The 72,089-nt window shown below is 37.7% G+C and overlaps 3 protein-coding genes across 4 annotated transcripts in view; all 3 read left to right on the plus strand.

The window, feature by feature from the left end:
* Positions 1-6,833: 6,833 nt before the first annotated feature.
* Positions 6,834-22,207, plus strand: LOC145783260 (glycine receptor subunit alpha-2-like). The gene is made up of 9 exons (XM_082595080.1): positions 6,834-6,861; positions 9,199-9,360; positions 14,229-14,373; positions 15,211-15,345; positions 17,680-17,894; positions 18,318-18,467; positions 19,028-19,159; positions 19,769-19,903; positions 21,737-22,207. The coding sequence occupies exons 1-9, from the start codon at positions 6,859-6,861 to the stop codon at positions 21,788-21,790; spliced, it is 1,131 nt and encodes a 376-aa protein (XP_082451206.1). The 5' UTR covers positions 6,834-6,858; the 3' UTR covers positions 21,791-22,207.
* Positions 22,208-28,042: 5,835 nt separating this feature from the next.
* Positions 28,043-43,192, plus strand: LOC145783358 (dolichyl-phosphate beta-glucosyltransferase-like). Of its 2 annotated transcripts, XM_082595207.1 has the most exons (8): positions 28,043-28,154; positions 28,697-28,853; positions 29,286-29,404; positions 31,581-31,673; positions 31,788-31,901; positions 35,052-35,263; positions 35,645-35,730; positions 42,968-43,192. In XM_082595207.1, the coding sequence occupies exons 1-8, from the start codon at positions 28,089-28,091 to the stop codon at positions 43,075-43,077; spliced, it is 957 nt and encodes a 318-aa protein (XP_082451333.1). In that variant the 5' UTR covers positions 28,043-28,088; the 3' UTR covers positions 43,078-43,192. The 2 variants fall into 2 exon arrangements, with proteins under 2 accessions (XP_082451333.1, XP_082451334.1); XM_082595208.1 differs by lacking the exon at positions 31,788-31,901.
* A 16,969-nt stretch (positions 43,193-60,161) lies between these two features.
* The window catches only part of LOC145783706 (septin-11-like), a 14,014-nt gene continuing 2,086 nt past the window's right edge, over positions 60,162-72,089 (plus strand). Inside the window, exons 1-12 of the mRNA XM_082595595.1 lie at positions 60,162-60,285; positions 63,491-63,674; positions 64,367-64,420; positions 64,884-65,017; positions 65,522-65,610; positions 65,963-66,080; positions 66,287-66,376; positions 67,356-67,452; positions 67,809-67,977; positions 68,305-68,437; positions 71,507-71,623; positions 72,053-72,089. The exon at positions 72,053-72,089 is cut by the window's right edge and continues 2,086 nt beyond it. Coding sequence (XP_082451721.1) covers positions 60,226-60,285; positions 63,491-63,674; positions 64,367-64,420; positions 64,884-65,017; positions 65,522-65,610; positions 65,963-66,080; positions 66,287-66,376; positions 67,356-67,452; positions 67,809-67,977; positions 68,305-68,437; positions 71,507-71,623; positions 72,053-72,089 — 1,282 coding nt within the window. The 5' untranslated portion in view covers positions 60,162-60,225. The remainder of the gene's footprint in view (positions 60,286-63,490; positions 63,675-64,366; positions 64,421-64,883; positions 65,018-65,521; positions 65,611-65,962; positions 66,081-66,286; positions 66,377-67,355; positions 67,453-67,808; positions 67,978-68,304; positions 68,438-71,506; positions 71,624-72,052) is intronic.

Genomic DNA, 72,089 nt, shown 5'->3' on the forward strand with positions numbered 1-72,089 from the left:
ATAGGCTCCATTCCTATTTGGTTGGTTCGACTTTAGTTCAAATAGTATTTACTAGTAGGCTACAACTGTTGAGCTTGTCACGATGCGGAGGTAACATAGCTTACACTAGCCGCTGGGGGCAGCATCGATTATGTCTGTTGCAGTTTAGGTTATGACATAAAAGCTGAAGAGAAAACTATATGAAACGATGGTGAGACCAGCAACGTTGTAGGCTATAGGATGCAAACGGTAGCTCTGACCAAGATACAAGAAGAGGCGGAAATGAAAGTGTTTCGGTGGTCTCTGAGATTGACGAGCAGGAACGAGTGTAAGAAATGAATTTATCATAAAATAACTTCAACTTAGAGAGCTGAAATATAAGCTAAGAGAGACACGCCTTAACGAATGGTAGGCTATAGGCTTCGTGCTAAGGATAGATTAAGAGTAGCTTATGTCGAAAAAACTGACAGTTTGGGAAAGGAAGGCGGAAAAGGAAGAAACTGTGTGGCAAAAGTTCTTGAAACAGTAGGAATGACGTAGCCTAAGCCCTAAGTTTAGAAGAGGACGCTGCTGATACTGTGATTGGAGGATTACAATTTGCACCGGCAAACCTTCTTGCAGTGGGAATAAAGCCAGAAAAAAAAAACTGTAGCCTAGCCTACCTGTAAAAGATGTGAATCACAAGGTCGGTCGCCGAGATTAGAACCGTAAAGTTTTCTCTTATTGATCAAATTTTGTTGTCGGTAGGCTAAATCACTTTACCCGCTAGTTTCCGCTGAATGGAGAGTAGCCTAGTCTTGAAATGAGTTTCTCAGGCGCACGCCAGAGTTTTCGACAAATGTAAAGAAGTAAGCTAGTCCTAGGCTATGTGCTCTGCCTATGTCCACTTGTTCAAACAAACAGAAATATGCCTACCAATTTTTCCTTTTATCAAAAGCTCAAATAGGTTATTTACAAAATTCCAACTAATTTGTAGAAGTTGGAAAGATTGCCTAAAGAAACAAGTGTATTCTTCGTCTCAAGGATAGTCTGCGACGACTCTAAAGAACTTACTGAAATCGTGTGAAAATCGGAGCTACATCATTGAGCTGATGGGGCGAAATTATTGCGATGTGTAGGCCTACGTGCTAATCTTTCTCTTTTAGAGAATGTGATGAAGTTTTGTTAAAATGGTAAAAAGTAAATTTTATTTCCTCCTACATTCAAAAAGTTTGAAGCCCAAATCAAATCCTTTCAAAGCCCACTTTTAAACGAGCTCATGGTTTGAGAAGCAACATTGTAAAACATTTTGGTTAGTCGCCCTGTGCCCCTTAGGCCTAGACATTACGCTTCTATATACACTGCCATCAAACAAGATGAAAATGAAATATTTATCACTGTCACACAAAGTTTGGCCCTGCAGAGGTTTCTCCAAATAAGTAGCCTAGATCCTTGACCACCAAAGTATGATGGAATTAATCTAAAACTTAGGGTGTCGACATGCTCTTACCACCTGAGTTCAGTGCATTTTGTGCTGGGAAATAGACGTTTAGCCGATGCTAAATTGCATCACTTCTAAAGCATTTTCCACGTGCGAGTACCACCTTTCTCTCATATCAAGGCTCTGCCTTCTTTCCGTGACTCTTATAAACGGGAGTTGGATAAGAGTTGTCACTATTAGGCCAGAACGCGATATGGTTTTGAAAGTGAGTTTGCAACCACAACTTTATTATGATGCTAGGAATTTCTGTTTGGCTTGTTGTATCGGCGTGCCATAGATTTGTAACTTCTACAAGTTCGTATAATCAGTAAGTAACTTGAAAATTTATTTTTGTTTAAGCATTTCTGCATACAATGAAAGCAATGGATCACACAGTTATAAATGAGATTCAAATTATTTTTTGTACACCACCATTACATGTGGTTTCTATTTGGTGGAGTTAAAGTTATATTTTGTCAAAGTATAGTCAAAACACTACAAAAAGGCTCTGTGTCTGCATAATAGTTTTGGAAATAGGTTAGGGAGGCCGGGGTACAGTGAATCACGGTACACAGTGAATCACCCGATCAAACGTAAAAAGTATATATTAAATTTTCTCTGTAATCACTGTTGCGTGACCACAGTAAAGCTTTCGTTTCACGTGCAAATCCACAGGCGGAGCATAGTTCAGCATTTTGTCCAAGATAGAATTTGTCGATTTCGTTAGTAAAAAGTAAAAAAATTATGTTGAAGAGTTTTGATCATATCTTTGTGCATGGTCAAACTTATGCAAGAGTGTTTATATAGAAAAGTACAGTTATAAGTGGGCATAAATAGGAATAAAACTTAAAACTAAACTCGTTTGAGAAAAGCATGTTTTTCTCATTTTTGTTTTGAGGATAGGCATAGTACACAGTGAATCATGCCTCAGTGAATCAATGGCGGATTTGTTCACTGTGTACCGGACTTTAGCATACTGTGATATGTGTATAAAAAGTTTTTTTTATTTTAGATACGTTTGTAACCAAATATGCCTAGAGCTAGAAATAAGCCAAGAAAAATTGGTGCTACTCCTCCGGAGTTGATGAAAGAAGCTGTAGAGCAGATCATCAAAAATAAAACTTCAATGCCGGGAGGGGCAAGCTTGCAATCGGGGGGATGGCTCCCCCTCCCCCACCCCATGGCGACGCCTCTGTGTAGCTCATGGATCTGTTCCTTTTGCCTATTCACAAGAAGAAATTTATGTCTCACTTTTAAAAAGTAACTGATTGTAACCGTGGTTCACTGTGTACCGGCACCGGTCCACAGTGAATCAATTTTTTGTTTACATTTAAAATGCAAAATTTTAAAAACTAAAAGTGCAACAGATCTTGCATTAGAGTCATGTATAGTTTAGATCATGCGGAATCGTGTGACAAAATTTGATATTTCTATGTTGATTTGAATGTGAATAAATGCAAAAATAAACATTTGTGATTCACTGTGCCCCGGTCTCCCCTATACATTTTAAAAAAGTTTCAGCGTAGATTATAGGCATTTATTCACATTATCATGTTCCTTCATCTCAAGGATCGGAGTAAATGAACCGTCAGTTTTTATGTAAATTTTTTCAAATGCAGTTTAAATTCATGTCCATTCTTCAATGTCATTAGACGTCAGTCTGAATTTTGTAGTTTTTTTACTAAAGTAGGCTATAGGCTAATAGGCTACATAATAACATACTGTAGACGTAGATTAGTTTTAGATCTGCTACCGTAACTTACTGTAGCGTAGGCTACAAGTAAGAAGTATCTAAACTTTTTTGCTTCCTTTTCCAACCGCAGTCTACAATTCTTGCAGATAAAACTACTGCAAATCTAAATAGCCCAGCGCAGTGAACTGCAAGGTTATAATCAGCGGATTGGCATAGTGACAAGCTTTTACTGTATAGCAGCCAAACAAGTATTTATTGCCAACATAACGGTATACCCCCTATAGATTGTAGATTGTAACAATTGCGTTTTAGTTTCAGATTAATCATTTCAATTGAAAATTAGGCGTAAATATGTAGGATATCTAGTAGCAAATAGACAACTAATGTAATTTGTGGATGCGCATTAAAATCATTACCTTATCATTGCACACAAATTATTCAGTAATTGATCTGCTATGTAAATTTTTAGGAGTTTTTATGTGCCACTAGGTCATCATTATGCGTGTATATCGTTAGAGGCAGTTCAAGTATACTATGACGCCTTTGGAATGTCAGAATCATCATATTGCGTTATATTGACGTCACGTGAGACGTCATGTGGAGAAGTGTGAGGAGGCAAGGAATTGGCGCTATAATAATAATCATAATAATCAAATCTTCGTCTGTACTTATATTTAAGCACTCAGCTTGCCGGATGACTGTCTATGAAGCAAACCAAAACAATTAATCGAAAGGTTTCAATGATATTGATAGGTTTCCGAAATGAAAAACAATGAAGTTGGATGAATTGTTTCATCCAACTATATCAAAAATGCGTATCATGTTTACTTGAAGCGATTCGGTTGATATTTCACGTCACTTACGCATGCGGCGGCAGCAATCTGTATTCTCAAGAGATTATCAATTAGCTCATGCTAACCGCACTGTTCAACAAGAGATCGCGTTGCTTTCGACCGGAGATCCTTATAAACTAAACCTATCTCAACATCTTTGAAAATAGATTTATTTTTCTTTATGTTTTTTAACATCTTTTAAACGTAGTTTTAGATAAAAACGTCATTTTGTAGTGGAGTGTTCAGAATATTTTGATTGGTTGAAGGTTGAAATGTAGCAATGGAAGATTTGAACTGTGGTACGAGTCATAAAAATAAATTTTTAAAATCACAAAAATTCAGTCATCCAAGCACATTACATACCAATCAGCACTGACAGCTCGGTCTCAAGTGATAACCATACACTACATGCTATTATCTTGGCTGCATGTAAAGTTTTCCGCAGGTTTAAGCTCCCGAGTGGGCAGCCCAGTTTATGATATGGCAATTACATTTACCGGTATATGAAATAGTTTGTAATTTAAAAAAATATTGTTGAGCATAAGTAGCCATTTTTGGACCAATCCTGGCAATATCCATCTAGTATTGATGTTCACATAAGTAGATTCTATTTTAGCCATTAGGTTTAGGCTATTTTGGCTCGCTTTTAACCTGTGTGCAAACCTAGTCATATAACAGAAAAACGTAGGCTATTTAGTTGTTCTATGTCTGTTTGAAAGTATAAATGAACGTATTGACTTCCAAGGTTAATTAAATTTAGGCTACCTGGTAGGCCTACAGTGAATAAACGTTATAAAAATCATGACAGAATCATTTTTAAATTAAAAACTATATTTTTTCACAGAACTGTTCCTGGGTCACATACCGGAGCTGCTGGCTTTGAAGGCATCTCTCCTATGCCAGAACTGAAGCAGCCTGCCCCTTTATTTAATGCCCGTGCAAATAAGAACGAATACCATTACGACGACTATGGAAATAAAGTAGGGCTAAAGAGAAAAATAAGCTTACAAAAAAACTATAACTTATTTTCAATATTGTAGGCTATATATTTTTTTAATTCTGTAAACAATGAAAGATATAAGCAAAGCATAAGTACCGTAACGCACATGGGCCCTACAGCTTACTAATAAAAAACTATCAAACGATAGATTTTATTTAATTTTTTAAAACAAAAATCATCTAAGAAGTGTTTCACTGCTGTGGACTTACCTATAAGTTGGTTCTAAATTCACTCATGGCCACCTGGAGATGCGGCCTGATTTGTCACATTTTGCAGATTTTGATTACAGCTACTGCTAGTGCTTGACTGACATTTTTTGAGATGTTTTTACTTTTTGCGGTTTCCTAATGACAAAAAACTTTTTTGTTGCCTTGGGGAAGCAGTAGCAAATGAGAAAAAGTAAGTTGAAAAACGCAAAATCAAACTGTTATTGAAAATTAACAGTCTGACTAAAATTTACAAAATCAAATTTTCTTTGTTTTTCAACATGTGAGGATGTTAAAACCTATTGTGTCATCTGGGGAAAAGAATAAAGAAAGCGTAAAAATCTAATTTTTAGAAAAATTTATTTAAACGTTCGCCCAAAGTTAGAAAAACCTGGAAATTTCTGCAAAATGTGACAAATCAGGCCGTATCTTTAGGAGGCCATGATTCACTTAAGCACAAACATGGCACAAATTATATCAATGAAGAAATTGTAGCTGTAACACTATGTAGCTGTAATATTATGCCAAAAATCCTTTTTGCTTAATAAAAGCGGTAATTTTATTGTAGCTTAGGCTACTATAACGAGATGAAATGCTATTATTAAAAGTCATAAATTCCACACTTGGAAGAAATGTCCATTGTTTTAGATTGAGAACACAGCAGATCAAAGATCAACTTCTCCTGATATTGACGCTGCTACATATTTCTTGGACAACTTATTCAACGGTTACGATCAGCGTATTCGACCCTATCACAAAGGTGGAGAACTCAAATAAACGCATTAACTTTAAAAGTAGAAATGGAAAGTTCTACTTGGCTGTCAGCTCAAGGCCGAACTGTCGCCAAAAGCTAGTAACGAAAGCATGCGTTTCATTAGATAGGCTTATGTTGTGTAGCTTTCAGACTGTCCAGCACTGATTAAACCCAAACAGTCCAAACAACTTTTCTGTTGCTGATCGTTTGTTTTCCAGTCGACTGGCGATGTGTACATGTTGAAGAATTTAAACGCCTTTGTAGGTTGATGTAGTACCAAATAAGCATTTTATTAAAGCTTCCGTTACAAATAACTTACAAATTACAATGAGTAAAATTTAGAAGAAATGTGTATAATTTGTAGCAAACATGATAATGTTGTAGAAAAAACTTTGTCTGGGTGTAGAAGACAGTTTCATTTAAGTCACAAACTCTGAGCTTAGGTTTTGATTGTTGGCAATGAATTACTTGGCAATGGTTTCTTTTAGAAGACTTTAAGCACACTTTAATTTACTCGTTTCTCACGTGATATTGTGCACTTGTCTTTGGCCTCTGCTTTGCAATCCTGCAATTACCCAATTAAAAGACTGCCTTAAAATTAATTATTCAGAAATGCTTTGCTAGAACTGGCGACTTGATATGTAGGCCTACCAATCATTGTAATAAATACGAAACCCTTGCTGAATCGACTACTACAATAATACACAAAAAAACAATTTCCAATCGAAATTTACACCTAAAATTAAAGAGCCATTTCTAAGCAATCTATTATTCATACGGCGGCACGAATCCACAAATTGAATTGCTGATTGTGGTCCCAATTGCATTATCTGCCGTGAACTTGATTGAACTGCTATTAAATTTTTCAGGACCACCCGTGAACGTATCTGTAAACATATTTATAAACAGCTTTGGCTCGATTGCAGAAACAACAATGGTAAGAAATCTGTGTGTAATACTGTAGTAAAACAACAGTGATCATAATTATGTAAGATGTTTAGCGCATTTAGAATGGGTTGTAAAACTATGCCACATCTCTCAATTGTTTTATGTATGTACGGTAATATCTAAATATAAATATAATCTAAATATGTACATAGGGCCTTGTTAACTCATGCTCCTCCTCATGCTCCTCCAGCTGGGAGAGAGGCAAGGACTGTTTAAGGGCCCACTGATTTAGTTTGTTTAATGTTTCATTTACTGTTTGCAAAAGAAAAAAGCTACTACAGAAGCTTGATATAATCAATAGGTTAAATCTTGTAAGGCCATAGACTATTCACTGCTTTCCAAGCCTCTGTCTGGGGCCCACCTCCATCTCGGGACCCCCGCAATAATTAGTTCGTGCATGGTTGTTCGGCTGTTAATTTTACTCGTAACATTTAATATGTATTTTTTCTTCTATTTTTGCAAAATTTTCTAGCTCGTTTTGCTCGCTCAACTGCATTTTATTCACCAAACACGCGATACTGGGCATCTATAGTTTCAGCAGGGAGTTTCAAAAGTTGATTGAGAAAATAAAAAGTTTTTATGTCCCACAAAAAAACTGATAAAATAATGTAGCCTAATATTCCCAAGTAAACTCTGTTCACTCAAACATAGTTTAGTAATTCAACAATTAAATTGATAAATTTCAATGTTAATGGAGATATAGGCTATAAAGTGAAATGTGCTGTGCCTGTGAGAATACTGTAGGTGAAGAGAAGGTGAGGACACCGCAGATAGATTTTTTGAATTTTACGTTGTCCATTTATCTTACTGTGTAAATTTTGCTTTGCTAAAACTCTAGTTCTTCCCCAACTTTTTTCCAGATCTGCTTCTGCATTGTCATTGCATATTTACTATTTTGAGTTGTTCACTATTTACTGAAATGTGTTTCTATAATGTAATAAACTTGAAGATGTTAAACTTGATCACGTTACTCGGCATCGTATGCCTATGGTTCAACAAGACAAACTCTCTACCGAAGCTCTATTTACTGAAATCAATGATGAATTTGAATTATTCTCCCTATACAATGAAAAATTTTGCGGCCATAACCTAATGCTTTCTTGTCCTATTTTTAAAGGTCATTACTTAACATAGGGGCCATCAGTGAATTTCGGGGGCCCCAAGATGGTGCTCACACGGCCCTGTGTATAATATGTTATATATGAAGTGAAATCAAAACAAAGTTTGTGTCAAAACAAAATAATTTTCAACCAAACAATCGCAATAAGTCTAAACTCTAAACAGTAGAGAAATCGGTTCATTTCAAATTTATAACGTAATTGCTTTTTTTCAAAACGAAACCAAGGCGTAAACGTTTATCGTGATAAAGAAATATTTTAAAATTGTTTTGTTTCAAACAAGACTAATTCAAATTATTACTGAAATAAGTTATACCAAAAATCTCCCGGCTGTTATTTCGTCGTTTTCTTTTGGTAAACACAGGCTAAAAAACTGATGGATGATAAGTTGTAGGTTGGTGATCGTATTTCACAGTTGGCAGCCCTTATTTCCCAAAACTTCAAATCTTTTTCACGCCCAGCTCTCGATGATATTTTCGCCACTGTTAATGCATATTCTTTTGCTGAGAAATGTTTATAGGCCTACGTTTTTGCAGAGTTTTTCTTCAAGCGGTATTCATCAGTTAATTTCATACATTATTATTAACCACAGACTAGGTGATGTTTGCAAAGAGAGCTGATAAAAATGTGACTTTGCGCTCTCTAAAGAGAAAAGGGTGTCCGGAATTGTGATTACATTAACATGTCATATCGGTTGACAAAAACGCCACATTTGGCATCATGTAGGCTAGGCTTTGCCTCTGGGAGAAAGGAATAAAAGCAAAAAATTGGTTCATGTGATATTTGAACAGTTTCAAATGCCAGTCTTCAAATCATTCCTTATTTACATTCATTCAACGTCTGCAGACTTTAATAAAGAAATGACTTTCTGACTGGGATGTGTGAATATTTAAAGCATTGAACGTTGTTTTTCTATTGACCAACCGCCTTGTTGCTGCGGTGTGTAAACTAAACTGTGCTTCGTGCTTGTGTGCTGTGTAGGTTATATAACGTGAACTTACATTTATCTCATTCGGAGAATTGCCGAGTAAAATTTGTCGCAATCAACCTGATGAAGCGATTGTGTACATTGACTAATTAAATAATTTTAATCTAATTTTTCCCATCTCACAAGAACGTCTGGTATCGGAAAAATTGAAAAAGTTAATTATTGGTACGTGGTGTTGTGGCGTGGAAGAAAATCTTTAATGAAAACATTTTGTGTGAAGGATTATCGGCTCAATATCTTTCTGAGAAGCCAATGGAACGATCCGAGGTTGGCTTTCATTGGGTATGATGATGACGTAGTTCCATTACATCCGTCCATGTTGGACGAAATCTGGCGGCCAGATATATTTTTTGCCAACGAAAAGCATGCCAGTTTTCACAAGGTTTGGTTTATATTAAAAATAAGCAAGCGCAGTGCTTTTATCAATTGTGCACCTTTATCTAATTATTTACAACTACTTCAATGTAGGCTATTTAGGGGCATCGTATGCGCAGCAAGTTGATTTAATTACCCATTTGATACGTTCGTCCAGTCATGGTCCAGTCTATTTCTCAATGCATGTCATTCCGTGTTGTGTAGATTTTTTCTATTGGTAGATAACAATCTTCACATTTGGTATTTTTGAAATGACTTCAAGAGTAATCCCAGTTATTATGCAAAGTTTAGTAATGCCAACAAGATATCGAAGCAATACAGCCGAGACGACGTTGATCTAACGTTAAAGTTTAGCGTAGAAACAAATACTCCAGTCAAACAGACAAAGCTACTTTAAATGTATTGTGCTAATAGGCTATATAGCCTATAATTTTATAGCTTACAAAAAGTAAGCTACTTATAATGATCAAAGCCACATTCTTGCAATTCAACCAGTTTATTCAATTTCGTGAAAGTAGAACTACTATAAGCTACATGCTCTGGTAAACACAAAAGAATTAAAATTATGCTGAAGTGTTTTCTGGACAATTTTTGTCATCAGTAAGCTGTTGTTAGCTTTGGCCCAATGGTAAACTTTCTTCTTTACATGGTTTCAAATTGCCATTTATTACACGCATTGAAAATCCACTTAGTTGTTATGACGAGAAATCAAAATAATAAAATCTTATCAACTTCAACCTTCTGGAATTAGCAACCTCAGTTACCAACCACAACCTTTAGTTGAAAATAACAAATAATCACTAAATTTAACATTCAAAAATAAGTCATCTTATATTACGTAATCACAAGTGAATGGAAATTACATTCAAGGATAGTGCGTGATTGCAATGCTGATGCCAATGCAATCGCTTACTATTGCGATTTCTTGTCTATCAAGTGATTACTTAAAATTCTAAAGTATTCAATTACGATTACTTGCATATTCTGAGAATATGATTACAAAAATTTTAAACTATTTGACTACAATTCCTTAGGCCTACCTGTTCTATGATTACGATTACTTACAAGTTAAAAGTAATCATTTGCAATAACTTGCTTATTTTGCATGTATAATTACAATACAAACTTCTAAAACAAGTTTTTACACTTACAAAGTAATGAAAACAACAGTATTACAATGTTAAATTACACTCCGCTACCACACCACAGCAATGTGCCTAAACATAGTTAAGTAATTTTTTTGATTACTTATGCTGATGCTTCGACTGCTACGACGAAAGACATAAGGGAAATTTTAAAACCATAAACGATAAAAGCATTAAATTGTTCTCATTCTGTCTAAAACAGCAGTATAATCTTGGATTGATGAACAAGCTGCTCATATCAAATATAGGCTAACCACGGTAAATAGGTCTCTACAGGTTTCTCACACCATCTGCGGTAATGAAAAACTTATCCGAATTACCCTCATTGATCTGCAATCTAGCTCAAATTAAAAAACTTGCACAAGACTTCGACATAGCCTACAGCAGTGCTACTCAACTAGCGGACCGCGGTCCGAATCCGGACCTTTTGGGTGTTGATGGTGGACCTCGGGCTTCTGGAAGAATAACCTCATTGCCCGTTTCAGGGCATTTTTAAACAGGTTTCTCCTGGGAGGAAACAAAATTTTCTGTGATTATCTTAGTAGCTAAGCCATCAAGGCCCCTGAACACTTTGTCACAAATTCAAGTCGACATACATTTTACCTAAAAAAAATGGTTCGGTACTGGCACTGATAGTTTAACTTTCGTGGTTGCGTATGAAATAATTTATTCACCGGACCGCTAAAAACATTCAACTTGTCAAATCGAACCTTTGTTAACATTAGTTGAATAACCCTGGCCTACAGTAATGTGTTTCGATCTCGTTTAAAGTGATTTTCTTGAAGCAGCTATAGGTAGTGGCGGATCTAGAAAAACAAAGCAATACCACTAAAGCTGAAAGCAGTCTAGTTTTCGAAACGTTTACATTAGTATCCACACTTCTTTGTTAGTGTCGAGTTTCGCATGTATATTGTAGAGCAGCGTTTCTTAACCGGGGGTGCTAGCACCCCTTGGGGGTGCTGGAATAGACTGTAGGGGGTGCTAAATGCATGCAGTATAATGTCAAAAAATGCCATTTTAATTTTCTGCATTTTTTTGTTATTCTGCCAGTATCAGCAGTTGTCATATCTATGATTGCTGTTTCGTGTTTCGAAGTAGCCTACATGATTTGCTGTCATTGTAGTCATCTCCCAGTCAAATACTCAAATTGATCCTGAGTAGATTGTGCGAACTTATCTGGTGGGTGTTTTGTTGTAATATTGTTGCTCACCTCTCGCTTCTAGAAACCACCATGGCAAAGTATCCAGAGTGGATACAGCAGCCTTCTTGGCAGACATGAGTGATCATAGGCTAATAGACTAAAGGAGGAGCTATGATTGACATGCAGGTGAATCAAAGTTGTGGGACAAACTTTTGTCCTTCCGCTTGCTGATTTCTGGTGTGACCAGTTGACAGCACATCCTGCATTGGCACGAGCAGCAATGGAATTGATCGTCCCATTTCCGACTAACTATCTGTGTGAAAAGGCGTTCTCCACCATGCTCCAAATGAAAACAATTGGCCGGAGCCGCCTTCAACATGGGTTGCTCCACGATATGAGAGTGGCTTTGACAAACACGAAGCCTCGAATAGAGAAATTGGTCACACATAAGCAACAACAAAAATCACATTGATACATGTGTAACTAGATACCCAGCTGGGTAACTTAAATATGCTTAAGTTTGTCCATGTTCTTTTACTATTCTCGGGTTTTCCTATTTCTTTTATCACCAATGACCACAGTAGTTTTGAAGAATAAACACAATGATCAATTTGTACTTCGCTTTCCTTTCAATAGTGCAGGCCAAAGTTTAATGGCGGCGTCGAAATTTTGACATGCTATTTGATCACTGGCAGTATATTTTGTATATTTTTGTCGCCTAACAAACGGTGCTGTTGTTTTAAGAGAGTTGATTCACTTACATATGCTTATAATTGAATTTCTGTTGGTGAATGAAAGCCAAATACCAAATCCTGAATCAACTTCGTTAAAACAACTGCTCAGTTTGTTAAACAACAAGAGACTTCATTACAAAATATATCTCCAGCGATCTGAAGGCATGTTAAAATTTCGGCCTGTACTAAACTTTTGGTCGGTACTGTAGTAGTCTTATGTCAATAATAGTTAGGGGGTGCTAGACTGGTCAGGCCTGTTTACAGGGGTGCTAAAGTCAGAAAAGGTTAAGAAACGCTGTTGTAGAGGCTTTTGAAGCAGGGCCAGTTCGCGAGATTGGCAGAGCAAAGTTTCCGATTGTTGAAATGTTGTTGCCGGGGAATGATTCCATTCACTATCTTCTGCTGATTGGAAACTTGTCTCCAAGTGCTCAAGCGCACACCCCGAGAGTTGAACCAGCAGCACCCTTGACCTTGAGTCGGGTGCTTAACTATTGAGCTAACAGAGGGGATAATCGGCTTTTAAATACTTCTACGTTGCATTGTTTAAAGTCCACGTTTCACATCCACACAGAAAAATAGAAAGCTCTTCTTGCATTTGAGACCGCCTCAGGTCATATTGTTCCAGGCACAGCAGCCAATGGATTATGCGTTCATCGAGCGTTGTCAGGTCCACATATTTATCCTGGGGTACGTATATACAGGACGTTAGTAGATAATGTGGTTTGCAGTATAATATGAGCAACACAAGATGATGAGTCGATACAAAGATATAAAGATAAAATAAAATTATATACCATCTTAACACAAGCTCCCTTGTTGTGGATTGTAAATTTATGTTTGGAGAAATGTATGCAGGGTTTTGGAAAGCTTGTTTCGATTAAGCAATTCTTGTTTTAATCTCTTTTCTGCATTTACCATCATTTGTGATGAATGGTCCCAGATATTTAGAAGAGTTGTCTCGTTTAATTAGTTTGCTTGAGATTAATATTGCGAGTTAAACGAGAGCTTATTTTCTTGGTAATGATCATGCATTCCGTTTTTTAGCATGGATGTAGTCATGCCAAAATTTCGCTTTTTCCTAGAATTTGTAGTTTCCGGAGAGAGTTTGCTTTCTTGAACCAATAACAGGCAAGACACAACAATACAACAGGGTTAAGTTAAGCCGAAAACGTTTGACTGTTAAAACTATTTGTAAATATGTAAAATATATTGCTATAATGTTCAACCCTGTTGTATTGTTGTGTTTTGCCTGTTTTTTTTCTTGAATTGTTGGAGAATTTCTGTAGTGGCAATTAATACGGTGGCATCCGCATATCTCAAATTATTTATATTCACACCTCCTATGTTAATTCCTTCGAAACATCTTAATAGAACGCATAACACGCTCGTTGTGTAAATTGAATAGGTCGGAAGAGAAAACACAACCTGGTCTTACCTCGTTCCTGATCGATATCAAGCTTATTTTCTGTTGTTCTGCTTAGAGCTCTTTATTTTTTGATTTGCTATTAACTTTGCCAGGGCTGTGAACGGATGTAGCTCTTCCAGTGAGTGTAAACTGCGTGCTATCATCCAGGGATCATAGACATAACAAGGCTACGCAACATTAATGTTCAGAAATATTTCTTCACATTTTAAAAACAATCATTACCCAGTAACAAATGCAGAGAGGCACTTGGTCACCTGCCAGAACAACGAAAAAAAAATGTCAGGTTTACAACGGTAGCTGTACTTTTTAATTTCTCAAAAAGTTTTCGTTTTGAAATATAAGTTACTCAAATGACTTCCATCGTTAACAAAAGTGACTTAGCCTATAAAAGCGTTCATAATGTTAATCAACTAAATTGTTTAATTTCAGGTGACAACTGAAAATCAATTGCTGCGTGTTAGCAAGAATGGAGATATACATTCCAGTATTCGCTTGAGTTTGTCGTTGGCTTGTGGAATGCATTTACAAACGTTTCCTATGGATATACAGACTTGCAAAATGCAGCTGGAAAGTTGTAAGCGGCCTTGTTAGACAGTACAACACTATCGTGCAACAATTAAAAAGCTATACTTGCAGACAATTTTGGGATAAAATTCCACTAAAAAAGAACTTTTTGAAATCAGTGAAACCTAGTTTTTATAATGATAATGATATTGCTGCACAACAGTCAACAACAATATTATTAAAGGCACTTCATGATGTATTGTCCTGAAACTGTCCCAATAGTATTCTGTTATGCGTGTGCGGTGTACCATGGCTGTAACTTTTAACCTTAAAATTAAAAAAGTATCATGATATAGAATTAAGCTTAGATTAAAAATAAACCTACTGAATAAGCTCTTTCGGTCTTGGTGCATCACCACTGTGAAGTGTCCCTCGAAGTATCAAGCAAGATTTTTATCATGCTAATCACCATTCATAACATAATCGAAGATATCTTCCTAATAGAAAGTTCGGGAAGTTACCTTAACTTCTTCTTATGTGCCTGACTTTACAAGCGAAGAAACTTAGATCAAATAACGCTGGTTCCTGGTTCGACTCTCGAGGAGTGCGCTTAATCGATGCATTTCAAGAACAGCTATCCATTCAGCGGCACCTAGTACAAGGAATAATTTAAAGGCAGCACTTAAGTAACAAACGGAAACCTCACTTTGTAAATCTCTGTGATTCGACAGTGTCAGTGGTTCAAAGACTCTACAAGTAGAGTGTGCGAAACTGTCAGAATTTAAGCTAAAAAATAGCACTTTCAGTTCGAAAATAAAGATTCCCATTAGCCTATCAGTGGCTAAAATTGCCGTTTTTACTTCTACTTTTATTATGATTTTTACATTTTTTAGTATTGTACTTTCAGTTGGTTACAGCATGGATGATTTAGCTTTTATGTGGAACGATGAAGACGCAGTGCAGCTGCCACCAGCTCTTACTCTGCCTCAGTTTCAAATCCTAGGCCACAAACTCGAGTCTTGTACGAAGGTGTACAATACAGGTTTGCAGTAGCTACCTTCCGCGTTGTTGCTTGTTAGCCATAAGCTATTTACTGTAAATATCATTATTGAGAGTGGAGCTAGAAAATCTAGCAGAAATTTTCATGCAAATGCAATTTTCATGCAAATTAATCCTTCATAAACCAAACTTGGTCAAAATTTAGCCGATATTTGTTAGAGTATACACTCACTTAGTGCTTTGGATCCACTTTTGTTTGCAGCACTGAAGCTGAACAGATGTCGGCACTAAATCAGTAGGCTACCAGCATGGACTGTTTTATTTTACAGACTGATTTGCAGAGATATGAGCATTTAAAAAAAATATGACGCTAAAATGTTAGTAGAAATAACGATATTGCTTTCGTAAGAAGAACTTTCGTACGACTGCAAACGTTTATGTAAGCCTACATAAACGTTTGTTTGTTTATTATCTTTATCCTGCATCGCGGGAAAGCGGACTTGAGCGCTATGCATCGGTGTACGCCTTCCGACGTACACCTGACTCACGCTGCAGCCGACGGCAATGTCTGTTTCCTGTTGTCTACTTTACTTATGACTTAAATTTGGTACTACCCATTACTCGAAATCGATCACTGGGTAGAGGCAGTTATCGTAAAGTTTCTTGCCCAGGGAAACAACAGCAAGTGCGGGTGGCTGGAGTCGAACATGCAGGCTCTCGACTGCGAGCCCAACGCGCTAACCACTCGGCCACTGCTGCCGACGTTGATTGAAGAGTAACCTATTCTGCAATAGGCTACTTGTGTATAGTTCGCGTACAAATTGCATCGACTGAGATAAACCCTTTGACTATTTTCCTAACCCTTTCACTGATACGCACCAATGAGTCTTACAAATCAGCAGTTGTGAACTGAGCAAGTGACAGCTGAGCTAGCAACATTTGAGCAAGTGGCTGAAGTTGGTAGATGATGAAACTGAGCAAGGCATTACTTGGTAGACTATGTCACAAGTCAGCAAACTCAGTTTGGCAAGCGATGACCAAGCAAGTCCCATGTGAGCACTAAAATCTCATTGCTGACTTGGCAGTAGCTGAAATGCAATCACTGAGTTGAAGCACTTGCTGAGTTATCGCATGCTGAGTGGTTTGACGACCGCACCAATAGGCCACATCAATGCCTGTTTCTCGCACTGCACCATTTCTGCATTGCCTTTACTGCTGCGAAATGGGTATGGTATAGTTATGATAAACGATGCGGAAAATAATATTTATTTGCATCAGACAAAGCTGTCCATATCCAAAACAACGAAATAATACACAAACTGCAAATGCACAAAATCTCACTAACTAGGCTATCTACTGTTACAAGTTTACAGACAATGGTACGGTAGTGTTACAAGTTAGAAGAACTGAAAGTATTCAGAACGATAAAAACAATCAGATGACATGGCAGCCATCAAAACTAGATATCAGCATACATAGAATTATTATAATGAAGACGGTAATTTGATTACCGTCTTCATGTTGAAAAAAAACATGACTTGAGTGTGACGTTGTGTTGACTTTTTATTATTTAAGTTGAGGAGTAGGATACATAGATTCTAACGAGTTGTTAGGTTAAGTACCCTATGAATTATTTTATATGCAGCATAAAAGCATATTTGTAGATTTACACTCATATTTTATTTTCAATACAATAGATAGTAGACTGTATAGACATCATGAACCAATTGAACTTGTCACAGAGTAGCGGAAAACATAGTCAAGTAGCCTACTTTTGTATTTCAATTTGATTAAATATCACAAAACCACAGCCAAGATGATAACAATGAGTTCATGAATTGTTGAGTAACATTTCAAACATAGCTACAGTGGGTGACAAAGTCATTGTAATTATATAAGAAGATCTATTCAAAAAAATCGAGTTTTGGAGAATAAAAGGACAATATAATAAATATTTACAATTTTGCGATAGCATAAAAGTAGAACTGAAAACTTGTATAAATAAGTTTTAATGAAATATTTTCAATAGGTTTTTTGTGCTGCCCTGGTCATTAAAATAAAATTGACAGTTTCACTTACGTTTTTTCTGACATGTGAATAATGACACTTAATTGGCAAAATGTCTTATGATTTGCTAAAAGTAAAAACATCAAAAAAGGCAAAGTTTGCACTCTTTTACACTTGAGATGGTGAAGTTTTTATTTCTCTCTCATAGGCTATATTCAATAGTAAAGAATGGGTTTATATCTGGAAAACTAAGCCTTGAAGGAAGTTTCACTTTTCATTCACAAACACTTTATTTATTTAAATTTTATTTATGTTTAGTTAGATTCACGCTACTTTATACCAGTTTACACCTAAGCGTTTGGTTTTGCAGGTTCTTTCACGTGCATCGAAGTCAGTTTTATCCTGCAGCGACAGATGGGATACTACATGATTCAAACTTACATTCCATCAACTCTGATTGTGATCTTGTCTTGGGTGTCGTTTTGGATCAATATGGACGCAGCTCCCGCCCGTACTGCTCTTGGGATTACCACTGTATTGACAATGACTACTCAAAGCACGGGAGCTCGTGCCTCATTGCCTAAAGTAAGACCATCCAAAACAGAAAAATTTGCCCTTTTTCCATTGATGCAACGTCTGCAGACGTTGTATCAATGCAAAAATGACGGATTTTACTGTCTGCGATTGGTCAAAGTGGGAAAAAAGATTGATTTTTGGTTAAATGCTAAGGATACAATCTGCATTCAGTATGTGTAAATAGTCCACTTGCAGATTCAACTTACTCTGAAAAAAATTTTGTTTTGCATTTTGGGATTCATTTCTATGACAGCTGTTGATAAACTTTCTTAAAACACCGAGGTTTCAATTTTATAGCTTAGCAAATTAAATTGCTTTGTTATTTTAATGTAAGGAGTGGAAAATTCAATGGTCTGAAGTGGAAAGGTATGTGGGTGATCTGACTTAGCAGCGACATAAACGGTTGACATTAAATTGTATAACTATCGTTAGGTGTCGTACGTGAAAGCTATTGATGTGTGGATGGCTGTCTGCTTGCTGTTTGTCTTTTCTGCTTTATTGGAATTTGCTGCGGTAAACTTTCTCTCACGTCAACAGAAACAATTGCTAAAAGATCACATGGATTGGATAAATAAACAAAAAGTAAGTAGTTTATCAATTTATCAAGTCAGCCGGAAAAAGGACAAAATATTGTTTTGATAATTTCGTAGGCTAAATTTTGAAGCACAAGTGAAGTCGCGATCAAATATACCTCAGCCATTTTAATTGATTAATTCATGAAATTTTTAGTCAAATTTTAGGTCGGCGTTAAATTATAATCCTCACTGCAAAAAGCTACGAAACACATGCAACATCTTTAATTGTCGGGTTAAAAGCAAAACGATATGTTTCACAATTAATGTAATAGATCAATTTTCAGCAAATATGCGACTGAAGCAAGCTGTTTTCCGTATCTGTTTGCTTCTGCATAACCTACAATAGGTGAACTTTAAAGAGTAGCCTACACATAGGCTATGTTTTAATAAAAAAAAATGGTACACGATAGGCTACTTCTACTTTGAAAATTCCACACTAATGATTTAATTGGTTATATTTATGAGCTACAGCGATATACAAAAATACTTTATCTGATTATATCTTTTATTGGTTAAGTTTACACACGGTTGTAATGATTTAATTTATTCTTTGTTCTGTGCCTGTAGAGAAACATCCGTCAGCACATCACCAGAAGAAAAACAAACGTTGAAAGTGATGAAAATCCAACCTATGTTCGCACCATTTTTCCAGAAAAAGAAGAATCGTTTTTTCGAATCGTTGGACGTCCTCCATTGAATGTAGACGAATGCACTTTTTAAATCATTTACGTTTGTCTGCAAAAATATAGTTTAAAAATTAAAAAAATTCTAAGCATACAGTCTATTATTAAAACAATGAAAACTATTAATACTACAAAAAGTGCTCAATGCTAAGCAAAAAAGCAAAGCAGAGCGAATTAAATCAAATATAGTTATTACTATCTGAATCCTCAACAGCCTGTTTCACCTACACGGATCATCAGAAGGTGCTTGGTTATATTATCAAATAGAATCTATTTGAATAAGAACCTTCTGATGATTCGTGTAGGTGAAACAGGTTGTTAAGGATTCAGATAGTAATAACTATATTTGATTTAGTCTATTATTATAATGTCTTCAAAATTTGAGAAAAGCTTTAGGCTACTTCAAACGCAATCCCAGCAAGCAAAGCTTTTTTGATGCTGATTTAATTCCTGCGGACGCTGGGATTGTTTTGATTTTATTTACCGGTCCTACTTGAAATTATTGCAGTCTATTATTATCATTAAGTTTGAAACTTAAAAAACTAAACGTAAAATTAAAGTGTTTAAGTCAAGTATCTTGGGTCAGATTGTTTTGTTGATTTGTTGCTTTCTCGTTGTTGCAAAGAGCACTAAAGAAGACAACAAAGGAGGTCTGCGAGACAAATACAAACAAAAGGCACAGACCGTTGATACAATCTCCCGCTATCTTTTTCCTTCGGTATTTTTGACCTTCAACATTGTATATTGGGTATCATACCTGGTGAGAATGACAGTTTACTTTGTGAACAAATATGCAGATTGGTTTAGAATTTACAGTAGACGATTGAGTTTTTTACACTATTATTATCCAGGGCATGGAGGAACCATGTGGGCCTCGTGGGCCTGGGCCAACCTACTTTAATTTCTGGCTGGGCCTGGCCCACCCACTTTTGAAAACCAAATTTCCTTAAAAAGGTAGCGAAATCGGCAAATCAGAGAGGGCAGTGGCGGCTCCTGCCATGTAGCTCTGCAGCCCCACCTGAAAGAAAGAGAAGAGGGAAAATATGTTTTCCTCTGTATTTGTCCGACCCGGTTATTTTTTTCACTTAAGAATTGCAGATCGAAAATTAAAATATTAAAAGTTTTTGGGCAAACTTCTTTGCAGCCCGAGATTCTGGATTTCAAGCGCTCTGATTGGCTAAAAATTATCCTTGAAGCTCCACCTCTTTTGGTATTTTACAGCATTTTTTTAATCTGTTGGGGCTGCATGGAAAACAGCCCCACCTAACCGAATAACTTTACAGGTTTATTAAAGTTAGTTTTTATTTTGCAGAGTAGCGATGAGCCATGAATGTACAGTAAAAGTGTTAGCTGTAGAGTTAGGGTAGGCTATTCAACAGGTTATAGGAAGTGCTAGGGCATCTCAAAATCCCTTGAACCTTGTATGCAACAGCTAGGCTAGTCAAGACGAAGCTTAATACTAGAAAAGTTTGTATCCAAAGCAATACTGTTAGTTTTTTTAAATACAGTTTAGTAAAAAATCAACTTTTCAACAAAGTTTGAATGCATTTTTTCAAAATTTGGGGTAAAAACATGCTCCGAACGCACCACGTTTAATTAGATTTTTTTAAATTTTTTGGGGAGACCGCCCAGCGAAGTCGTTTGCAGCCCCACTGCTCACAAACAGCACCAGCCGCCACTGAGACATGGAGTTCCAAAATAAGGTCTTCACTCATTTGATACACACTAGTTTGATTATCGGTATCTTTGATAGCTCAATGATGAAATCCAATCTTCAAACTTTTCTGTTGAGCCCACTACTGATGGGCAGCACGTGTGGGTGTGGTTACGTGTGATAGGTGGAGCAATCTATCATTTAATATAATTATTCTCTATGGTCTCTATGGTTAAAACAATGATATCATTACATATGCAGTACTGTATAATGCTGTGGATTATTACTATCAGGTGGTATTGTAACTGTGTGTGTATTGTGTATCGCCATATTTTGTACAGCGCTATATAGCAATTTAACAATTTTGTAATTTTTTTGGCCAAATTGAGCCCAAAAATGGAAAAATTTTGTTTGTTGGCACGAAAGGCAAACATGAAAACACATTGTATAAACGATTTCAAGTATTAGGAATGCAACAGTGTTATGGGGGGCAGTGTTAAGTTTGATTAACTTTTACTGCTGTGCCTCTGGGCCCATCTACTTTCAAAATGGTTTCTCCATGCCTGTTATTATCACAGCAATAGGGGAGAGCTGCAATTCAAGCAAAAAACTTAATCACTTTGAAACTGACAAACAACAACAAATAATATAAAATTTGATAAGCTAAATTTCAACACCGCACTTACAGTTTGTATTTAACTTGTGGTAAGAGATGTTTAGTTTATTTTCGTTTTACTCTCTCGGAATAAATGTTAAGGCACCCCATCACCTCCATTCTACATCAATGACCATTTTATTCGTGAATGCCCTGCAACTGACCGACATGTAAATCACTTGACCAAGCTGGTTGACCAAATTTATCGGCGTCTTGTTTTGGGCTACTCTTCTGTATCAGTAGAAGATGTGACGTTATTGAGGCATGTAATTATTTTGTTTCAGAGCACTACTGATGAAACTTCTTATTTGAAAGATGCTTATTTGTATCAAGGATGAAAGAATTTAAGAAAATTAATACCATAGCGAAATTTCTCGAAAATGGATTCAACAAGATGCAGATCTTAATTACAGAAGGGCTACCAACAAATCAATAAATGTAGTTGTATTCAATTCAAAGTTGCAACTGCGGTCTACTATAGGGCTACCAATCTACCATATGTCTTCTTTTTAGTGGATTTGTCCTCTTTTTTCAAGAAAAATGAATAGAGGACACTCAGAAATGCTCAACTGTCTTCTTTTTTTGGTAATTTGAGTTTTCTTTCTTAAAATTTCAACAGGATTTTATTGTTGTGCGAATTTTCGGCAATGGCTTGTGTGTGCTTTCCAAAACAGTTTTCTACACCTATGTAATATTTAAAAATAATTAAAAAAAAATTGGCGTAGCCTATCTTGTTGATTCGTTGTTGTAAACAATCAGACGTCTACTGTATTGTAACATATAAACACCATTGTTTCGCGGTAATAGGAAATTTGTCACTTTGAACTTAGAATTTTATAAGGAAATTTGTGACAAACTAAGAAATTTGAGAAATCAAAAAAGAAATGAGTGGCCTATGTAGGCTAAATCACGAGGAAATACATTGAAAAATGTGACCGCAAAACAGAAAAATGCAAAAAAGTTTATTGTATTTATAATTTACGGCCCTCTGCATACTTTTACAAAAAAATAATCTTTTTACTCAGATTTTATTAAATTGATTCAACGCTTGTAGACGTTATGATTACCAACAGAGTTTGGCTCATTGGTCAAGTGAAGAAAGTAGGAAAGAATGTCCAAAAGCGCACCATGAATAACATAGCTTACGGTAGGCTACTGCAAAAATAAATCGTGGCATAGATACTTTCAGTTTATGCAGATGCAAATAGAACGCATTTTATGTACGATTTTCGTTTCAGCCTCAATGGTGCATGGAAATAAACAGCCTTTTAGTTATCTCAGTCTGTTTTCAGAATCTTAACTGTTGAGTAGCATACAGTTTCAATCATATTTCGTGCCAACAACTTTGTAATTTCAAAGCTGATCCTTTCTCACTGAAAAAGGGCATTGCTATACCTGGAGGTGGTGCCTGATTTGTCACATTTTGTAAATTTTTGCGATCGTTGCTGTCTGACTTAAATTTTCAAAAAATCAGATATTTTTGCTGACTCGTAATAATATGAAAGCTTTTTGTTGCCTTGAGGAAGCAGTCAAAAATGAGAAAAACTATATTAAAGAACGTTCAAGCAGACTGTTAAAAAGTCCTTGTAAGCAACTCCTGTTGCCAGTCTGACTGAAATCTTATAGGTTATATTGTCTTCCTTTTTCCAACCCTTGTGATGTTGAAACTCATTGTGTCTCTTGGGAAAGAGAGCAAAAGATGATAAAATATGATCTTTAAAAATTTCACTCAGACAATAACCAAAAGTTCGAAAAATCTAGAAACGTGTTGCAGAATGTAGGCTAACAATTCAATCCATATAAGGGGGCTGCAAAAGATTCATAGGCCAAATCTAGTATACAAATATATCTTGTTTTTTTGCTGTAACTTTTGCTGCATAAGCTTAAAAATATCCAAAAGATCTAAAAGATAGTCCAAACGAAAAATTCTAATTGCGTTTTACTTGATGGTGAAACGTGTCCTCTTTTTGGGCTATGAAGTTATGGCAGGCCTAGTTTACTAATAATGGCAGGTTATCGAAGTTTTAAAACTATTTAAAACCGCTGTAGCCTACCATTTTCCAATTCCTAACTCATTGTATGTTTGACCCTTTATAGCTTAAAGCTACTTTCATTGATTAATGCTTCAGCTGTATGTTCTGACCCTTGTAAACAAAGAATTGCAAAAATGTTCAAAATTTGAAAAATGAAAAAAGTTAAAGTAGATTTTAAACATCGAACTTTGAAAACTTGATCGACTGACTGAGTAATAGAGTTGAGCATGAAGTGAAGCAGGGGTTTTCAGATTTGCAAAAAATAGAATTGGTTTGGAGTCTCATATTTTACAAAAATTTTGGAGTGCAGTGGATTCGGAGTTTGATCTAGCGCAGGGGTTCTTAAACTTTTTGAGCCGCGCCCCCCTTTGACGTGCCATCTAAACTTGCGCCCCACCAAACTGCAAAATTAGCAAACATTAAAGTGTAATGACTACAGGAATTTATATTTAGCTTTCATCAATGTGAGGGATGTAATTGTTTTTCGGAAACCAAAAGTTTAATTCGAGGCTTTGTAGCTGATAATGCACACTTCAGATGGGCTTCACAATCAATAAGTTTGTTTCGATGTTTTGTTTTTATGTTCAAAATTAAAGAAAAGCCACTTTCGCACAGATAAGCGCCCCCCTTGTGAACCTTTCGCGCCCCCCAAGGGGGGCGCGCCCCCCAGTTTAAGAACCGCTGATCTAGCGGCTTTTCATTTTCGTTGAATCAATTATGTCCCGCAGTAGACCTATGGTTTTGTTTGCAGGAAACAACAAAAACTGTCCCACATTATTCTGACTTGCCATGTGATAGTTTTTCGATCCCTTGGTTCCGTCCTACCTAGAGGCGAGTGGAGTCAAGTGACGTTTACTGCCCATTTGAGAATAGCCTAGTGCCAGTTTCCGTGAAAGACGAACTATGAACAGAAAACGTAGGCTACCACGTAAGGCTTCAGAGAACTGTGCCTCAACGCTGCAGCCATCCATAGGCTATCCTAAGTACCACAGAGTGGGTGTCTGGGACAACCCTTTTGTAGCGGGTCTCTTGAGAGCAACTCACTGGCAAACTCCCAAACCCTGCTGATGACCTTGGGAGTTCATTTTTAAACAGATAAAGACTTCAGTAGCTAATTAATCCACTTAAAGTAGAACGACCACTCTATCAATCAAGGGATCGTATGGGGTTGGAAAGCTTGGAGAACCGGAATCATTTAATGAGGTGTTACGTCATAGATAGCCTACGCAAACGACACCACTTAACCCTTTAACTGCCACGCTTTTTATGCATTTTTCAGAATTTACTTTGAACAAGGCTTTGATTTTGAACTGCTGTGTTTTGAGAATGACGACTGCCAGAAAAAAATCAATATATATGAAAGTTGTTGCATTTTCAACAGTCTTTAGAAGTAAGTTATGTTTACAAATTTTGTGTATTTTTTTTTTGAAAATGCCTTAAATAACCAAAATTTCTTGCAAAATACAAAAATTTTGCGTTTTTAAAATTTTTATTTCGTTTCTGTGTAGATAACCAAAAAAAATCTTCAAACTGCGATAAAAATCACTGGTAGATGGCAGGCAAGTGTTACGCTTTCCACACAAGCGTTGTCACGGTGATGTTTTAATGTGTTATGCAAAGAAAGAACCGCATAAACTTCACTTTGCGCAAAAAACAAAAATTCTCTGTAAATGATTGAAAATTTCAGAAAAAATTTAAATACGAACTTATAGCTATTTTTTTAAACTTTTAGAAAATACAAGTCTTCCTCTTTCCAAAAAGTAGCCTAACACCCACGCAGTTTGCCAAACAAAGACCGGAGTTATATTGATTGCAAACAGTGTGTATTTTTTTAGGACTCGGGCTCTTGAAGGGCCCGTAACAGTTAAAGGGTTTTGTAGCATAATACGGTAAAAAAACGAAACGTTATAGAAACCACTCATATTTTCAGTTGGCGCAATCAAATTCATGTGTAGGCCTACAGTAAAGTCTGCAATATTTAACAAGGTACTTTGAGCCAATAAAACTAAATGCCGTGATCTACTATCAACCCAATGTTGTTTCATTACTTTTCTGTTTATCGTAGCAGTCAATTCGAGCTTTCCTAACACTATGCTTTTATATGCAAATGCTACGTGTAGGCTACAAGGTCGCCATGCCTACAATAAAGATACCAAATATTGTTTTTCTCAGGCCCAGTCAGTGATGGGCATTATCGGCGATAATTTACCGGCGATAATTTAATTATCGGCGATAAATTTTTATCGCATATCGTTATCGCTCAATTATTTTTTCAGTTATCGTTTATCGTTATCGCCAAAGGCAATATTTGATTATCGCCGATAAATTTTATTTCGGATCAACACACAAGCGGAAAAACCATGAAAAGTAATATTTTTACTAGCCACCTAGTCAATGAAACTAAAATTGAAACCACTTCTTCTTCAGTGCCTGAAGTGTGTGTGCACAGGTCGTTGTCAGGGGAGGGGGCACACCCCCATGCAGCGATGGCCCTGACAACAAAATATTTTAGGAGTTACAAATCGCAATGCAATGAAATGCATGCAACAATTCAAAGTAACACAACATCACTGAAACAAATCATTGCGGAATATGTTATTGCTTGAAGCATTTGACATGCAGACCGACATCACATTTTTTGCATCTTGTAGTAGTTTTTGCATGACAATAGGCGCACCGAGTTGCGTGGTAAAATTATGCTAAATACAGTATAACCTTTCTCATTTACCTATGCGACATAGCCTACCTCAATCAAATATTTTTATTCCCACTAATACAGTGTCTATGTTGTAATTCCTATCTCAACAACTCAGCGTTCTGCCATTGCTTTAATGATAGTGTTCACAAAGAAAACAAAAAAAATTATCTGAAATGATCAGTAAATTACGATAATTATGTTATTGTTCTAAAACAAACACTACTAATTTGACAAGCTTGATGGATTTCACAGTAGCCCATGCACATTTTTCTACCAATAACGCTTAAGATTACTGATAAATTTTCAAGCATTTTGCGTTTTTTGGAATTTTTTCAATTTTGCTGACTTTGCTGTAAACAGCCCTTTAAGCAGAAAGCAAAATACAAAGTTTGGAATTTTTTATGGTAGGCCTATTTTCATTTGATTTAATTATTTTGCCTACTGCACGTAAGCGGCAGTGTAACTCAAATGATAAAAGCATCCAACTGTTATCTGAAGGTACAATTATAAGCACGGCGGTTACCTCAGTGGTTTAATTCTGGATCAAGAGGTTGAAGATTCGATACCCACTGCCGCTGTTGCGATTCTATTCATGCATAACTTACAAAAGGTTTTGTCCCTTTACAGTATATTATGTTCGATTTTTCGTCATGTTGATGAAAACAGTTCGTGCTGCATGGGATAAAGTAGCGCTAATCAAGAAAAAAAAAATTATTGTTATCGGACATTATCGGCGATAATTTTATCGTTTATCGTTATCGCTTAACTTTTTTTGATTTACCGTTCATCGTTATCGCTTTAGGCATTTTTCGTTTATCGATTATCGTTATTGCATAACTGAAAAATGAGTTATTGCTCCCAACACTGGGCCTAGTAGGCAAGAATGAAAAGCCTACCTTCATAAAGTTTAACCCTCACATAAGTAAGACGACCTTTAAACCGACGCTAGGAGGTTAATATGCAAGGTTTATCTCAACCACAGTTGCTGACTACTTGGCCGGCCAATCGAACTGAACGATGAAGCTTTCTGATCAAAAAGCTCCCGCAAAACAAGAAAAACATCATTTTTTATCTATAACCGTGTTTTTAATCAAAAGAAATGTCTGAAAACGTAAAAAAAAAATTTGAAAACTTACCATGTGTTAGGGTATAATTGGGAAATTTTGGAAGTAGCTGGAAAGACTGAAACATTTCAGGAGACATTCATTTCTGTGTATTTGGCAACACTGAAGCAGATGACGAAACAACAAACAAACAAAAATACGTAACAGAGTTGTCAGGCAAATTTTTAAATTTTGAAGGGTTTTAGAGACAAAAAATTGTAAAGTGAAAAAATCTTGTAGCTTGGGAAAAAGTGGTAGAAAAACTTTGGAAAACACCACGCTTGAAACAACAAAATTTTTTGATGTAGCCTAATGAGCTTTTTTCTAAACAGCTTTATGTTGCAAACAAAAATCCAGGGCGATTGTCAGTGAAAACCAGCAAGTCACATGAATTTTTTTTCAGTATCAGAAATTACAATGTCATCGTGGTAGTTTGTAGTTATATGAAAATTTGCATTTTGTCATCTGGCAACTCTATCACCAAAAAAAAATTAGCTCTGGCACTTTGCGAGAAGGTGGTTTGTCAGAAATAGCTTCAATCAATAAATTATATTGCTTATGAATTCACTATCAAGTAGCAGTACAGCAGCTTTCTACAATGCATAAGAAAAATGTTGGCATCTGGGAATCGACTGATTTTCTTGAAAAAAGTTGAAGTTTAGTGAAAGGCGTATTACTATTAGTGAGGCCTACATCATTTAATTTAATATTAGTATTTATTGTCACAACTTTTCATTACTTTTCCATAATCAATTTAGTTCTTGTCGTTATTGTAGTGATAAAATTGGTAACCCCTTGCTAAATGAAACACGAGGCATTTGCTGACTGCTTTCCTGTGTTTGCTGGAATTGCAATGTCATATCTCTTGGTAAGTTATTTCACTTTTATACATTCTTCATCATACACTTTTTAAACCAAATCCTGATGATTGCCAAAAATCAGTTTGATATACTCAATGAATGGTTGGTTTCATTGTGACCATTGGATTAGGTTCTGCTTGTCTTGATTACAGCAATTTTTAAGTTGGGAATGAAGGGGTCCATAAAAACATAATGAGCCTAGAATGTACATACTAAGCTCATGCTCTGGAATTGGAAACGTTTCCAAAGCTAAACTGTTTTCATCTTCAATTGCGCCTGATATCACAAGGGCTATAATCAGCAAGCTACAATGAGGAGAAATAACAATAGAAAGTACAAAAAACTAGCCTAAACATATACGGTATATATATATGTTATTTAACAATTAAATAAAATCAGCAAGTTTCAGAAACCTGTACAATTTGATAATAAAGTTTTTGCTACCATATACATAAAATCTTTTTTTGTAGGTACATCTTATTCGAATATATTTCATAGCATTTGTTGGCTTTCTCACTTTTCAAATCAAACCTGCATGTTGCATTTGCAGTACGTGATCATAAGAGGTGGAACACCATTGATAGTTAGGAGACGCAGAGAAAAATATTTTGAAGCACCTGATGGATTTTACTTGCTTCCGAGTATTCTTGATAAAGCTACATTTGACCTTTCAGTTATTATACCAGCCTACAATGAAGAAATTCGTTGTAAGCTAATATTTTATGAATTTTATTACATATTTTGTACTGTACCGGTAGTGTATAATACTGTTTAGTGGTAAACTATTTTATAAAAACCTTTTCACTGCCAATGAAAAATTTATTGCAATAGCATAAATAGACCTGAAACATTTTTTTTTGCATCTTCTCTTGCAACCCTTTACCATTTTTGTGTGGCTTTTTTTCTTCCAGCTATTTTTCCCCAAATAAAGTTGTCAGTGCCCGCCTCTTAACACAGACACATTATGTCAAAAATCTGACTTTTCAGATGGAGACACACTTTGGCCTTCAATTTATTACAGTGCCAGACGATTGAATTTATACGAAGCTGTAGTTGTAAAGACTTGCAGGTGTAATACATTTCAATTTATTATGAATTTATCTAAGCAACCACAACGACTAATTATTTTTTATTTTCAGTACCGAAAATGCTGGATGAAGCAGTTTACTATCTTGAACATCTGCAACGCTTTGCGACATATGACTATAAATACGAGGTCATTATTGTAGATGATGGAAGCAAAGATGGCACATCAAAGGTAAAAAGTTTTGATTTTAACTTTTAGTTTAGACAAGATTACATGCAATGGTGAAGGGTTTTATATTTTGTTGTTTGATTTTAAGTTTGGCACCCGTGGCCATGGTAAGTTACAAGGATGTAGGCTGTTTGACTATGTACACAATCACATCAAATTTGCTGTCTTTGTGTTCTCTTGATAAGAATTAACCTACGTATTGTGTACGCCTGCTGTAGAGTCACAGGCATGTTATACTATTTGCATATCGTATAAATAAAAAATGCATTTCATATTATTTCCTTAAAGTAAGAAATTCCTTTATATAATTCTCTTTGAGATTGTCACTCACAATTTTAACCTTTCGTTTTGATATTGAGAATTTGAATTAGTTTCATACTGTAGGATAAGCTACCTCACCTTTTGCTTTGCCAATCGTCTGAGATTATGAAACTTTCACGCAACCACTGCAAATGAGAAAGATAACAGTTTTATTTTTTCTTTCAAATCTGCTAGGTTTACCACAACCACGAAACAAAGCCACTCCCATTGTCCGCCCCCATTAGCTCAGTGGTTAGGCTACGCGCCCGACTCAAGATCACGCTGCGCTAGTTCGACTCTCGGGGTGTGCGCTTGAGCAACACATTTCAAGGACTGCTCTCCAGTCTCCATTCAGCGACACCTTGTGAATGGAATAATTTCCAGGCAACAACACTTCAACAATCGAAAACTTCACTCTGCCAATCTTGGTAATCAGCCCTGCGTCAAGAGCCTTTACAAGTATGCAAAACTACCAGGAAAAACCAATCATGGGTTTATTAGTCCGAGGATAAAGATTCGATACCAACCAACCATCCCATGCTTGTTAAGGGTCTGCTACTATTCGGTGAGTCCGATTCGGTGAGTCCGATTCGGTGAGAGCCTTTTTCGGTGAGAGCCTTTTTCGGTGGGAGCCCTATTCGGTGAGTTTTTTTTTTTAAATTATTGCGCGCCGTAGCCTAATTATCATTGCCGTTATAGGGTTAGGGGATAGGGGTTAGGGGATAGAGGTTAGGGGATAGGGGTTGGGGGTTTTTGGGGTTGGGGATTTTTGTGTTTTTTTTTTGAATTTTTGTTTGAAAATTATCGGGTACCGTAGCCTAATTAAAACCCCTAACCCAAACCCCCAAAAACCCCCTAACCCCCAAAAACCCCAAACCCCCAAAAACCCCAAAACCGCAAACCCCAACCCCAAAAACCCCAACCCCAAAAACCCCCAACCCCAAAAACCCCAACCCAAAAACCCCTAACCCCAAAACCCCCCAACCCCAAAAACCCCCTAACCCCAAAAACCCCCAACCCCCTATCCCCAAAAACCCCCAACCCCAAAACCCCCCAACCCCCTAACCCCAAAAACCCCCAACCCCAAAAACCCCCTAACCCCAAAAACCCCCAACCCCAAAACCCCCCAAAAACCCCCAAACCCCAAAAACCCCCAAACACCCCAAAACCCCAAACCCCAAAAACCCCAACCCCAAAAACCCCCAACCCCAAAAACCCCCAACCTCAAAAACCCCCAAACCCAAAAACCCCCAACCCCAAAAACCCCCAACCCCAAAAAACCCCAACCCCTAACCCCAAAAACCTCCAACCCCCTAACCCCAAAAACCCCCAACCCCCTAACCTCTATCCTCTAACCCCTATCCCCTAACCCCTATCCCCTAACCCCTATCCCCTAACCCCTATCCCCTAACCCCTATCCCCTAACCCCTATCCCTTAACCCCTATCCCCTAACCCTATAACGGCAATGATAATTAGGCTACGGCGCGCAATAATTTAAAAAAAAAAACTCACCGAATAGGGCTCTCACCGAAAAAGGCTCTCACCGAAAAAGGCTCTCACCGAATCGGACTCACCGAATCGGACTCACCGAATCGGGCCATTCCGGCTTGTTAACGTAGGTTATGTTTTGTAATTTTGTCTTGCTGCAAAGTGGAAACGATTTCAAGTAGTGTTATACTGTAGGCTACACATTCTTGTGATACAATTTAGTTTCGTTTTGAGAAAAGTGCACTTCCGTACGACTGTGCTCTCCTTTCTCCAGGCTAGTTCATCTTTTCAAAGGCTGAATTGTCTTCAAAGAATGCAATTTATTTAAGCCTACTAGTTTGTTTTATTCAGTTGTGGAATAAATGTAGAGTTGACAATTTGTTTCCACAGGTTGCGCTGAAATATTCAATGAAGTATGGCACAGAAAAAATTCGCATTATTCGGTTAATCAAGAACCGTGGCAAAGGTGGTGCGGTTCGTATGGTAAGAACATCGCGTTGTAGCTTACTATGCAGTGCCCCTGCTGTAGAGTTTTGTCACGATGAATCATCTTTTGCTGGATAACTTTGACTCAAATGTATTCTATATTATAACTAGGGCATGTTGAGTGCAAGAGGAAAAGTTCTGCTTATGGCAGATGCCGATGGTTCTACAAAGTTTTCAGATTTCGAAGAAATGTTGAAGAAGTTAAATGGAATCAACACTCATGAAGTAATCAGTGTTCAAATTCATAATGCACTTAACACCAAAAAAATGTATACACCAAAAAAATGTATTTTTGTAGCGATTTTTCTTGACGATTAGCTTGACATGTTTTACTTATTCGTGGCGATAAACTGTCCTACGGTCTTCGTTTTTTGTGTTTCATTGTGATATGTTTCATATCAGACATTTCTATAAAAAAAACACACGCCAAAGTTTCACTATGCTTTGCTGCAGGAAAAGCATTTTCTTGTGTTGGAACAAACTTCAGAATAGACATGAAGTAGTCCAAATATAATAAAACGAGATGTTTGAACCGTCTATTGCAGCTATGTAGTATGTATGCTATAGTTTGGTGCAAATTGATATTTGGGGGGAGTAAAAAAGCAAGAAAAATGGTGCTATAACTTATTTGAACAGCTTCAACAAATGTTAGTTACTCTAGACCAGTGCTCTTCAACCGGTGTGCACGGTGCACCCTAGGGTGCACCAAAATATGCATGGGGTGCACCAGTACGAAAAGGTATACACGGGTGCATCACAAACTTGTCACACTAAACAGATACTTTTTACAAAAACTTTCTGTGAACAAAGATGAACCATTAATATTTGACTTTCAGGATATTAGAAAAAAGATGTAGGCCTGCCTAGGTTTCAAGTCATTTTGCAGCAACTGAAGGACTATATCAGCGGTCGGCAACCTGCGGCTCCGGAGCCGCATGCGGCTCTTTTATCTCTGCTATAAAGAAGAAACTACCACTGTGGCAGAACCGAGTTGCATCATACAATTTCTCTGATTTTCCGCTTTACCACGACTTCATGGAAGAACATGGAAGCAATTGTCAAGAGCAACTGTTGCCACTTATTCATGCCCATCTTAATTTGTTGCAAGAAAACTTTGAGAAATATTTCAATGCTGAACAGAATGCCACACTTAATGCCAGTTCTTGGATATTACAACCTTTCATTTATGACGGGCCTACCACAGAAATTGAAGATTTGATTGATCTCCAATCGGATTTTGGTATGAAAGTGTTATTTAAAGAGACACCATACACTGACTTTTGGGTGCACCTGTTAAATGTGCCAGAATACAGAAGAATAGCAGAAAGGGCAATTTCCGTACTTATTCAAATGCCAACAACGTATTTATGCGAAAGCGGCTTTTCTTGTTTGTGTGAAATCAAATCTCGAAAGAGAAATTCAATCACATACATTGATCCATTGATGAGGGGAGCAATTGAAAAAGATATCATACCTCGGTTTGAGTTGTTAGTTAATAATGTGCAACAACAAAACAGTCATTAAATAATGATTTTTTATATCGCTTTTACCTCAGTTTACCTTTTAAGTAAACAAGGTGCATGAGTTCGTCACAACAACTTTAAGGGTTCACCAAACCAAAAAAGGTTGAAGAGCACTGCTCTAGACCAGTGGTTCCCAACCTTTTTGTTGTCACGGACCCCTTTAGACAAATTATTAATTCTGCGGACCCTTACCTAAATTTTGCCTGAAACTCAATTAACATACTATTGACTATTGTAATAATTATGCTTCTCAACTACTGTACTGTGTCATATTGCATTGCGGCTATGACTTCTGCGGCAAATAGCAGGTTAAACAGTTGCTCAAATAAGAAAATGAATGAATTGTTCAAGAAATGTCAGCAGTATTTGAATATTAAGGTGACCCAAAGTGGCATGCCGAAACTTTTTCAATGTTTTGTTTTGTTGTTTTGTTTTATTATCTTTATCCTGCATTGCGGGAAAGCGGACTTGAGCGCTATGCATCGGTGTACGCCTTCCGAAGTACACCTGACCCACGCTGCAGCCGACTGCAATGTCTGTTTTTGGTTGTCTACTCCAGTGCTCTTCAACCTTTTTGTCCGTGGTACACCTGTTTTCAATTTTTAATAACTTCGTATACCTCACAAATAGCAATGTTTAATTGTGTACTGGAAGTAAAAAAACTAATAATTAATGAATGTTTTCTTGTGCCCAGTTCAAGACTACTTAAAGTGATTATAGTAGTCTTGAACTGGGCACAAGGAACTACGCATGCAAAAGTGCAAAAAATGTCAAAATTGATGTTGATTTAATGGCTAGCTTGTTGTTGCATTGTTTCGGCAAGTTGGACATAACGTGGTGTCAGCTTTTTCTCTATTCCTTCTCGTATTAAAGAATCAATGTCAAGTATCGAGTTTCGTTTGTTTGACTTGATCTCAACAAGACTGGAAAATCCTTCTTCACACAAATAGGTGGTAGGCATCTGCACCAAGACATCAATGGCTTTTTGCGCGAAATTTTTGTATTCGGGAAATTCAAGAAGAGAAACCCAACATTCTGTGTAATCCACTGCTCAGAATGAGTATTTTTGATTGATATCAGCCCGTAGTTCAAATAATTCCTCATCCTCAGTTGGTTCTTCATTAAATGGTTGGATAATCCACGAGTTTGCTTCCAGACATTGGTCGTTATCTTCAGGAAAATATATAGTCAAATTGTCGGCAAGTAATTTCAGGTGACTAACAATAAGGGCAGACAAGTTATCTTCAGTAGAAACGTCCTCAAACTCCAAGCTAGTATAGGCCTACCCTTCGTATTCCCTTCTCCAGCTGTATACCGTAGTTTTAATCTGGTATACACTTGGGTATACAGTATACCCGGTTGAATAGCACTGGTCTACTCTACTTATGACTTAAATTTGGTACTACCCATTACTCGAAATCGATCACTGGGTAGAGGCAATTATCGTAAAGTTTCTTGCCCAGAGAAACAACAGCAAGTGCGGGTGACTGGAGTCGAACATGCAGGCTCTCGACTCCAAAATTCATCAAAGTAATCACGGACCCCCAAATGCTTTCTCACGGACCCCAAGGGGTCCGCGGACCCCAGGTTGGGAACCACTGCTCTAGACTTTTAAGTTGGTCTTTGTTTTTCGACACTGATTTCAAAAAGATTAAAATTAAGCGCTTAAAATTCGATCGATGTCTTTTTATGATGGAGGTTTGGCTTTTTTGCCTGTGTTCTCCTGTTAGCTTGGCTTATGTTTGTTTTTTGCCACTTTAAAGTTTTGGCTATGAAACGTAGGCTACCTGATTTATCATCAAAATGCACTGATACTTTTATGTCCTATGCAAAATCTTATATCTTAAAACAGCATGGAATGGCCATCGCAGTTGGCTCTCGTGCTCACATGGACATAGGAGCTATTGCGTCACGATCGTTGCTTAGCACATTATTGATGAAAATCTTTGACGTTTTGGTTTGGTTTTTCTGCGTCAGATCAGTGAGAGATTCCCAATGTGGGTTTAAACTATTTACCCGACCAGCTGCGTTGAGTACTTTTCTCAACTTGCACGTGGAGAGATGGTGAGTGGGAAGAAATTTTTGTGTGTTTTCTCCACAAAATGATAGTTTATGATCTACTTTAGTTAAAATGTTGTCTTCATTTATTGCAAAGCTTTGTTACATAGGCTATGCACAGTTTTCTAATTACACACATTGGGACTGTTGCGTTCCAGGTACAGAGGGCTACCATTTCATTAGCATAAAGGCTAGTAGGCTAGCTCCAAGGTAGCTACACTGACTTTGATTCTTCATCAGAGTTAATATTGGTCATTGAACCAATACAGTTGTTTTCATAGCTCATGCTTTGGGTGCTAACATAAAAGTGGCCTAAAGTGTACGAACATTTCTAAAACTTAACGTATGGTTCCATAATAACTGTAATATCATATGAATGAATAACAGGGCATTTGATGTGGAGCTGCTATATATAGCTGAGCGATTAAGAATTCCAACAGTTGAAGTATCAGTGAGATGGCATGACGTTGAAGGTAGTGGAGTTGTTTACTTTGCTGTAACGATAAAAGTTTAAATACATAAGGTTGTTTTAACAAAAGCAGCCTTAGGGCTTGGCTACAAAATGACTTAGGCTACACCTTAATCTATCTCCAGCTAGACTGTCAATTCAGACATTCTTAAACTTTTGACAGTCTTTTAAAGCAATTAAAGTGGTAAGGTGGTTCTGCTGGGGCTTCATCTCCATCCGGCCCTGACTTCAGGCTATAATTTAAAAAACTTAAGCAATCGTGCTCTTGTAGGATAAAAATTCACTCCTCACCAGTGCTTCTCAACCTTTATTTGTGGCGACCCAAAAATTAAGGTCAAATTAATAGCGAAGATTTGGCGACCCTATTTCCAAAACTACGTTTCGCACAACGTTTTGTAAGCGTGAAAAAATGAGCCACACTCATATAACACAATTAAACATAACAACAAAATGTCGAATTTAATTAATATGAGCCTTGACTTTGTATTGTTTCAACAACTTGTCAAAATTTGGAGCTATCTTATTTAGTGCCAATCTCATGTCATCTCCAGGTTGAAGACAATTTCTCTCCTTTGGTTTGATGAAACAGTGACTGACGAGTAGGCTACATTAGGATTAATTTCTTTCACACGAGCAGTAAAACCTTTGCGGGATCCGAGCATAGCTGGAGCTCCATCACTGCAAATACCAGAGGTGGGCACCCGCTACTTTTAAAGTAGCACGCTACCCGCTACCGCTACTTGGGCCAAAGTAGCGCGCGCTACCAATTTACAAAAGTAGCGCGCTACCCGCTACTCGGGCCAAAGTAGCGCGCGCTACCGCTACTTTTGTCTAAAATGACACTAGGAAACACTCAAGTCCCTAGTGACGCAAAAATGACCTTGAAAACGAATGTTATCATTCGTTTACATTGTCATTTTAACGTCGTTATAGAAAACACATTCTAAGGGAAATTTATTGTTACGCATCTTTCAACAACACGAGCATTTCAAAATGAGTGTCACTAAGTTATGCCCGCTTTCGCTTAAGCACATCTTTTCCAACAGAGAAAAGTCTCTCCACCGCAGCACTGGAAGGAATGGGGGTGTTGTATTTAATGAACAGATGTTTTAATTAGGTATTCGAAAAGCTCAAGGACTTGCTTTTGTCCGAAAAAAAGGCGTCCACAATTGTTGCTTCCTTCTGCACCGACGTTTCACGGGATGGCGCAAACACTCCAAAAAATACATCCTCGGAGTCATGACTGGTGTTGGTGTCACTCTTGGTATCAACCTGGCTTGATGTCTCCCGCAACAGTCGAATTACATCTGTCTTGACTTTTTCTCGCAGTGCGTCAGCATCATCCGTGGAAACGTAGTGCAGAAATTGTAGCCATGACGTCTTGAAGGAGGGATGAAGACATCATGCCATAACGCATTTCATGTTGTTGAAGCACTTGTTGAATCGTTTCTTCACCCCTTCAAGGACTTTCACTTTCAACTCTTCACAGGTCACAAGATCACTGATCTCGGTCAACTTCTTCTCGCAAATTGTGATGGTTGGAAGCAAGACTCCGTAATTATGCCTTGAACTCGCCCTGGAGAATGTCTAAAGCCTGGCAGATAGGCTTCATCACACGGAGATATTCGCCGAAGAAGTTGACGTCAACTAGAAAAGACCGAAACTTTGCAACCAAGCCGATTATATAGCTGCTTAACCACGCCAGTATTGCAAAAAAACAAGCATTTTTTCAATTTAAATTAAAAAGTAGCGGGTAGCGGGAGTGCGACTGAAAAAAAGTAGCGCCTCTCCCGCTACCGCTACTTTGGAATAAAAATAGCGCCGCTACTGCAGCCGCTACTCCAACTAAAAAGTAGCGCCGCTACCGCTACTTTTACCAAAAAAGTAGCGCGCTACTGCCCACCTCTTAGTGCAGGCCCTTAGGGGAATCTTTAGGCTAAACGTGTTACACGTTGTTTTTTTGCATATTTTTGCAGTTGATCAACCCAACTTTGATTTTAGTGGGTGCCGCAACTTTTTGGGTCACGTGATCACCCCCAAATCGGGGATTTCCCCAGAAATCACGTTTCAGCTCTTTTTACGTCATTTTTGTGCAATTACATATTTGATTTTTGTATATTTTAACTTAAAAAGCACATACAAATAAGTGAGACAAAATAAACACAAAATAATTTGATGGATGACGTCATTGTGACGTCATCACATATATTTTTTTGCTTTTTTAACCTATTTTGGTCGTTTGCTGTTGGTTTTAGTTGGAGTACCGGTTACTAAAACCATTTCACAATTCCTAAAAGTAGTTTCATCATGATTGCATCTTTTATGACGTCATCATTACATTACTAAAACTAGACAACTTCAAATTCAGGAACCAAAGGTAAGTTTATTCCGAAAAAAGCGATCAAATACTCTCATTATAAGTTTTGCAAATGCTTAAAATTTTACAATTGCAAGCAATAACGACGTCATCAAGGGAATAACCAGAAGAGCAGCTACCAGGAATGAATTTCCCTTTTGGTCATGCCACTTTAAAATTTAAAATAATATGTAGGCCTAATTATGATCTACAAATCAAATTAATACACGACCCCAGATGATGCAATGTCAGAGTCTTAATAACACTGTTAATTCAAGATGAAAAAACTAGCGGTTTTCGATGTTAAATTCCTACCATACGTAATTTGATGTTAAAAAAATTCGTGTACGACAAGTTTTTTCAAGTTACAAGATAGAGTTTAGAAAGCCAAAAGCATTTCTTGAATGATCAGTGTGGATTGGAAATGAAACGTCAATGTGGATTGAAGATGAAATATCAGAGAGGATTGGATATTTTGTGGTCGAATTGCATGTTTCGTACTCGCATGAACAAAGACTTGTGCATTTTATGGGTTTTTTTTACAGGAACATCGAGAGCCACAAGTAGACTGAGAAAACGGAACAAGCTGATTTGCATCATTATGTTTTCAACCCCAAGCTAAAGGAGAAGGTAGTTGCTGAACATTTACGAGGCTTGATTTCCGTATTTCAGCTTGATGTATCGCTCTGCGTGTATATTGCATCAGAGCAGCTGACGTTGGTGGCAGCTTTTCAATAGTGCAACCATTGGTAAACATCATATAACGGCATTCGTCTACATCCGTGATAGTAGGACCATTGCCATAAAGAGCTATGACATAGCCTACTTTTGTATGTCATTTATAGACCTAGGTAAGCTTGAGAAATTCAGAGAGTTAAATAAGCCACACATTGCGGTAAGATTAAGCATCCAACAATCCCAAGCCTTTTTTTCCAAAGACGAAACAGTACCACAGATTGTGATAGCATAAAACAAAGGTAAAGAAGCGCAAATCATCGGAGATTAAGGTAAAGATGAAACAATATCATGGATTGGAATGAAGCGAGTTTTTTCTCCAACTCCAAATTCAACCCATAGTTTACAGATTTCTAACTTGTCAAAACACGAAATTGCAATAATTACCACATTAGTATCTACTGTTTTGACTATGGCATCGGATTTTCCATGTTTCACATGGAGAAACATACGGGTGTCTGCCTCTTCGTGATCACATTGGGAAACCTCAGACATGTCCAATGTTTGATTGTTAAGAGCTGTATCAAACGATGTTACAACAATCGTAAACAAGTTTGGATCGACTGAAGTTATCACAGCTTGTTGAACCAGTTGATATAACGCAGTTTTGTTGCTGTCATTTCCCAAAAACTCAGACTAATTGAGAGGAAGACGAGTATTACTTGTGACAGCCACGTAACATCCAGACCCTGTTTCTTGCAGAAGATAAGCCTCAAATAGCTACTGCCATCACAGAACATGCCAGCAGTGTGATGTCAGCCGATTATGAAGTAGTGAAAGAATCTGTCTCGAAAACCGATCACTACGTCCTTGATGGAGGGTTCTTGTTGCATCGAGTGCCATTGAAACTGGAGACAGTTATGGGTCTATTGCACAGTCGTATGCAGATTTTACCATTCGTCATTATCGCTTAGCAACGGTGGTCTTTGGTGGATATGGTGGTCCGTCTATCAAAGACAATACCCATCAAAGACGCGGCATGAACGTCCACCCGGTTGTTCACTTTACTGTAGACACCAAGTTCATTGGAAAGAAGGAGCAGTTCTTGCCTCGAGCTTCCAACAAGGAAGGATTAACTTCTGCTCAACTGAGGAATGGAAGCTGCAATGTGAGGAACGCTCCAGGTGATGCAGATGTTGACATCGTCAAGACGGCAGATGGACAGCCCTCATCGACATAGTACGACTTTAATTGGTGAAGACACGGACCTTTTAATATTGATACTACGCTATGCTGACTCTGACCCAGACATTAAAGACCTCTACTTCCGCTCCGAAAAGGCTTACGCAACCAAGATACACGACATCAACAAACTTAAAGCAATCATCGGACCAGACATAATTATGCTCACAACTCCTCTTCATTCATGCATTCACCGGTTGTGATTCAACGTCAAGGATATTTGGTATCGGGAAGAAGACGCTTTCAAGAAACTAGTGAAAAGTCAACCAATATAATCAAAGAATGTGCAAATTGCTTTATTCTCCCAAATCAGACAGACCACATCATCTTGGAAACAAAGCTATGACCGTTACGTTTGGCAACGATGGCAGTAGTAACCTAGAAACACAGCGATACAATACATTGGTCAAGAAAATTAAAACAGCCAAATCCTTTGTTCACCCTGCTGAACTTTTGCCACCTACATCATCCTATACCAAATTCCACTGCCTCAGAGTTTACTACCAGATTTTATGGTCAGGATGGGTAGGCTACTGAAGATGGTATGGATGCTCTAGACTGGGGATGGAAATAGGAAATAACAATAATCAGATGGTTCCAATCATGACGGACATGAAAGCTGCCCCGGACAACCTACTGAAAATGATCACTGCATTTGCGAATCGTGTGCACCTCACTGTAGTTGCCGGAGATATGTGCTACCATACCATGCTGGATGTGGACCATGCCAAACTGGTTCATGTGTCCATACAGCAATCACATAATTACAGACGATGACATCGAGAGTGACAGCGATGAGCATTAGTAATACTTGATCCATTTGCTTTCTTTACGCTGATTATGTCAAGAGTCTACATGACCACATCGTATGAGCTCTTTATGCCTGCTCAGTTAACATAAATATATATAGAAATCCCTGTGATAGAAATTTATTGTTTTTTTTAATAAACAATACATTGTTATTGTACATTTTTAATTGTTTTGGCAGCCATCTTGGATTGCCATATTGAATTTATAGGCTATCAGATAATTTAACAATTCTGAGAATGGTCTCATTGACTTCACAAGGTATAAAAACCTAGATATAGACACCAAAACTACACGTTTTGGTCATATGATAACCTTGTTATGGTCAATTTAGTGTTATTTTAATGGTTTGGCGGCCATCTTGGTTTGCCATATTGAATTTATAGGCTATCAGATAATTTAACAATTCTGAGAATAGTCTCATTGACTTCACAGGGTATAAAAACCTAAATATAGACACCAAAACTACATGTTTTGGTCATATGATGACCTAGTTATGGTCAATTTACTATGTTATTTTAATGGTTTGGCGGCCATCTTGGATTGCCATATTGAATTTATAGGCTATCAGATAATTTAACAATTCTGAGAATGGTCTCATTGACTTCACAGGGTATAAAAACCTAGATATAGACACCAAAACTACACGTTTTGGTCATATGATAACCTAGTTATGGCCAATTTACTGTTATTTTAATGGTTTGGCGGCCATCTTGGTTTGCCATATTGAATTTATAGGCTATCAGATAATTCAACAATTCTGATAATAGTCTCATTGACTTCACAGGGTATAAAAACCTAGATATAGACACCAAAACTACATGTTTTGGTCATATGATGACCTAGTTATGGTCAATTTACTATGTTATTTTAATGGTTTAGCGGCCATCTTGGATTGCCATATTGAATTTATAGGCTATCAGATAATTTAACAATTCTGAGAATGGTCTCATTGACTTCACAGGGTATAAAAACCTAGATATAGACACCAAAACTACACGTTTTGGTCATATGATAACCTAGTTATGGTCAATTTACTGTTATTTTAATGGTTTGGCGGCCATCTTGGTTTGCCATATTGAATTTATAGGCTATCAGATAATTCAAAAATTCTGAGAATAGTCTCATTGACTTCACAGGGTATAAAAACCTAGATATAGACACCAAAACTACATGTTTTGGTCATATGATGACTGAGTTATGGTTAATTTACTGTTTTGTTCAATGGTTTGGCGGCCATCTTGGAAGCTATCTTGAAAATAACCACTTTCCGGAAGTTGGATTCCTTAACATTTTGAATATGTTAGTACTGACACTCAATACTAATCAAATCAGTTGAAAAACCATTGGTAACTTATTGTAACCAAAAAGGTAACACCAACAACAAACAAGCGACTACAATAAGAAAAAAACAAGCAAAAAATTAATACATGACGTCACAATGACGTCATTAATAACATAATTTTGTGTCATTTTTATCTCGTGTATTTTGTAGTGGCAGTCAGTCCAAATGTAAAAAAATAATGTATCTAATTGCATAAAAATGCCGTGAAAAGAGGTCAAAATTGACTTGGGGGGAATCCCCGATTTGGGGGTGACCACGTGACCCAAAAAGTTGCGGCACCCACTAAAATTAAAGTTAGATTCATCAACTACAAAAAAATGCAAAAAAACAACGTGTAACACGTTTAGCCTAAAAATGCTCATTTTTGCCCCTAAGGGCCTGCACCATCTGGCAAATACTGGAGCATTTTATCCACTCTAACCCTCTTCATTCATACATGAGGCGACCAAAGCAAAGATATCTTCGCCTCGACCTCGTGTTGTTGTTTCTGAAGCTTTGTAGAATAAAAATTCTTCTTCTAAATAATTTAGTCTAGTGTGTAGCCTACTACTTCACCGCAAAATGCGTGTGGTAAAATTGTTGGGTGAAACCTGCGGCGTAGCTTGAATAGTGGAAATTACGAAAACTAAATTGGTGGTAGGCAGTTTAACTTTGCTCAAGACTCAAGAGACATTATATTTTATCACCACATCTTACAGCTACCCAGCCAAATGAAACGGCAACCCAGTTTTGGGTCGCGACCCAGGGGTTGAGAAGCACTGCTCTACACAGTCGTGCTCTCATAAGTTAAAAGACCAACCAGTTTTTGCGTTTCAGGATCAAAGTTAATTCCTGTATTCAGTTCCTTGGCGATGGGAATTGATATTCTAACGATGTGGTTGCACTACCAACTTCATATTTGGCGAATAAAGAAATATGTTGCTTAGTCGAGCTTCGATCTCAACTTTGAATGTTTGTAATGGATTCGTGACTTTGTCATAAATTGTTCACATTAAACAATGTTTTTGACTGTATTATTATTCTTTTGCTTGGTTTCCTTTCTACAGTAATTTTCTATTGTAGATTAAATCATCAATTATTTTGTTGTCTTTGGTTTTTGCCGTTTTATCCATGGGCTATCTAATTACACACCAAGTGTGTTTTTTCTTTTTCTTTTAGGAAGAATTGTCTCACAGCATTTCTGTAAAACAGCAGTTTTTTCTCATTGCTTCTCAGACTTCAAATTTGTACAGTCGCACATGTTGAATCGTGAAAGCTATAGGGGAGACCTAGGATAGTTGAGCCGCAAGGAGGGTTGATCTACCTCCAAAAAAAAAAAAAATTTAAAGTATTGAGATTTAGTTTTTAGGATCCTGTACCCTACAGTACACAACGCTGCAACAACAGAACTGAACGAATGAATTGTTGAAGAAAGCGTAGAACCAAAGCGTGTAGAAACCAAGGCAATAATAATTAACTGAGTAGAATGCTTGAGCAACAGAGCGCCGTGCTCAGAAACACACTCTTTGGCCTATTTGATATTCGCAAACTATAGTAGCCTAGTAGCTTTGCATGGCAGTCTTATAATACGCTCAGCTGGTGATTTCATTCATGTAAGCGTCAGACGTGTTAAGCTGCTTCTAACAAAGTCAAACGAGTCCCTTTACAGGGCGAAGCTGCCATCAAGGCCGTAATACGATTTTTAAAGAAGATGAATGGCATATTATTACCATCGTAACCAATCAAGGCCGCCTTATCGAAAAACGTCCTACTATTTTGGAATTCGAAAAAACAATCCTGTTGTTGAGAACTCGATTTAGCGGGAGAAGACAAGCTACGTATATCCCTTATGGGGCTCAGTCACATGCACAGCCCGATCACGATCCTCACTCACGTTAAAATCAGTAGACGCGACACGCCTCTCACAACCACTCAAATTACGTGTAGCTGATGGGCGATCAAAAACTAGCGGCGCAGAAAACTGTGAAGGGGGGAAAACATTACTTCTAATAGCGGCCCCGTGACCTGTGCGCTCTCGGGGAGGAGTTCGGCTAAAATTCGCAGGCCTTGGCTCTAGATCCTTCGGAAGACCCTTAGCCGAGACCTCCTGAAACAGTTTGAAAACGTGTGGATTGCACTGGTCCACCCACGGATTGAACAGGCGTCTGGAAAAGGTTATCTAAATTTAACCGCGAATGATGTTCACTTCTGGAATGCCTAAAAGATCCCTTTTTAGAGCTGTCACGATTTCTTTCTATCTCTTACCAGAAAAAAGACTTGGAAAGATTCAATGACGTAGTTTAATGGGTTATAACCGAAAAGCAGTCAATTAAATTCACGGATAGTTCTACTGGTGAGATGATATATAAAAACGCTTGAAGGACTCCAACGAATGGTTCACCACTTCCAACAATTAATCAAAGCAACAGTAAACGGCAATAGATTCCAATGCTTACGACCAGTGCCGGTCTTAGGGTATTTCGGGCTCTGTGCGGAATATACTTTGTGGGCCCCAATGACAATGATCCAATTCAGTAGCGAAGCCAGATATTTTGAAAGGGGATGGGGGTGGTCTTACGAAGCCTGACGGCGTCATCGCCGAGGGCGACACCCTGTGGCGGGGGGTCCTCCCCCAGAAAATTTTGAAAAATTACTTTGAATTTGGGGCATTTTGAGAGCATGTTCAAAAAAAATTTGGGTATGAATATTACTGTAAAATGGTGCTGTCCGGTGGCGTAGCAAAAAGATAAGATCATGCTTTTCTCAGCATTTTGCGAAAATATAAAGCTACCCAGCCAGCAAGCCCATATGGGCCCCATATACTATTTTAATGGGCTTGTGGGCATGTGGGTTTTTATGTTTTTGCCATATGTGCCCAATATGGGCTTTCTTGCAGAATGTGTTGCTAAATGACAAGATGGTATATAAAACTTCCAATCTTCAAATGCGTGATCATATAAATGCATTTTAATAAATTTAGCCACATAAAATTATTGATCATGGGCTAAGCATGAAATATTGATGGGCTTCCCACTTTGTTTATGGGCAGACCATGGGCTGCTCACTTTGTTTATGGGCAGACCATGGGCTGCCCACATTTTTTATGGCAGAACATGGGCTGCCCACATTTTTTATGGGCAGACCATGGGCTGCCCACATTTTTTATGGGCAGACCATGGGCTACCCACATTTTTCATGGGCAGGCCATGGGCTGCCCACATTATTTATGGGCGGACCATGAGCTGCCCACATTTTTTATGGGCAGACCATGGGCTAGCCACATTTTTCATGGGCAGACCATGGGCTGCCCACATTATTTATGGGCAGACCATGGACTGCCCACATTTTTTATGGGCAGACCATGGGCTACCCACATTTTTTATGGGCAGACCATGGGCTACCCACACAGTGATTCAAAGGTTTGTGGGCAACCCATACTAATATGATATACACCTCGATCAGCATTTGTCTAGACTTTGAGATTTTTTAATTGTCTCAAACGACTTTTATTGATCTTTTAAACAAACACAAAATGAAATTGAACAAGCAAAATTACTGGGGGCACCTTGCTATGCATTGCGCTAAGTTCACTGCTTGCCGTTTGAGCACTTTGGCATTCTGTCTGCAGTTATATATATACCTGATATACATATGGGCAGCCTGTATTAGATTTATGGGTTACATATGGGCAGCCCATATTAGATTTGTGGGTTGAGGGTGAGCAACCCATAAATGAATATGGGCAGCCTATATGGGGGCAATGTGATGCCCGCGGACACAATGTGTATGGGCCCCATATAGGCAGCTCACATGGGGCCCATACATCAGCCCATATGGGTCCCCATGTGGGGCCCATATGGGCTTGCTGGCTGGGTATGTCTCTATGTTGATTTGGATGCAACCTATTTCGTCCCCTAAAAAATTCTTACCCCGATTCCGTACCCTGAAATCGGAGTAACAAAATCAAATTTCGACCTAATTCGTCCCCTGAAAAGATCGAGAGAAATTTTGAAATGTTTGCGGCAACTCCGATCAGCGACTTCGGCTCTGTTGTTTTTTTTTCTCGATCTTTTTAGGGTACGAAATGTTCAGGGGACAAAATAGGTTGCACCCGTTGTGTCTCTATGTTTTCTTGTTGCTAATTCCTTTGTTGAATTTTTCCATTGGAAATAACAAAATTACTGCATTTTCTGAGTAAATTGCGGGCCCCCTAATTTGCAGGCCCTGTGCGATCGCACGGTTTGCACACCCCAAAGACCGGCACTGCTTACGACTATTGATCAAGTTTAACGTAATCCACTCGCAGCTTCTCATACGATTCTAATTTCAATCAGAAATTATATTAGCATCAACTTGTGTTACAAACACATCGTCATTTCGGGCCGGTTGTAATGTTTTCTCTCTAATTTTAACGTTACGTAGATATTGCTTAAATATTCGTATTGACAACGTCATGTTTAGGTCTCCTACATTTGTCGCCAGTAAGGCGGCGTTTGAAATTCTCGATACGAATCATGTGGAGTCATAGGACAGCGACTTTCTTTCTTTCTCGCTATGATGTCTGTGTTTTGTTGTCCAACGCAACTTCTATGTATTTAGTACAGATATGGGTCATTGCTTTCGAAGCGCACAATTGTCCAATCGAACGCTGTCCATCCATCGTCCAATTTACTTTGACCAGATTAGTAGCTCGATGTGAGTCTAGCGTGTATTCGTACTTTTAGTGTAGTTTTATTTATGGCATGAATATAAACAGTAATAGATTTGTACTATCTTTCAGATTTAAGCTCGTTGTAGGTGTTTGCCACAACTATTCGAAATCTCTTTATATTTTTAATTTGATACGTTGCTTGTCTCGAATTTGTCTATTGGAAGTGCATTGTCTATTTGAGTGGAGACGTTGGATATTTTAATAGAAATCACTTGAGAGCATTTCGTTTGGCACCTGCAGACGAGAAGATTAGCGACCCAATTGCCTAAGAAAGCCGCATCGTCTTATCTTAGCTGTTCGGGTTTGGCGAGAGATCTCAATAGGTGAAATCGCTTGCTACGTAGAACACAGGGTTCTACAACTTGCTTTACTCGTATGCAATACTTCAACTTTTGATCAACAATAATCTTTGCTTCTATTACCAACTGCTACTATTACAGCAATGATCTCTCATAACCAACTCATCATAATAATCAACTCATCATAATACAACTCCCATAATAATCATCCTAATAAATCATTACGCAAATTACACCACTATTTATAAAAGGTTTGTTCGGTCTAGTAACTTCGAGAAGGTTACGTAATGTTGCATCACACGAACTCATCGTTCGGTCACGTTGCATTGAGCGGCATAAACAAGCAAGTTTAAAGAAGGCTCTAGAACTGCACGTAGCAATCGAATGACCTAGAATACACGTTACGTAATACAGATTTCGTAATCAGAGGTTACTTCAGGATAATGATCGATGATAACCTATAGCATAAGAATTTTACAATCAAAACAGCACGCTCGATCGAGATACAAGCGGCCCGTCGTAAGACCTCGCACATTGATTGTGACAAGAGCTACGCTGGGAGCCCACCTCTGATCGATATTCAGCTAAAGCTATCTCCTTACGTTGTTCAGCCCTCAACTGGGCGTCTTTGAGTGCGAACTCAGCAGCTTTCTCAGCAGCTCTCACTTCGGCATCAGCTTTCGCGGCGGCCTCAGAAGCTCTCGCTTCGGCTTGGATCTGGAGCTCTTCTCGTTTTAGCTGGAGGTTAATTTGTGCAACTATCCGTGACGAGCTCCTAGACATCCTAGTGCTTACATTAGAGGCGCTATCCTCAGGATGTATGTCAGCATCCAACCTATCTGAGTACTCTAACAAGATCACGAAGTTCTGCCAAAATTGCAGAGTTAAAAATTTTACTCAAAAGTGCATGGAAATGCCGTAATTCCTCTTCTAAAGTAGATAAGTTAGATCAAAAAATTAACAGTTCCTGCTTATCACTCAAAGAACCTAGGGCTACAGAAAGTTCCCCAATTTGAGTCAAAATATCCCTTTTAAGATGCCGGGCCTCTCGAACTGACTTAGCCTCATCGTTACTGGGTCCCTCTCCAGAATGGCCTGCCCGACCGCAAAGAACATCATCAGGCTTAAACTCAGTCGAGTTGACGGCGGCCGAGTCCCTGTCGCCACCAAGTGTAGACATATTAAATGTTGAGGCTAAATTTAACAATTAAAAAAATAAGTTCCACAAACACACAAAATATTAAGTTATAAAAAACTTAACTGCAAAGACCGTAAAAATACAAAAAGAAATTAAATGCACAATACCGTAGTTGTAGGGGTATATGAAGTCCTACAGTCCTACCACTTCTGGAGACTTCCAATCTAGGCTATTGAAAGTTCCACAAAACTTGCTTGGATTCGTCCACTTGAATCTTCAAGCACAGATCGATTGTCTTTAATCTTTTTTCTTGCCAATGAATGTCAATGTTGCTTTTCTTGATAACCAACAAAGAAACGTCTTTAATTTTCAGCTTGAAGTTCTTCAGTAGGCTACCAACTGAGAAGAAACGTCTTTAACCCATATAAGACAAGCGTTGCGTTTTCGCAACAGACAATTAAGTAGGCTAGGTGACGCTTTGTTCTATTTCTAGGTCGAACTGCTTGAGATTTTGCGGTCAGTCCAGTTTCATTAGTTAGTTTAGTGCTGTAAGAGTCAGAAACAAGTTAGCTTATCTGTTTATTAGCCATACTGAAGTTTTAACATACCGTAGTTCTGAATTTCGACAAATTTTTGGAATAGGCTACGATGGCTGCAAGAAATATTAGGTAAGTTGCATTTTTATATGACTAATTTACAATTTTTTTTAGTGTGTATCTTAAGCAGGGATATCTAGAGAAGGGGATATGAAGGCTCACAGCGATTACCTTATTCTCATGACACTACCAGGGCTGTAGTTTCTAGTGCTTTAAACATGTAGTTCTTTATAAAATCGTAGAAAGTTTTGTAGTGCAGCTGGTACACTCAGCTACAGAAGACAGTTATCAAATGTTACGTAAAGCATATTTAAAGAATACTTGCTTACACAGACAGTTGAAAAGTTATCAGTAAGCTGTTTTTTTCAACAAAGCTTTTGCAGCAGGCTAGATGTAACGCAAGTATATAAGTAGTTGAATTAACAAGCAACCACGAGCATGCAGTGAATATCCAGGGCTGATTCTAATAGCGCAATGCAAATTATCATAACAAGATTTATTAAACTACTATCGGTGCCAAGTGTCATTTTACGATAAACACAGATTATTTACGATAAACAAAAGCCCTTCTATTGTCAGGCGTAATAAAAGCCTTCGTATCCCCTTCTTTAGATATCCCTGATCTTAACACTTTGCTCCTCAAAGGGAGGCCAGATTTGGCCCCCCCCTCATATTTCCTTTGATTATTTGAAGCACAGTAACACCATGCACTTGGTTTTTCTTGACTTTTCCTAAAATTGCCAGGCGGATCTGATGATATTAAATTTGATGCTAAAAGTTGTGTAGTTTTCTTGTAAATTCAAGATTTTGGTGAATTTTTGCTATTTCTAGCTCACTTCCAGCAAAGCGTGAAATGGATTACATTGCGATAACAAGCCATAAGCTCATAATTGCTTCGTGCATCGATATGCGCGAGCAGAGAGAAACATCCTCTTGGTTTCCTTTGTTTGGTTTGACCTCAATAATACAAAGCGCGTTATTTCTTATGCCACAAAAGAAAAGCCAGTGATCACAAAGCTGTTAATTAGAAACAATAATAGCAAACGTTTTTTGCGTTATCAGCTCTACAAAGAAGAATAGCAATCCACGATCAAAATAGTAGGCTATGTAGGCCACAAACTATTCAAAACAGTTGTTTCAAGCAGATAATATTCATTGACGAATAAAAAACGTTACAATAAGAAATCTTCTCTTGGGTAAATGCACGAAAACCTGGTTTCGAAATAAACGTTCTATGGAAATGCTCTCATTGACAAAACTTGCAATTGAGGAAATGTATCACTGCAAATGCTTTTGGGAGAGGACGAAGAAATGGCGTTTTTGCAAACAGTAATTGTGAGATACATTCAAAATTATGAGATAGGCTCCATTTACACGTAGCAGCTAACTCGATGGCTACAATATGTCCCTTCCCTGCTTTATGTCGCCTACTTGTTGTTATGTCCTGCATTTTTGTTTCACAGTGCACTGTGTGTTGTTCCAAAGAGCGCAAAATGAAGATGATAATGCCTCATCTACATTACTAAATACTTTGTAATGTAGAAGAAGCATAAAGCTAGGCGTCACATCAGACAAACAACAAATCAGCTTTTTTCATCATTGATTCAACATCTGAATACGTTGCGCCAATGTATAAGAGGCCGGCTATTGTGAAGACCCGCCATTTATAAACGATCCGATTATACCAAAAGTGGGACAAATTAGTGGATCAAAGAATGAATAAACAATGCTGAGAAAACTAAATCTTAGTGACGAACAATACCGATGTCTTCATTTATCTTTGAAAAATGCTGCCTTTGAAAAATGCTGCCTCAACAAAAAATACCGTAAATAACGGCAAGGATCCCGAAAGCAGAATTTGCTCGACTTTGGCATGAATGTAGTCAGACATCTTCAGTAATAATTCCACACATACAATAACGGGCTCTCAACGGCTGTAAGATACATAATAATCAACCTGGTTCTGGGCGGTTTGTGTAACAGCTTAGGGGAAGACACTACTTGAAATGATGCACCACACAAAAGATTTTCAATGAAGACTGAGTCTAAAAACCGATGTGGATTGTGCTGCACAATGACTTCAAGTTTAGAACAGAAAAGGCACAAAAATGTCACGATAAAAATAAAGACCTTGTGGGAAATTTTCGAGAATCATAACACGATGCAAATACCATAAACGCGTAGTTTGCATGCTGCTCTAAGCTGGCCGGCAACCACAAAGGTAGACAATACAGGCAGTTTATAATTCGAACAGGGCAATAAACATTATAAATACGTAAACCGACAATTTTCTTTTACAAACGTTTTACGTCTAATGGTAAATTTTCCCCCAACAATTTTTTGTGAAGCGCTTGCAAACCACGGTTTTGTAAAATAATTCATCATTATTATTTTTTACTTCTCGGATATTGTAAAACGTCATCAGCAAAATCACAAAAAAAAATTTCATTACTTCAATGTAGTAGGCCTAAGAATTTTTTATAGAATTGTAGCCACGTTGTTTCAACAAAGAAGCCATTTTTTGGCAATATAAAGTTATAAAAAATAATTTGCAATCCTGCAAATGTTTGGAAAGAATCTAGGAAGTCTTCTCACAATCTGGCACAAAATGATTATGTTTATTGTATCTCTGCAATATTTTTTACGACAAACTTTGAAGCTTCGTTATAATCATTTTTATCTTTGAATTCAAAAGTTAATTTTTTTTTGGCCAGAAACATAATCGCTGCCTTGCTGATGTTGTCGCATTTACGCGTATTTTTTGTGCTTCAAGCAATGACGACCCAGTCAGCAATCCATTCCTTTTACATTGATTCAACATTTGTAAACGTTAAATTTATGTAGCTTTGCTGACTGTGGGTTATTTCACATTTCTTTTGTTTACGCATGTTCCTCAATTCGCTGTTGCATTGTTTCGACGCTGGCGGACTAAAAATGTTATTTCAAATTGATTGACACAATCTTCAATAAAAAGTTTAGCTTCGAACTTAGCTTTGTTGATGTAAATGCTGTATTGTTGGTGGATGTAATTTATGAGTCATGTTTATAAACACCCGTAAGCGAAATGACTTATGATGTAGCTTGCATGATATTTGTGATGCGACTTGACACAAATCCACTATTTCAAAAGCACCTAATTTGAACTTAGAAATTTCAGATAATTTCAACAACTTGTTCAATTGTCTTCTCTCTACTAAAAATATTCATACTACAAACTCAATTGTAGACCTAAAATACACAAACGAAGATGTAAACAGCTATTCAAGCAGGCTAAGGTGTTACTTATGAGAAATTTGGTTCCATAAACTAGAAGCTAGCCATGAGTTTGGGAATGCATTAGTTTAGGACGAAAATGTAAGACAACAAACGCAGTTTTGTTTTTTTTCAAATTCGTGTAACAATATTACTCTGATTGTAACTATTTTAGAATCAATGAGTAGCTTACAATAAGATTTGCTCGCAAGTCGTAAGTAAATCTTTATCAATGCAATGATTTGGCACACCGCACACACACTTCGTGCCTTCGATCGAGCTCATTGTTTTTCAGAACTTTGCATGAAATCGGATTAGCACGGTAATTAAATAGCGGCAAGATAAATCAAAATTGTCGTTTTTGGGTACCTTTGCAAAAATTGAAATATCAAGTTTAACATACAAAATTTTAAAATAATGACTTTTCAAACTTATAGACAAATGATTTTTTTTCACACCAGTGCAACTTTTGTTGAAATAGCATCAGCAGATAACACGTAACAGCTGATTGAATTTGATCCAAAAAAGGCCCCCCCTTGAGCAGTTAACTTCCAAAAAAACGTTAAAAAGCAAAGGGTTAAGTTAATGTATTAGGTATTGCTTGGTTCACTTATATAAAATCTAGCTGTATTAGGCCTATAAGTAGAAGTGTTTTCGTGTTCAAAATGCGTGGCAATTTTTGTTGCTTTTTTGCAACGTTTGTCATCACAGATGCGCTGAACGATGCGTTTTCGCAACGTTTGTCATAACGTGAGCTTTCGATGTGCGACTGCTCTGCATTTTATTATGATTTAATTGCTGTTGATAATGAAATATGATAATCTGTAAATAAAGTTTTCTTTATAAATTATAATCTGACCCAACTCAATCCATCTGCTTTCTGTTTTTAAATGTTTTATAACATAGCCTATTACATTAGCTTTGTACATAATTACAATATAACGAAAACCTCATGCAAAAATATTTAACCGCTATCCAAGTTAGAATTCATTTGTAAATTAAGAATTATATATTAATTATTAAACTTCTACAATGTGCTTCAAAGATCTGTTGAAGGTTTTCAAGTAATACCCCACAAGCCCGAATTATCTTCCACATCATAGCCTAACAATTTTTCCATGTTACAGGAAATCTTTTGTGCTAACTGTTGGCCTAATTTAGTGATTGTTGTCGAAAGCAAATTACATTGTTGTTCTACTTTTCTACTTCTAGCTTTCCCACATGTGTGGTTAATTATTTTTGTCTCCATTGTTAGGAAAAAGAGATTAGCCTAGATGAAGTGTTGGAAGAACTGGAAAGATTCTCTGATAAAGAAAGTTCTGAAGAAGAAAATGATGATAACATCACTGTCGTTCAAACGTCTGAAGAAATTACAGTGTTTATCGCTCCACCGGATAATGGAAATATCACTGATGAAGCAGAGGATGAAGATTCATGTGACGAAAGAAATGACTGTAGCTGGGCAATTTACCGCGTGATCAGCTTAGGCTACGGCTGAAGCTATGGTGGCAAGGCCCTGTACCCGGGTTCCTAACGCTCCAGCAAAGAAAAATGGGTCAATGAAAGCTTACCCACATCTGACTGTTCTGACATTGAGCTAAATCACACCGTATCAAGGCCGTCTGCAGCTGATCTTCCACGGACACCAAGTGAAATTTTTGAGGTATTTTTGTATGACGATGCCATTGAACTTTAACAACTGAAACCGTAAAGTACGCATCTAAAGCTGGAAATCACAATTTTGTTCCATTAGCTGAAGAAATGCGAGTGTTCGTCGGCGTATTTTTTTCCAGCAATAAATCCTGCAAACTGCCAAGCTGACTTAGTGTACTAATTATTACAATATTTCAGAAAAAACACTGAAGACAGATCACAAACTGATATGCATACAACTAAACGGATGAAGATAATAGCTAGGAAGATCAAGAGATTAGACAGACAGCATAGCCTACATACAAGTTTTAAGTCTGTACGAATGAATTGCGACAACAGCAATAGCGTGCGTGATGACAAACGTTGCGTTTTCGCAACATCCACTGCCAGCGGGGGAGACAAACGATGCGTTTTCGCAACGTTCGATTTTTGCAAATATTTCAATAAATCAACAAAACTTTAAAAAAAAAATTGGCAATTATCATCCCTTTACACATTAGGTTATTAAAGATGATATGTGACTTTCACAAATTTTTAAGCATTTTTATTTTTCATTTCTTGTAGGCCTATGGGTTAATTTTCTTTTGTGTTTCTGGAACTGATAACAACACGTCTTTATTATTTTGCTTCTGTAGACTACTAACCAGCAACAAACCGTCTTTATTATTTATGGTCACAGCGGTAAACCATAATTGCTTCGTGGGAAAGTTGTAACATAAAGTTCCCGAATCCGTTCGTCAGTAGCCTATATGTAATGACCGAAAGAAACACTCTTCTGAAAACGTCTATTCAAGAATTGCATTTCTGTAAAATTAGCCTCAAGGCTGTCGAAATTGGGACGCAACACGATACGCCACTAAAACTTGTTACTACAATACAAATTAGCCTACTGAGATAAAGACGGAAATGTTGTCCAGCTGGCAAGCACTAAGCAAAACAGTTAAATATGCGACCAACTTTTCAAGCAACAATTTTAAAATGACGAGAATAGATTGCAATCTTCCAAACGCACGTAAACATCTTGTGTGACGTGATAATGATAAGCATTATGAAGCTATTCCAGCACCTGTTGGCTTTGGCTTACACCATATCTCGTAATTCAAGATTTAACGATGATGTAATGTTTCAACACGTGTTACAAAGGTGATGCAATCTTTGCTTATTTCTAGCAAGTCCATTAGGCTACATCAGACGCCAAGATTCAGTAGAAAACGGTTTTATGTGACGTTTGATTTGTACAGATAGCCTATTGTCCGGAACAATCCGCTACAAGTCATAAAATATCGATAGATATGAATATTAATAAAATAAATTGAATTTTCGACATCAATTTGGAATTATAATGTCAACTCTCAAAAGTAGGTAAGCTATACAGAAACGCAACGTGTTCACTTTTCGATCGATCGGTAGAACACAACCGCCGGCTTGCCAGCCGAGCATGCTTTCAATTCAGAAATTCAGTTGTTGAGCAATACAAGTTTGTTTGTTTGTTTGTTTATCTTTATCCTGCATTGCGGGAAAGCGGACTTGAGCGCTATGCATCGGTGTACGCCTTCCGACATACACCTGACCCACGCTGCAGCCGACTGCAATGTCTATTTTCCGGTTGACTACTTTACTTATGACTTAAACTTGGTACTACCCATTACTCGAAATCGATCACTAGGTAGAGGCAATTATCGTTAAGTTTCTTGCCCAGAGAAACAACAGCAAGTGCGGGTGGCTGGAGTCGAACATGCAGGCTCTCGACTGCGAGCCCAACGCGCTAACCACTCGGCCATTGCTGCCGACATCGGCCACGGCTGCCGATGTCGCGTGATTTGCAATTGTGCAATTACTTGCTTTTCAAATTACCGTTTTTGTGGTGCTTTGTGGTTTTATTGTTATAAGTAAATTTGTGATAAGTAAGTAAAATTATTGATGAATATAATGTATATTTTATTATTTTTAATAGAAACAGGTAGATATCTATTTGGCCTTTTTTATCTAATATTTTCCTTGTTTTGGCCTTTTTTGTATTAATTTGGCAACTCTGGAGACGCCCTCTTCGAAGTTTGAATGTAAGGTCCCTTGGGGTTGGGGCTACTGATAAAACTTTGTTTTAGAAATAAGTGGTTAGTTTCTACAGCTACGAAATACTCGTAAGCAGTAAAAATTTAGTGCATACGATCAGTCATTTTCCAAACGCGCTAACTACTCGGCAGCAGTGGCCGAGTGGTTAGCGCGTTGGGCTCGCAGTCGAGAGCCTGCATGTTCGACTCCAGCCACCCGCACTTGCTGTTATTTCTCTGGGCAAGAAACTTTACGATAATTGCCTCTACCCAGTGATCGATTTTGAGTAATTGGTAGTACCAAATTTACGTCATAAATAAGTAGAGTAGACAACTGGAAACAGACGTTGCAGTCGGCTGCAGCGTGGGTCAGGTGTACATCGGAAGGCGTACACCGATGCACAGTGTTGTACGTTGACACCGTCAATTTGACGGCGTCATTTGACGGCGTCAACTTTTTGTTGACGCTGAGGCTAGCGCCGTCAATTTATTTTTCAGTTGACGGAAGTGATAGCGCCGTCAACTATTTTGCTGATTTTAAGCGTCAAGCGCTAAGCGTCATTTTTTGTTTTCATGGAAAATCTCGTTTCACAATAAGAGTTTCACAATGTATTCTGGCCAGCGCGACTCATCCGATTTACCGGCTTTTGCGTTGGTTGCAATGGCTCCCTGGAATACATGCGGAAGAAGTTCGCCAAATGGTGATCACCCTTGTATTGAGAACGAGGGATCAGAGACAGAAAGCGAAAAATCCAAGAATGGCATCGCGGACGTTGAATATACTTTATTTCAAGGGCTCTATGCCCCTAAAAAGAGCGATGTTGGTGCAGTGGACCTCGTTAAAAGAGTTATTCATGCTAAACTATCACAGCACGCTTGGAACAGTGATACCTTTCCGACTAAACGTCTTTAACTTGTTTTTGAAATACAACACACCAATACCAACCAGCGCTGCTGTGGAACGCATGTTTTCACTTGGAAAGGACAATATGCGCAGGGGCGCCGGAAGCGGGGGAGAGCAGGGGAAGCGGATGCCCCCCTGCCCTCAAATTTTTATGGATGGGGAGGGAAGAGGGGGCAATGGTGCCCTTTTAAGGTCATGTAAGCTACTGCACACTTTGCAATATAACAATTTATGCTATTCGCTTTTAGCCTAATTATAATGTTCTATTTTTGCCTCAAAATAATATTCACGACACAAAATTCTCCATCACAGTAAGTTATATTACATCATTATAAAATAGCATGATGCCCTTCCGTGCCATTGTTCTTTGTATAGCGGACACTTGTATCATTACTCGATAATGAGCTGATAGATGAGCATTATCGCTATATCTTATCCTAAAACTTACAAAAAAATTGGCCTTTCAGCAACAAAAGTGCCCTTTTTTCATACTCCTGCCCATCCAGTCAAAAATCGCTCCGGCGCCCCTAAATATGCGTCCCAAACGCAGCAGATTGTCAGACAAACGTTTTGAAATGCTTGTTTTTCTGCAAGGAAATAACTAATAGGCTGAGCAGCTAATTACAATACAGTCTCAAAACATAATCATCATCATTTTCAGCCTGTGAGAGCCCACTGCAAAGCGTAAGCCTTCCCCTTTTCATGCCAATTTACACGATTATGTGCTAGTTGGTACCAATTGGTTGTATTGCATTGTTTGTCAATGTCGTCCCTCCATCTCACTTTTGGTTTTCCTTTCTTTCTTTTGGTTTCTCGTGGTGTCCATGTTGTTAATTTTTTAGTCCATCTATTGTCCTGATATCTTGCTATATGACCTGCCCAGGACCATTTTAGTTTCTTGATTGTGCTCAATAGGCTATATCTCGTAATTTCGTTTGGTTTCTGATCCATTCGGCAAAACATAATACCTGCTCTTTATTTATAGCTATTGTTAGCCTGAACTTGGTTGAAATATTTCCGTTTTATGAGACGCTGGCAAAAAATAGCGCTAGAAATTAGCACTGACGCTGACGCCGTCAATTTCTTTAAGAGCTTACGCAGTCCTTTACGCCGTAAAGTTTTTAGGTAATTCGCGCTGACGCTGACGCCGTCAAATTATTTCAATGGCGCGTACAACACTGCCGATGCATAGCGCTCAAGTCCGCTTTCCCGCAATGCAGGATAAAGATAATCAAACAAAACAAATAACAACATTGAAATAAAGTTTGATTGAGTGAACTACCTCAGCAAAGGTCTACTGACAATTGAAAAGCATAAAAACAATTTTCATTCACAAAGCATGGAATAAAATATGCGTAGGCTATTTTATGTGGTGCTTATTGTGACAACTTAAAGCACATTTAATGCAGGTAGAAGCAACGAGTAAAAAACACGATTATTAAAACAAGGAAGTGGCTACATTTACGGCGCCGTAAATACAGCCGTTTCATGCCTTTTTTTTAATCTTTACGTCGCTTTTACTGCGCATGCGCGCTGTTGCTGGAAAAAGTGCATATATAACTTCTAAATTCAACTATTTTTGTCAAGCGAATCCGTGGCGCGCCGCGTGCGATGTTTGTTTGGCTTGTACTCCCAAGGATATGAGTTCAATTCTGGCAAAAGGTGATTTTTTTTTTAACTAAATTCTAACCCAAAGTGACTCAATCGATAGGCTACGCATTTTTGTGGCCATTTAGTTTAGTTTGATTTTAGTTCTGACCATCACAACGAAAAAACAGTATATGACAAACATAGCAGAGGTCTAGAAAAAGGTAGAAGCGACAAAACGCGGACGTTATAGCGTAACTCCTTAACAATTTTTTTAAAATTTAAAACAGAGAAAAAAAGGCTAGTGAGTTTTTTTTCTTTAACTATTAAAATGAGTAAAAAAAAATTCTAAACTTATAAAATTTTTAGGTGTTACGACCGTGCCATATTTTAAACTGATTGTTCTGCTTTGCTATCATAGCCTACACGCTATGACTTTTGTCGCTTCTACCTGTTTCTATACCTCTGTTATGTTTGTCATATACTGTTTTTTCGTTGTGATGGTCAGAACTAAAAACAAACTAAACTGAACGGCCACAAAAATGCGTAGCCTAACAATTGAGTCACTTCGGGATAGAATTTAGTTTTAAAAAAAATTACCCCTGGTGGTATCGAACTCATATCCTTGTGAGTACGAGTCAGACAAAGATCGCACACGCCACAGATTCACTGGGAAAAAGCAGTTGAATTTATAAGTTATATCTTAACAAAAAATTACTTTTTCTCATAAATATAAGCCATTTTTAGGTGTTTTTATATTTCAAAGTAATTGCACTAACATTAACATATATACAACTACAGTGTAGCATTGCACGAAAATGTCTAGCCACATGAGACGAAATGCTTATTGTGAAGGACAGGAAGGTAGAAAAATGACCAGTTTAGGTTTAGAAAATTCGCTATAATAAAAACTAAAAGTCAAGAAATTTCATATTTCCTTCTGTGAAACATTTCACTACTAGAGCGGGTGTCCTCAAAAAGCCCCGTGTCGTTACAGCTAGGGTTAAGCAATGATTGTCCCCATCGTTTCATTCATTTTTTTTTTTTTAAAAGTGCTGATACAAAGCAGCATATGACAACAGATCTGTGATTTGTACTCCCATTTCGACACATTAACTCATCTGCTGCAACTTGTTAAACAATAATCTTGTTTTCACTAAAGTCTAAGGTTACGGTACTGGTATATTAGACAATAAAACTGAACAAATTTATAGTATCACAATTCATTGCTTTCGATGTTAATGTAGTAAAGTTCTATAACGCAAAATTCTGTAAGACCTCAGTTTGACACATCTTTGAAGGTTTTTATTTTCTTGAATCAAATTTAAAGTGTTTGTTTTAAGGAAATGGCTACATTTACGGCGCCGTAAATACAGGCGTTCCATGCCTTTTTTTAAATCTTTACGTCGCTTTCACTGCGCATGCGCGCTGTTGCTGCGTCTGCGCGCTTGCTGCGTATTTTTTCTTCTTTCACCTTCTCTTTCCAAGCGAAAGACGAAAGGACAAATGAAAAAAAGTGCCTAAGCATTACTTTATGTTATAATTCAAAAATGTCAATTTTGAAGCTATCTTCAGGAAATTAGAATAAAAACTGACTTTCCGACGTTTTTTCAATAAATTTGTTGGGTAAAAATTTAATTTCCATACGCACAATACACATGGTTATTATCTTGTAAAATATTTTGGCTCTGTGATTTTTAAAGCTCCTGTTATTAGCGATTACTTAGCATGGGGCTAAGATAGCCCGTGTGCTTTCCGCGTGCGAAAACAGCTCGTATTAAGATAGGGTTAAATGTGTTTACTGTTTAGCTGTCAAAACATTTTAATGCATGTAAACTTTAGGTTGGTAGCATTACTGCCTTGTTGATTTAATATATTTCACTCCTATATCAATAAGCATAGAAATGGTGAAAATGGATAATAACACCACTAATCATGAAGCTGGAGACCATTTTGACTATGCAGTAAGCAATATTAAAATCATGTTCATACACAGTTTACAGTATATTTGTTTTGGATGTTGTTTTTCTTTGTGAAGTTGTCACTTAGTTGTTGCTTAAGTCGTTCCTCATCATATATATCTATACTAACGCCTGGTGGTTAAAAAAGGTAGAGACTATATTTACGATATATATTGTGAATATATTGTTGTCCGCCTCCAAAGCTCTGTTGGTTACTGCATGACTTCTCGAACGAAGAAGTTTCAAGATCAAGCGACGCTGGCTCAACTTTTGGGGTGTGCGCTGGAGCAACGCATGTTTAGGGTTGATCGGTTTAAACCGCCCGGTTAAAACCTGGTTTAAACCGGGCAGTTTTGACCACCTATTACTGGTCAAAACCCCTTTAGTGTATGGATCAAGTTGCTTTTCAATTGAATTAAAACTATCACCCTCCATGTTTAGTAACATTGATGTTCAACTATATTTTGTTTTGATCAACAATAAACTGCTGGATTTGGAACAAAAAATATTCAATTTTTCTGTTTATTTTTGATATTTCAATCAGTTGGTTATTTTAATTATATATATATTGAGAAAATTCAAATTCTAAAAATACGTTTCTGACGAACCAAAAAATGCTTGGTAGAACCATGAACCATTTGCACAGCCAACTGAAGTACAAGAATTTATTCCAACAAATTTTTTTTTATAAAAAACATTTGCCATCAATTTTGCCATAAAGTTTGCGCAACATTTGCCCTTCCGTTGCATAGTACATAAGACGTAGCACGACATGTCATTAAGGTCGGAATGGCCCGTTTGGGTGAGTCCGATTCGGTGAGTCCGATTCGGTGAGTCCGATCCCTTAACGGGGGATTTTTTTTTTGAATTATTGGGTAGGCTACCGTAGCCTAATTATCATTGCCGTTTTAGGGTTAGGGGTTAGGAGTTAGGGTTAGGGGTTAGAGGTTAGGAACTCACCGAATCAGACTCACCGAATCGGACTCACCGAATAGTAGCAGACCCCATTAAGGTATTAGTCTTAACGTTGTTTGATGTCTTGTTTTTGGCGGCGCTGAAACAAGAGAAAAATCCAAGATAAATATAATCTTATACGATTTTTACAGGCAGCCATCTGTGGCTGCCTGACAGGTCGGTATTGGCGGCTGGTTTTTTTTTTCCGCTGAGATTTTTTGGTCATTTGTCCGAAATGACTTGAAAAAATTTGGTCAATTTTATTTATTTCGGTCATTTTTGGTCATATATAGTCAATTGACTACATATTTTCTCGGACATTTTGACCGAATTGACTATATTTTTTTCGGGCATTTTGCTAAAAAATCGGTCAATGACTGATAAATGACCGAAAAAAAAAACCCAGATTGGCGGCCATTAATGAAAGTTCAGGCGGCCATGGCCGCCAGCTATTTCGAGGCCTGCATATCAAAATGGTCCCAACTCACAACTGCTTTTATATTTCCTAAATAGCCCATAGCCCAGGTAGCCGACCATTCACTACATAAAAATATTTTTCTGGGTTTTGGCGGATTTAAACCTAGTTTTCATCAGTTAAAACCAGGTTTAAACCGCTTAGTGATCAAAACCAGTTTTGACCACTTAGAGATCAACCCTGCGCAATGCGCATGTTAAAGACTTTTCTCTATTTAGCGGTGCCATCATTCATTGGATGGAATAATTCCCCTGCAACAAGACTTCAACGATTGGAAACTTCACTCAGATGTCAAGCTCGGAGATCGAGCCTGAGTCAGTGATTCAAAGCCTCTACATGTTTGCGAAACTGACAGGATTAAACTCTGCAATAAGCTTTCCCAGTTCGAGGATAAATATTCAATCAACCAATATAGCCTCTGAGGCTATATTTCTCTGTTTACTCAAGCAAGACTCAAGCAAGTTTACTCAAGCACTTATGCGTGTTGTTATGCAGGCTCCTTATTTTTTTGCATAACCATAACGCCAAGTGCAAAACGTAAGGTCGTGTATGCTTTAATAAACTAATAAAGATAGCACCATTGAGAAAATGGCAAAACTAAAACCCTTAAATAAAACATGTATATATATAATAAAATTATTTTTTTTGAGATAAGTATTGCTAATTTTTGCAACCATTAAACTTTCTCGTTGACAGTAAAAATGGAGTGCATAAAATTAGTCATTTTTGTTAACTTGGCTAGCAAATAACATAATCTAAAAAGAGATTTGGCTCACTGATACGAAGCAAACAGTTGTGCAATGTGCACTAAAGATCACGTGCAAGTTTATTTGGCAAATGTGGTCAACTCGTTTTGGTGAAGGAAAATTTACCATGAGAAATTCTCCAACTCCAGCAAAATTAAAAAAATTCTAACAAATCAATCTAATTATTTGTACTTTTACGGCTGGAGACAGCAAAAAGTACTGTTGTCGATGAAGTTTAAATAACAAAAGGCTCAGTAGCATTGCCAGATAAGGAATTCTGCCCTAACTTGAGAAAAATTTAAAGCTGTTGAAAACAAAAACTTATACAGTATTTTGGAAATTTTTTTAGTCCTGGGCAAAGATCAAAACCTTATTCCTCACTCCAACCCTTACCTTAACCCTTCCTAACTTTAATCCTAATTCTGGAAACACCTGATTGTAACCATGGCAACAAGTTTGTAAAAATAGCCACTTTCTAAAAAAAGTTTCTGGGTATCAAACCAACGCCCTTTGGAGTCTGAGACCGATGCAGTTGTCACAAGCCACGTGCATTTACGCTAATATTTGTCGAGTTTAGAGGTTATCCACGCATTTTTTTGTTATTGAGAGAAGAGAAAGCGGGAAAAAACATCATGCTTGAGTGAACAGGTGCTTATAGCCTCTGTGGCTATATTCACAATGTATACATGATAAGAATAGCCACTGTGTAAAGATTTAGATTGAGTGGATTAGAGGCTAATCTTTATGTCCACCTTCAGTCCTTCAGGCTTATCTTTTAGTGTTTTGCCAAAGACACAATCTCATGCTCTTGAGTGGTATTAAACTGCCACTCCTTCGAGTGTCTTGGCAGGGCTCTCACTAATTGCTCACTAATTAGGCAGCCCACAGACGTTCCTAATTGCAAAAGTTCACGAATCACCTCTTTTTAGCAGAGGAAACACTTTTACATTGTGATTGAAACAACAAAACATTGGCTGCTACAAAATATGAGTACGGCATTGCAAAAGTAAAATTTATTTTTTTATTTTTTAAGGATGGAACTGGAGAAGAAATGAGAAACTTGAATCTCACTGGCCATGTTGGGTTTGACAGTCTTCCTGACCAGTTGGTCAATAAGGCCACCAACCAAGGGTTTTGTTTTAATATACTTTGCATTGGTGAAACAGGAATTGGAAAGTCAACATTGATGAACACACTGTTTAACACTAATTTTGAAAGTAAGAATTTATATTTAGCTATCTTTGATTTGCTTGAAACCATTAATCATGTTAGCCAAGCAGGCCTCTAAGCTCTTTAATTTTTTCAGCAACCAAGCATGGTCTACAAGAGCTTTTTTTCAGTGGCCAAAATCTGGCACTTGGCAGCCAAAGTAAAATATCTGCAAAAATTTGTGTTTATAAAAATGCGTTAGTTAATATTGTGTTTTTGCGTTCACTTGGGTAGTAACAAGGCCCTGGAATATATTGCAGTTGTGTCTAAATGCACTGCTTCCCAAGTGGATGTAGAGCTATTTTACCCGTGTGCGTTACAGGTTTTACAGGTTAACGCTTAAACATCTTGCGAAACATTTGTCAGCAATATTTTTCTTTGGCGTGTTGGAGACTTTGACTTATTTGTGATAAAAGATTGGGGATTCGGGTAATAAGAAAAAAGTTTCACATCTTGACGCAAGCACGTTGGCGAACCGCATATGGCCTTCCGGCGTCCAGCGTAGTAGTTTCTAAGGTCATTTAACGACTTCTCGGTGGCCATGGTCGCTGGGAGCTTAGAGGTCTGCCAAGTTTTTATATTAATTGCATTAGTTTCTGGTTAGAAATTATAAAATTTAAATCTTACCGGTACTTGGTTTAATGAAGAGAGATGATTAGGTATTATACCAACACTTTGTAGATTGATTTTCTTGTTACAGATGAACCAACACACCATAGTATGCCAGGAGTTAAACTGAAGGCAAATACATATGGCAAGTACTAAGTAGCAATACTTATCTCCTTCTGTCCAATAAACTCTGCTTAATAAAATCATAAATATATGATCATAATAAAATCATAAATATAACATCCTATATTTTATATAACATGCATACTTATTTAATTGATCAATAAGTATTTGTTCTATTTAAGGATTATAGTCTTTGCAATTATGTTAACGATTTGAATTACATTTGCTTAGTCCAATTGTATGTCAAGTTAAATTGATAGAAGCTTGTGATTTAGCAAGCATTGTTGATTCCATTTGGATTTTTTATTTAAAGTTGTAACTGTTGTTACATAACCAATTTATAGAAGTCAGAAATGTACAATTGTACATTTCTTGGCAGGTGAACAAACATGGTTTTAATTACATTGAAATTCATTAGCTCATCATTTTAATTCTGCAATGATTTTTGAAGATCTCAAAGTTTATGTTTAAATTCTTTATTTTAGAACTTCAAGAAAGCAATGTTCAGTTGAAACTCACTATTGTGGACACAGTCGGATTCGGAGACCAAATAAACAAAGAAGATAGTTACAAATCAATTGTGGAATACATTAACCAGCAGTTTGAGAATTACCTGCAGGTATTTATTTCACAGACTTTGATCAACTTTATCCTGTGTGAATAGGTTTGGTACCACTTTATACACTATACTGATTTTATGTACCATACTTATTGCCAGATGATGCAGTTTTCTTAAAATTTGTTGTTTTGCTACAACCTGTATATCGAGGCGGTGAGATGGGACCGTAGATAAGGCGCTGCCTTTTCAATCATGCAATCCTGGTTCGACACCTGGCTTCAACTGGTTGTTGAAGCACACCGCTCACCTCTACCCAAAGTGCAATAAATTGGGTGGGCATAGTTGCTGAAGGAAAGATGGCCAAGAGAAAGAAACTGGATACCCTACTCTCGTTAGTGCCAATGGTTTAAGTATAATGGCCTTATCTTTTCATTCCCCGGTGCTTAGATCAAGTGTGGGACTCACCTTTTTGTCGGAATATCGTGGAGATTGTGTTATTAATTAGGAAATTAGAAAGAAGGTGTTCTTCCATTTTTCATATTAATTTTGAAAATAATTGCACAGGAAGAATTGAAAATCTGCAGGTCACTTTTCAATTACCACGACACTCGCATCCATGCTTGTCTGTACTTCGTATCACCAACTGGACACGGGTAAGATATTGAACAGTTTTAACCCAGTTGGAAGCCATTTTGATAGCCTTTAACGTTTGTTATCTAAAGCTTCAAAATCGTTTATAAACGAATTGTTTTTTTAAAAGCCTGGTTTATTTTTGTCTCATTGCAAATATTTTTGCCCTTACTTTTAAATTTGACTTGCAAATGATCTGTTGTCGTCTTGAAAGGTTTCCAAGAACCGAATTCGTTTTATTGAAACTATTCCACTGTGGCCCGGTTTACATCTTAATTTACTTTCCATTTAAATTTTTAACACAATTCGTTAGCATGACAGTCTGTCTCTTTTATATTTGCATTTGCGACATCAACTAAAACATCATCTTTCCAGATTGAAATCTTTAGACCTACTCACCATGAAAACGCTTGACAACAAAGTGAACATAATTCCAGTGATTGCAAAGGCGGACATTATATCGAAGAGTGAACTTTACAAATTCAAATTGAAGGTAATGTTGATTGTGAAGGTGTAAACTTAAGCCTATTTTCTCCAATGTTGCGGAAATTATTTTTGCCATTATCTCACAATGGTTGTAAAAGTTTTCCGTGCTCTAAGCAGATTTTTATGTTTAGTGACTTTGGAAACGTAAATTTGATGTATGAAATGCGTTTTTGTGCTTGTTGAAGCTTGCAATCGCATTCTTTGTACACTTAGATCATGAATGAACTCGTTAGCAATGGAGTCCAAATCTACCAGTTTCCTACTGATGACGAAACAGTGTCTGAAGTTAACGCCTCAATGAATGTAAGTTTGTTCAACCTTTGCATAGTTTTGTGATTTATTTAACTGTATGACACATATCACATGTCCTAATTGGAGGACATTGTGGACACATGTTATGGATACTGTGGACACAGGATATTGTGCACATGTCATAATTCAAGGAGATTGTGGACACATGTAATGGACACTGTGGACACAGGACATTGTTGTACACATGCCCTAATTAGAGGACATGTGTACACTGTACAACAAGCGTACCGGTAATGCTTTATGTCAGCGAGACGTTGCCAGTCACTGCGGAGGACGTCAAGCGTTTGACCCATAATGATAACGCTATGGTGAGGTGGATAGCGACTGGCGGACAGAGTATTTAGTCAAGAATTGAGAAGACAGCTTGGCATCCACCAAGTAGAAGAGGAGTACGGTTTGAGGAGACACCGTTGGTAGGTCCACGTACAACGAAAGGAAGAGGACTCCTGGCCTAAGAAGGTTCAGTCGCTGGAAGTAGAAGGTCGCAATCCACGTGGACGACCAAAGAAGAGGTGGTGCGATAACGTGCGGAACGACTTCCGAAAAGGAACCTTGTGGCGGTCAGTGTTCAAAGTAGGAGTACGTGGAAAGCCGCTGTCAAGCCGAATCGAAATTTGCTGTCCAACCCTCGCAATACGGGGAACGAAAGACGTAAAACCGTGCACTAACTATGTCTTTATACTTTTGTTATTTTTTCCGATGCGTTTTTTGTTGTGCAATAAGCGTATTTATATTCCTTATGATGCTCCATGGGAGGTAAAAGCGTTTGGTTTGCAAATTGTTTAGCTAAATAAATTGTTATTTTTAGGTTAATTGAACTCTGATGTTAAACTTGCGTAGTTTTCCATGTTCGTTTTATGCGAAACAAGCTGCAAATGCGTCGTAATTGCGTTTAATTTTGGTATTTGCTCAATAAATCGACATATATCGTATCAGAGTTACCAAATTAAATTTTATCACAACTCTATAGAGCCATCTTCCGTTTGCCGTTGTTGGAAGTACAGATGAGATTAAGCTTGGAAATAAAATGGTGAAGGCCAGGCAGTATCCTTGGGGAACAGTGCAAGGTATGTGATGACCACGGTTGATGTCACCAACGAGTTGTTTTTTCGTCGAAGCTACAACCGACTGACATGGGTAGACTTTTTGAACAACTTCCTGCATCATTTCGGGTCGTTTTATTCGAACTTGCAAGGCTTGAGATTTTTATGTTGGCCCAATAAAAGATGAGATAGCCGCCATATAAAGGATATTATTACTGAAATTTAACGTTCGCTGATGTTGATTTGCTTAAACAAGTTAGTATTTAATAATTTCATACAATTTCGGGAGAAGATATGCATATTGCACGTTTGTACGTTTTTTTAGTTGTTTTTTTTTAATCAAGAACCAGCCATTTACCTGGAGGCGATTTCTGTTGCAGTTGAAAACGAATCGCATTGCGACTTTGTGAAGCTTCGCGAGATGTTGGTGCGGGTCAACATGGAAGACCTCAGGGAGAAAACCCACACGAAGCATTATGAGTTGTACAGGCGATCTAAACTGGCTGAGATGGGCTTTGTTGATAACGCGACTGGCGGGAAGGACTTCAGGTATCATCAACTTATTCTTGCGATAAATTTTCTTCTGTGGGGTCATGAAAAGTGTGAAATTTTTATGTGAGTGTGAGATTGTAGCGAAGTAACTTCTTGTGTTAAAGCATAAAAACTATGAAATTGCTTAACACAAGAAGTTACTTCGCTACAATTTACAAGAACTATTTTCATGTTATAGCAGTGACGAAACTCCTATGTACAGTACATGCTTCATACCTACCTCACTCATGTTGGTTTTTCTCTTGTAAATATTTTTATATAAAATTTTAAAGTCAGTTACTGAGAATGCTGAGTTACTCTGAACCCGTCTGTACCTTACCGCAGCCTGCAGGAGGTGTATGAGCTGAAGAGGAGTGAACACTTGAACGAGTTACAGAGAAAAGAAGATGAAATGAGGCAGATGTTCGTCCTCCGTGTAAAGGATAAAGAAGGAGAGCTGAAGAAGTCTGAGAAAGAGGTTGGTTCACCCTTTACCCCAGCGATGACGAATAACGAAACTAGCTGACTATTGTTATGAACATCGTTTAAGGTTTTGCATTGTGTTGTTTTAGCTCAGTACTTTGACCACAATAGCCAAGCTACTGAAGGTTATAATAAAATAACATTAGAATGGATTTGTTTATTGAGGACGCCACTTGAAAGTTTTATATCATTGGTTTAAACGGCCCAGTTTTGATTTTTCAAGCAAGAAAGCATGATATACGACATTCTGACACGGCCGACCTGGCGCGAGTCAACTGGCCGCGGCCGACCTGTCGCAGACACGTCTCACCGCGACTACTTGACGCGAATTGTACTTCGATTTCTCCAGCCTTAGAGCAGTATGACAAAGCACCTCCACGTGGTGAATCCTGGTAGCTGGAAACTTTACCAGGATAATGACGACAACCAGAAGCAGAAACTGCAAAAACTGCAGGTTACAGACAAAGAAGTCTGCTTTGCGTGACGTCTCCCCTGAGCATGTGCCCTTGCAAGGGCAGGTATATTCTAACACCGTAAGGGAAGGCATCACGCTGCCACAGCTATATGTCTGCTGCGTGTTAGTGCAGAGTGACGGAGTAAACAGCTAACCACATCATCTTTGGGTGTCCCATCTATTTCCCTCCCAATGGAATAACAGGTCTCCTCACACTTGACGATCTGACGAAAAGTTGACTCAAAGTCCTTCCATTCGGCTGACCACAAACTTCTGCTTCATACGAATGACGACGACAAAGCATCGTTGCCGCGTACTACAACAGCGTATGGCGTACTATAGCTTTGTTGAAGGCTGTCGTCTGTTGCACATTGCAGTTCACGTTTTCGCCTGTGATACGGTAAATCAAGCTTAAAACATGAAATATCCTGGCTTGACTGTACAGAACGCAAATTGTGAAAGGTCTCGCCGATCGCCATGTTCTGAAATGCTTCAGTTTCAGAATATACAGTACACTATCCTCCCTTCAATAATGCAAGTCTCACTGTACTGATATCCGGCATCTTAATCTGCTCTTCATACAGATCTGTGTTTTTCATTCCATGTATTTTTCAATCTAGCGAATGTTGTTCGCACATCCAATTTCAACGAGCCCAGTGTTGTCAATAAGCGGCAGAAACGTGCCATTGCGTCACATCCTTTCCAGCTGTTTGTAAACGCTGTAGCAGTGCTACAGTTTTTAATGGTATTTCAATTTTAAAAGGATGTTTGTATCAGTTGTCAGTTTGCTGTGAGTTTTGAAAAGTTAATCCAAATTGCGCATAATAAGTTGACCAGTTGCATTAATAAATCCAGTTCTGTGAACTCACCATTTACCCTTTTAACTTAACTTTTATTAACATCACTATTCACCATATGGAGTTGGTAGTGCAGTTTCAAAATTTTTAATTGTAAAGCTACAAGAAATATTGCTAGATAGAGATTTATTTTTATAAGAATTAAGAGGATGTGAGGATTTCTAAAGTCATTAAGACCCGATGGAACGAAAATGAAAGACGCCATACTCGAGTTTCACCGTTGTTTGGAATCATCAGTGGTGTATGGTGGATTGGTGGTGCTTCTGTAGAACTGGGAAGAAAACATCAAAAATATGAAAAAAACAGTTTTTCGCAATTAACTTTTTTTCCGTTGCAGATAGGGTAGTAAAATGTATTAACCGCAGATAGGAAGTTGGCCATTCCGAAAAAGTTGACACCTTGCCCGTCTTCCTATCTCCTTCCGTTACCGAGATATCGCATATTTCCTGCAAATTTTCCCACGCTTCAAATTTTCAAACTTTGGGGGCCGCGCACCCTCTAAAAGTCGTCCGATGGAAAAAATATTTTGGATCGGCTATATGTGGCCAAAATCTGATCTGATTAGACCCCAAGCATTTTCAATTTCAAAAAGCGTGAAAAAATGAAACATCCTACTGTATAATATATCCATTATACATGTGTCTTGAGCTGGAATTGAACTTCTACCTTTGATGAGAATTGTGGGCGTCTCCGACTTGAGTGGGCATCGAGTTGGCTGAATGGTTACGAACGGCGTACAAGACACCGTATCACAATCTCGACTTAGGTTCGATTCCCACTCAAAGCGGACACGTCATATTTATCATTTTTTATTCTGTTGCGCATTGCAGTTTAGTCAAATGTGCCATGGATACTTCTCTAAAAAGTCTCGTTTCTATTTTTAAACTTTTTCTGTTGAACTGACAAGGGTCATATAATGTAATTACGTTCAAACGCCAACATGTCTTTTAATTGTGCCTGTAAACTTGTCACCATCCTGACCATATTAATCACTTTAAAGTAAAACTGCTACATTCTGATACTCCTGATGATCTGGGGGTTTTTTTCGGTCATTTATCGGTCATTGACCGATTTTTTAGCAAAATGTCCGAAAAAAATATAGTCAATTCGGTCAAAATGTCCGAAATAATATACAGTCAATTCGATCAAAATGTCCGAAAATACAACGTTTCTCAGCGAAACTTAATGTTGTGGCTAGTCAGGAAGTGCAAATTTTGGTTTGTATCAGCTACTTGAAAGGAAATATTTTCATCAGAAAAAATGACCGAAATAAATAAAAAATGACCGAATCATTTCGAGTCATTTCGGACAAATGACCGAAAAGCGAAAAGTCTCAAGCGGAAAAAAAAACCCAGAATGATGTTATTGTCTCAATTGTTGCCATTCGCGAAGGCAATGGCAACATGGTTGTTTTGATCTTGTTCAGTTTATTTTACTATTTCGGTGGCGGAGTGGGCACCTGTCTAAACAGAACTAGACACAATATGAACTTGTGGCCAAATACTTAAAATGTGACTTGTTGAAAATGAGTAAGGAAGTCACAAGTTTATTACTTCATTCGTTGAAACAATGAGCGAACGCAGTGTAAATATTACCATAACCATGACGCTCATAATGCCAAGTTGAAAGTGTGCCCTCATAATTATAATTTCTGCTGCAACTAAAATACTGAGCACTCAAAATAAAACAGTTGCATTATTAAGTATTAACTAGTTAACATGATTGCAACTTATGATTGTTTCTTGGACCTCAGCTCCACGACAAGTTTGATAAGTTGAAGAAGGTTCACATGGAGGAGAAAAAGAAGCTTGAAGATAAAAAGAAGAGCTTGCAAGATGAAGTCAGTGCGTTCGAGAAGAGAAGACAAGATGTAAGTTCCTTTTATTCAAGTGTGTTAGGATATCAACGGATGCTGCAATACATAGGCTATCCTCCATTTGATACACTGTCAGTTTCGAAAGAGTAGTGTTGTCTTCCCACGCAGCGTGAAATCACTAAATATCAAACACTGTAATTGTACAACCGAACATGTTGCTGATAATCTGCTGGTTGTGTGCCGGAATGCTATAAACTTCTGACCGAGCGATAAACGCTCGAAATGAGTCGGTACGATGTCCAGCAAGAATGCGCGACTGTGTCTTGCCAGCACACTTTGTGGCATGTCTAAAGTTGGCCATGGCGATTGGCTGCCTCACTTTGCCGCTCACTGAATCTGGGTCTTTACAGCCAAGGACTGTTTTGTCCGAATCTGTACTCGATTAAAAAGCATATTTAGGTTGCAATTTTTTTATTCTTCCAGGCACAACAACAGTATCAGCATGATATGGCCCAAGGCC

The sequence above is a fragment of the Aplidium turbinatum genome, chromosome 14 (assembly GCF_918807975.1).
Source record: "Aplidium turbinatum chromosome 14, kaAplTurb1.1, whole genome shotgun sequence".
Classification (NCBI taxonomy): domain Eukaryota; kingdom Metazoa; phylum Chordata; class Ascidiacea; order Aplousobranchia; family Polyclinidae; genus Aplidium; species Aplidium turbinatum.

Coding starts and splice junctions, on each gene's coding strand:
- LOC145783260 (XM_082595080.1), top strand. Junction 15,346..17,679: donor TACGAAGGTGTACAATACAG/GTTTGCAGTAGC, acceptor TTGGTTTTGCAG/GTTCTTTCACGTGCATCGAA. Junction 17,895..18,317: donor CTCGTGCCTCATTGCCTAAA/GTAAGACCATCC, acceptor AACTATCGTTAG/GTGTCGTACGTGAAAGCTAT.
- LOC145783358 (XM_082595207.1), top strand. CDS start 28,089: ATGAAACACGAGGCATTTGCTGACTGCTTTCCTGTGTTTGCTGGAATT. Junction 29,405..31,580: donor GCAAAGATGGCACATCAAAG/GTAAAAAGTTTT, acceptor TTGTTTCCACAG/GTTGCGCTGAAATATTCAAT. Junction 31,902..35,051: donor ATGGAATCAACACTCATGAA/GTAATCAGTGTT, acceptor ATCTTAAAACAG/CATGGAATGGCCATCGCAGT.